The sequence below is a fragment of the Chrysemys picta genome, chromosome 2, assembly GCF_011386835.1.
Source record: "Chrysemys picta bellii isolate R12L10 chromosome 2, ASM1138683v2, whole genome shotgun sequence".
Lineage (NCBI taxonomy): Eukaryota > Metazoa > Chordata > Testudines > Emydidae > Chrysemys > Chrysemys picta.
In genome coordinates, this window is record NC_088792.1 from 49232632 (window position 1) to 49293579 (window position 60948).

General features: G+C 40.4%; 1 protein-coding gene across 3 annotated transcripts; it reads left to right on the forward strand.

Moving 5' to 3' along the window:
• The first annotated feature begins 10687 nt into the window (after window positions 1-10687).
• COL1A2 (collagen type I alpha 2 chain) lies at window positions 10688-60459 on the forward strand. Of its 3 annotated transcripts, XM_042857108.1 has the most exons (51): window positions 14092-14107; window positions 14395-14412; window positions 15120-15155; window positions 17000-17083; window positions 18730-18786; window positions 22331-22375; window positions 22485-22538; window positions 22852-22905; window positions 23288-23341; window positions 23956-24009; window positions 24310-24363; window positions 26251-26295; window positions 26592-26645; window positions 26762-26806; window positions 29012-29065; window positions 31244-31342; window positions 31445-31489; window positions 31595-31693; window positions 32288-32341; window positions 32440-32547; window positions 33468-33521; window positions 33652-33750; window positions 35157-35210; window positions 35972-36070; window positions 36904-36957; window positions 37668-37721; window positions 37862-37915; window positions 38416-38469; window positions 39162-39206; window positions 40567-40665; window positions 41714-41821; window positions 43599-43652; window positions 45536-45589; window positions 46274-46327; window positions 46438-46491; window positions 46597-46704; window positions 47131-47184; window positions 47296-47349; window positions 48472-48633; window positions 50258-50365; window positions 51515-51622; window positions 53631-53684; window positions 53791-53898; window positions 54069-54122; window positions 54481-54588; window positions 55287-55340; window positions 55487-55594; window positions 56539-56791; window positions 57416-57606; window positions 58485-58727; window positions 59515-60459. In XM_042857108.1, exons 6-51 carry the CDS (start codon window positions 22337-22339, stop codon window positions 59659-59661), a joined length of 3816 nt encoding a protein of 1271 aa, XP_042713042.1. In that variant the 5' UTR covers window positions 14092-14107; window positions 14395-14412; window positions 15120-15155; window positions 17000-17083; window positions 18730-18786; window positions 22331-22336; the 3' UTR covers window positions 59662-60459. The 3 variants fall into 3 exon arrangements, with proteins under 3 accessions (XP_065443061.1, XP_042713042.1, XP_065443062.1); XM_065586989.1 differs by lacking the exons at window positions 14092-14107; window positions 14395-14412 and adding an exon at window positions 10688-11036 and having other exon boundaries at window positions 15088-15155; XM_065586990.1 differs by lacking the exon at window positions 14092-14107 and having other exon boundaries at window positions 14388-14412.
• The last annotated feature ends 489 nt before the right edge of the window (window positions 60460-60948 follow it).

Sequence of the window (60948 nt, forward strand, 5' to 3'; positions counted from 1 at the left end):
CTTATGCTCTAATAAATTTGTTAGTCTCTAAGGTGCCACAAGTACTCCTGTTCTTCTTTTTGCGGATATAGACTAACACGGCTGCTACTCTGAAAGCTACCAACAGTGGGCCAGATCCTGGTCCAGTCTAGTCCCCGTTATGCCATCATAGCAATACAAATAAGACCTAAATGTGCCCTACATAAGAACCCTAAGATTCCCTTGGCTTGGGAGGGTGGGTGACCAGCAATTCTTACTTGTATATTGGCCCCTAGGAGGCCGTAACAAGTTAGCACAATTTAGAACAGGCCACTAGTTATGGCCCCAGGATCTGGGTGTGGAAAGCTGTCTTTGATGCCTTGGTCCCGCTTAGATGTTCCAAGCACCGGCTTGGGACACATGCATAGAGCTGACTGAAATGTTTTGAATTCTGAAAATTCAAATTAAAAAAACAGGCAAAATATGAATAATTTCCCCTTTTCTGCTAGCTTGACTAATGAGGATTCAGCCCATGGTTGTTAGTTACACCTTAGGGAGTGGGATAAGCTTCACTTCTTGTTAGAGATGTTCTAAAACAAGAATCTTATCCTAAACTACCTCTGTCCCCTTCCAAAAATGGATAGTTTAGATAAAATGGAACCTGGGCTGAATCACCCTTGATTTTGAGTTTGCTTTTGGAAAACTAAAACCTAATCAATTAGATCAGTGGTGGGCAACCTGTGGCCCACTTCCCGCAGCTCCCCTTGGCCAGGAACAGTGAACCGCGGCCACTGGGAGCTGCAGGCGGCCATGCAAATGTAAACAAACGGTCTGATGGCCTGCCAGTGGATTACCCTGACAGGCCGCTTGCAGCCCATGGGCCACAGGTTGCCCACCACTGAATTAGATGTTGCAAAGCAACAATTCGGCCTCCTCAGCACATCTTTACTAATGACGTGTATTTTACTTTTTCTCAGAAAACTTAATTTTAGCTTTTATGGCTGGCACACTAGGACACTACTAAAAAGTAGTTTAGACCTAATCGTATATATTTTGTAAATAAACAAGATTCTGTTCAAAACCTAATATGATTAGAAATATTTTCATGAAATTCTTTGGTGTTTCAATATTCCCCAGAAGTGTTGGGAACCCAAACCCAAATATTATAATAATATATGAGAACCAGAAAGTGAAACAGATCATTATATGATGTGCAGATAGACACAATTAGAGTAAACATTGCAATACATTTGCATTTGTATCCTGAATGTTCAGATGTTCATAACCTCTTGGAAAAAATATTGCCTGTTCAGCTGGAATTTTCTATTCTTAGCCTCAGGTCATTGGTGGATTTTTCTGACAACATCAACTACATTTAAGTTAGGGAACTGAAGAAAAAAACTGTACTTTTCTCACTGAACTAACATAAAGATGGACAAGGTATATATATTCTGTGTGCAACTCATGCATTCTATCACATACAATTTAAAATGTTACAGAAAACAAATAAATAGTGGATGTTAGTAGCCAGGTATACTTCCCACTTAACTGTCAAATTCTTTGGATGGGGAGTGTGATCTTTTTTACGAGATTCTATCTAATACATGTACCTAATAATCAACTGCTCAGCCACTTTAGTGTGCTATTCAAGATCACTCTTATGCTAGTCACTCATTTTTAAATGTTTATTTTTCATAGCCTTTAGGCAGAGAGGGTCAGCTACTTAAATATCTCTAAACCTGTTATTGAAAAAACATCTCAGCACTAGCACAGCGCATCAATGGCCACAACGTTTCTTGGCATAGAATAGCCAGTAGTTTGCCCTGCACAAAACTTGAATAATTACATTGCTAATGAAAAACCCATGAGAACACTAAGGTCTAATACCGGGGTGCACAAACTGGGGGGGTACAAGAGATTCTCTGAGGTGGAGGGGCTAAGAAACTCCAGCCTTTCACCCTTTTAAAAAACAAACATACAAAGAAAAGCACAAGCTGGCTTATTTTCAACAATTTGATAAGTTTCATCATTACAGAAGGCTTACTTAGTTTTGATTCTCATTAATTTTAAAACTCATTTAATGATTAATAAGTGATATTAAGACGTAAACTGGCAACATATATCATAATAGGTGAGAGCCTGGGACCTCTTGAGTGAGTCAGATGCTCTAACACTAAACCGAATGAATGAATAGTCTCATCTCAGTGTTTCCCCTCCACCTTCCAGCCTGAAAAACAGTTTCAGATTACAAGTAATGCACAAAACCCCAGTTTCACATTACAAGTAAGGGAGGGAGGGGCACAACAAATCCTGTGAATGGTAAGGGGGAGCACAATTGGAAAAGTTCTAATAGAAACTGCTTATTATTTCACACACTTGCCTGCCTTCTAAAGGACAGTTTGGGCCAGAATCTTATATGGATATTCAGTGCAGGGGAGAGTGGAAAGAGCCTTCACTTTGTGAGTGAAAGGGCCAGGCTAGCAGGAACAATTACAGTTCCTGTGTGCAAGGGCACAGAAGCACTAGTCTTACGGTACTCCTACAGACCCCCAGGGGCCCAAAGGGGTGGAGAAGAGATGTGTTCATGGCCCACACCAGTGCTTAGAGCAGAATCAGTGCATAGGGAGAGTCTGCTGTATGCTGCAAAGGGATTGTCCCAGTGAATGCTGGAGTCTACATCCTGCTGTTGAGCTGGATTAATTCCTGGTGCTCCTCTGTGGGTAGGGTAGCTCTGCACCAACCACATCACAAAAGGCACATCTGCACCTTAAATGGGAGTGATCTCCATTTCAGTAATCTGCTTATTGAAAGTGTTCACCAAGCAGACTGCACCAAAACAGACTGTAATATTAGAGACTTGTCAGTGCGTTTAGCATTCAGCACTCATCATTACTGTGCGTCTTCTCACTATCTTCATAAGTATAAAAGCGAGTACGCTCATCAGGATTGTTTGTGAGATGCAGTACACTACCTTCTTTCCTTCATAAACGCACCTACATAAAACTTCAGTAGTAAAGGTGTAAAGCATTTTAAAAGAGCCATTGCCAACCTACTAAATGAAATCTGAAGAAGCATATTCTTCCCTGGTGTAACTCTATTGGCATCTGACTTGCTATCATTTAACCTGGTTTTTCGACCAGTTGTTTTTATTGTGGTTGTTTTGTTTTGTTTTTTGAAGTTGAAGATCCTTTTAAAAGTACTTTTTTAGTTTTTATGTCCTTTTTGCTTCTACTATAGATCATAATCCTGTCAATACTAAATTTGTCAGCCTGGTAAATAGAAAGGGCGAACAAAACTAACTTTATGTGGTGCTTAAAGTAGACAGAGAAGTAACTCTAAAATTCTGTCATGTGGCTTTTTCAAAAGAACTCTACATCAGCTTGTCTCCACTACTATTGAAGTCAATGGGATTTCCCATTCAATTACTTCATTGGGAACAGAGTCAGACCAATCGTGAGAGCTCTTTTTAAATTCCAGTTGATGGTTTACAGCTAGAAAATGGTCTAGAGGTGAGGTGCATAGGGTTCCAAAAAACAGCTTGCTTCCTAATTTGCTGTTAGAAAAGTGAATCTTCAAAAATTGCCACATAAAAATTACCTGTCTCTGTATTAAAGTATGACCGTTGACCTAAACTAGAAACATTGGTTGATAGGGATCTTAAAAGTAGACAGCGGATGCTAGGACTGATGCATCTAGCAAAGGAATGACAAAAAGGTTTAGTTAAAATAAGAACCAATCAGAGCCTTCAGTCAGGATTTGAACCAAACCTTGATTTTATTGGCATTCCAGGAAGCCTCTTGGCCCCTACACAATGTATAGCATTTGAAGGATTAAGAGAAGATGGGAAATACTGTACATACATTAACTAACAGCTACTATCATCCAGAAACCTGTTGATTGACTGTCATTGCTAGAATTTGTGTCACATTTGAGTAGGATGGCCAGTTTTAGTGGGGCAGTCCTGAACTATTCCATTGAAACTAAGATTTTGTCCTCGCTTCAGTATAATAATGGGAAGTTTTCCTTTTCATCTGGTCCTCTTGTCCATACAATAGTCCTTTTCCCTGGGCTATCAGGTTGCAGCTGTCACCAACCTCCCCACTTTGTCATCTGTTCTCACTGGAACCAGCGGTGATACTTGCTCCTCCTGAGTACAAATGAATTCAGCACAATTATTATTTATTTATTTTTAAGTGCCAATAGCCCATGATATTGGAGGGATGGAAGCCTTAAGACAGCAGTGACTGTAGCCTGTTCTTTGTGCTAGTGGAGAACCTGTTAAGAAGGACCTCATTGGGCAACTTCTCCAAAGAAATTTGGGAGGAGAGAGACTAAGCTCAAAGCAACAACTTCCTAATAAAGGAACATATATATCCATTGTTGTTTCTTATCAAGAACATCAGACTGATTGGCCTTGTGTCCTCTTTTACCACTACCAGTTTTTTTACAGTTCTCCACAGATTATCTTCCAGGAAGTGAAGTAGGATCCAGCAATAAGAGGTGCAAGAAACAGTGCACACAGTTGAGGTGGGAAAAGGAAATAGAGAGCAGTGAATTCTTTCAATTAAAAAAAAATTCTCACCCTCCTGCATTGCACTTAGTTTTAGTAGCATATGTGCTTTAGTTGAGAAAGGCATAAAACATAGGATAATTTAGGCATTGCCATCCATATTGTGGCAGGATACAATAAATATAGCAATCCACATTTATATTGGCTAAATTCTGAGGGTTTACCAAACTGTACTTTGCCTTAAAATTAACTATTGAAAAATTTGGCTGCACAGTGAAAATAACTGCTGATTACTGATAAAGAGCCAACGAGTAATTTCTAAAGTAAAATGGATACTGCCATCTAAATCCTAAATTATTAAAAGAGTAACAATTGCAGTTTTCCATATCTCGGTACAAAATCCTCTTTGCAAACACAAAACAATTTCTAGTCATAATAAAGAGAAAATAACTGGCTATTTAGAAAAAAATCTGCCCTATGTCATCTAGTGAGCACCTGCCCTTGGATATGGATCCTTCATGTTTGGATCCTGTTTGGTATGCACATCTACAGTCTAACACAGCCATCTGTACAGGTAAAGACATGTTGCATACTGCACATGTCATCTAAAACAAGACAGAGGTTTTTTTTTATAGAAAGCAAATTAAAGTGAATTGAGCTTCTGAAGTGACTGAATTCCTGCAGGCAATGGGTAAAATTTTCAAAAGTGCTTAAGTCTCATGTTTAAAAGAGACATAGGCACTCAAATCTCACCAGTGAGAATTAAGCTCCTACATTACTTTGACACTTCTGAAAATTTTATCCAATGAGAAAGTTCTTTCCTTCTGGGGCTGCTTTAATAAAAATTCCATGGCTACTGAATGAATAAGGCCTTTTCTTGCTCCTCTCTTCACTGTGTAACTAATGGAAGGAGATGTCTCTGTTATTAATATCTTCACTGTTTCAAAGCAGGAGAAATAGAAAGACTTGAGGAAATTAAATTACAAAGTAAAATACATAAAATGATGTAGGGAAGCTGAAATATAGCACCTAGATGACTTGTCAGTGACAATCTCATCATGTAGTGGGCCACGTTGATCTCTGATGTAACTTCATTGAAGTTATACTAAGAATGAATTTGACCTGATCTCCCTTGAGAAATATGCAATGTTTATAAAGGATAAAGTTGTTCATGGATGCCCTTGCATGGATGCACAGTGAGGAGGAAAGGCCCTTCATTTTGCATGCCCCATAGAAGATCTAGGCAATTGCAGTCCTCACTACTCTCCCCGGGGCAGGGAGGGAGGGACCGGGAAAAGACCAGGCCTTGGCTCTTGCAGCACAATTATTTACTGAATGAGACAAGTGAAGCACAGGAAGTCAGTTGCACCCCACCAAAAGGCTGCAATAGTGGTCCTACCAACTGTTTCCTCTCCCCAACTCAAGTGCTGGAGATCACGTCCCTACTACTTCCCGACACTCTGATATTAAATCCACTGCTGATTAATTAAGCTAGCAACCACTAGCAATCAGTCCCCAGCTAGCTCAGGAAATAAATGTGTTTTTGTATTGATCCTAAAGGACCAATTTTGACTTTTCCATTGCGAATGAGTACTAGAAATGAATTGCCCTCCTCCAAGAAGGTCTTGTTGTCCCTAAATAGCTTAATCCTGGCGACAGACAGCAAGGACCTCCTATTGACTTCAGTGAGCATTCTCCAAGAGCATTCCAACCAGTCATAAAGTCCATCTCTGTATATAGGGGTTGTGGTTTCAGAGATGTAGACTCTTTCTTCTCAGTATACAATAGCTCTGGAATGGTATATTTTCTAGGAACAAAGGATTTGCCATTCTGGATTAAATTACTGGACTGGACAACTATTTCAGATTGAAGTAGAAATTCAGTAATGGCCTGAGGATTAGTTTATAGTTCTTTGAAGAAATAAGTAGGGAAAAATTACTCTTTCCATGAGTGAATCCTCCCACTGGAACTTACTGCAAAGAACTCTATCTTTCTGACCATTTACATGAGCTTTTTTAATAGATATGCTACAGGATAGAAAATTATAAGAAATAAATCTCATTTGGCTTCCTCTGGAAGCTCCTATCTTTCTAAGATTGCTTTTGTAGCAGAGTTGTCACAGGATATTTTGTATTATTAGCAATTTCAGTTTGAATTTTGCTGGCTACAGTATGTTCAGACAAGATAATTTCTTCAAATGCTGAATAAGATGTAATGCAAAAATGAATCCCAAGAGTGGAATGGCTGATACTATATTTTTCTCCGTTTTCTCTTTTTTTGGTTAGGGCTGGTTGGTCAAGACATTTCTGTTATACTAAAGGCTGCAAGGGATGTCATGTTACTCTTTCCAATGAATTTCAATGTGCCTGTGCTAGCAAAAGTGTTTACAAAATAAGAACTTTGCTATAGCCATTATTTTCTGCCAGAAATGCATATAATTTTCCACTTCACAGTGTGGTTCCAAAATGAGAGAGAATTCACTGAAGACCCAGTGTTCTTCAGAAACACTTTGATCTTTCCAAGCATCCGAGTTGGTCTTAGCATTCTTAAATAGATTTGCTAAGCAACATTGGCCATCTTCTCCTGAGCATACCCAACTGCTGTATGCCATGATCACACCACTATGAATGAGACCAGCCTGAAGATTTTGGGGGAGGAGGGTCAGATTCTCCTTTAAGGAGAATAAGAATGATGATTCTTTGGGGAACACCCCAAAATGAATGCATTTTGCTTAACTTAGAATGTGTGCGTGGTGGAAGAGAAGAAGAGATTTCTCTAACCCTTCTCCCTTTTCACCAGCCCAAGAAAGAAAAGAGCTGGAAATTCACTTTAGTAAAAAACAGAAAGCTGAGCTTCTCCCTTACATGTCTACCTCCCCCAAATCAGGATGGCCCAAGGCTTCAAAGGCCAGCTCTGAGTCGTGAAAAATCCCAAAGTCACCAAAGCAAGGGCAGGCTAGTGTAGATGTTTTTTGAATGGTGGTGGAAATGGACAGGCCAACCTTCTCCCACGGGAGCCCTACAAATCAGACAATAATTTATGTAAATATAGATTCTGCTTTTTTTTTTTTACCCTACAAGATGCTGGCTGATATGGAATTTCGCATTTTAATCCCAGTACTGCAAGCTGCTCCATGTGACTGGACTTCTGCACCAGCACAGTACCCCATGTTGGATGTGTTCTCCTAGCCCTTTAATACACTAAACTAGACAGGCCACCTTTATCTGAAATAATTCAGATGGATTAGAAATTACTTTATTTGAACAGATTCAGCCCACCTGTTCGGTGTATAGTGATTTATGCTCCCACTGAAGTCATTTAGAGTCAAAATTATATTTTTAATGCAGCAAAGAGACACTACCAGGGCACAGAGTCAGATGATTGATTTCAGTGGGACTATCCCAAGCATAAAGTACTATTTATTGTGAATAATAGTGTCAGGAATAGCCTTATTATTTTCTTTCTTGACATGAGCCTCACTGAATGAGTTTGATACAGCTTAAGAAATTTAAATATAATGGAATTAAATATGTTAGCTAGGTTCTCTTTTTTGTCATATTGTATTTCAGTCACTATCACACATGAAATACACAGACTGCAGATAGTATGTAAGGTTTTATGCTAAGTGTCATTGTTTTATTACTGTATTATATTCTGTTTGTCTGGTAAAGTGCTGGAACTAGGAGTGTTGGGGGCCTGAAGTCTATTCCATCATCTAGGGTTTACACTTAAGTTAAATAGCACTCAGTACCTCCGCTGGACTAATTGTTCCAGCACCCCTGCTGTTGTGTGGTAGGGTGTATTTTGTCAAATGAATACATGATTTAAAGCTATCCTTTAGCCAGAATAGGTATAATTAGGTGTTTTAGGTAAGAGTATGAAGGTTTGTTTGTGATGCATGTTTTTAGCGTCAGTGTTCTTGTTTGTTAGAGCAAGTCCCATGCCATGACTGAGTATTGGTCTGAATATAAACACACTTCCACGGCGATGAGCGAGGGGTCACCAATTTCTCCTTTGACCGGTTCTGGTAACGCTACTGGCATAGAGCACTTCAAATAAAACAACGTGGCATTAGCTGCTGAGTCAATGTGGCGTGCCGGTTAAACTTCCGATGCTGCTGTATCCAGTACAAAGTGAGGTGCTTTCTGCCCATGTCCAGTGGCTGCAGCAGCTCCCATTTTCCCACTACCCAGCAGCACCTGGCCGAACACAGTGGCGCTTCAGTATACACCTAAAATCTGACCGGAAACATTTCAGCAAGGGAAGGAAAGCAAGAGCTCAAAGAGCAGAGGTGCATCTCCAGTGCGCAGAGTTAGCATCTCCAACGAACAGCTGCTTTCCTCTGCCATGGGCTCCTCTGAGCCGCCCTACCCCATGTACACAGCAGCCTTTTGGAAAAGCGGGGACCTGTTGCTGCTAGTTCGTGTGTCTGAGCAGGAATGTCTCTGCCTTGGAACAACAACAACAACAAAAGGGGGGGGGGGGGAGTTATGAGCAACTGCAGCCCGCAGGCCCCTTTCTCGCCCCTTCCGCTGCTGAGAGCTGGGGCAGGCTTGGATCCCAGCCCCCCGAGGCTAGTTGCCTTTGCAATTAACCGCGTCTGTTCGGCTCTTGGCTCCTTTTAATGACGCTTCGGGTTTTGAGGAAGGGAAGCAATTTACTGGAGGGGGGTTGGGAACTGCTCCGCGGGAGGCAGATCGGGCTGCACCTGAGCTACCTACAGCTGTTTCGGGCCAGGGCAGAGGGGGCAGGCAGACCTGAGCTGTTGGAAACCCAATCTTGGCACTTGAGAATGACCACGTCAGCTTCCCTTTCAGCCACCGCAGATCACAGCGAGCGAGGCCGCCTGCTGCAGGGGAAGAGGCAAGCGAGCCGTGTGATGCTGATGCTGGAGACAGATTTAACCCCAAGTACCTCTGGCTGAGGCCAGGGCATAGAAAATCTGGCACTGTAAGAGACTGGGAAAAGCTCATCTCCTAGCGTCTCGCGCCCTGCTTGTGTTGCACTGGGAGCCAGCCAGATCCCGAAAGCTGGCAGAAGTGCAAAGGAACGGGGGGGGACTAGGAGGTGAGGGAGCAAGGATGTCCGGGACCCAGACTCAGGGCGCTTAATTGTAACGGGACGTAAATATGTGGCATCTTTGATCAGTTGGATTTCTGTTCCAGATGAAAGGGGGCACACGGGGGTGGGGAGGAAGGGCGAGACCAGGTAGCACAGACAGGGATGATGGAGCACCATATATATATATATATATAAAATCTGTTAATATCGTTAGCGTCTATATAGCTCACTGCAGAAGACGTTAAAAGAGCTGCATTTTGCAGGCTAGGCGCTGCAAACGAACAGCTGGGACCGTAGCTCAGAGTGTGTTTCTTCTTTGGTAGCCGCTCAGACTGTGCACCCACACAAACTCCCACTCCTCTCCGTGCTCTCCGTGGGGCTGAGGGTGGCACAGAGATTGTCAGTGGGGTGGGAATTTGGCAGGACCCGTTACTGAACCCCAGCGCCCCTGCCTGTCCCGCTGCAAAACCCACTGCAAAAACCGAGGGAGGAGAACACACTGGAAGCCCGAGTCCTGGCTGGCGTTACCGCCTGGGACAGAAGCAGGCTCATCTGGAAACGAATTCTGCTTTGAACAGATGCAGGCAAGGTGCTGCTGGGGCTGGTTGCCAGCCTGTGCCAGGCGGCGGGAAGCAGGGCACCTACCCCAGTGGTTTATTGGGGGGGGGGGGCTGGCTGCCGGTGGCGGATCAGGGGTCTGAGGTGCAGCAGTGCGGGCACGCATGGGGATCTGGATCTGATGGAGTCGGTAGGAGCGTCCGGCTTGTGCTGCTACAGTGTGGGATCCTGGGGAGCAAACCCACACCAGGCTCCAGGCCGCTCCAGCTCTTCCCTGTCGCACTCGCTGCTTCCCCCCTTCTCCACCCACCGTGAGCCGGGCAGGGCACGAGGTATCGCAGGACCTGGACAGCTCCTGCTTTGAAAGCAGCTTCCCGGCGGCTGCTCGAAAGCTCCCGAGCAGGTTGGCAGCTCCCAGCCCCCCCGCACCCCCACCCCAACGTGGAAGCCAAACCAGACAGCGAGTCAGATTTTCCTTTTTAAAGCCTCAACGTGGCCACGTCCTCACGAAGAATGGAACCAATTTGCCCCCCCCCCCCCGCCCTCTGCCCCGCCCTCGCTCCAGCCCCCCAGCTGCTGCCAAAGCTGCCGGGGCAGGTCGGAGATAAGGAGCACGTGACGGCCTGGGAGCCTCGCGGGGCCCCCAGGGCTGCTGCTCCGCCATTGGCTGCGAGGCGTTCGGGGACCCGCCAGCCCAGGGAACCTCCTGCCGTATAAATACGGCCGAGCGGGGCTTTATTATTTTAGCATCCCGGGCAGCAGGTTTCTGCTAAGTTTGGAGTTACTCGCCACGACTGTATGCCTGCGTCCCATAGGTAATATCTAACCACCGACCAGGGGCTCTGCAACACAAGGAGTCTGCATGTCTAGCAACTAGACATGCTCAGCTTTGTGGATACACGGATTTTGTTGCTGCTCGCAGTAACTTCATACCTAGCAACATGTCAATGTAAGTGCTTTCAGCTTGTTTGCGGTGTGGGGAGGTCTCTTTGGGGGGGGGGTGACCTAGACTCCCCACTCGCCCTAGACTTCTTGTCCTTTGAGGGTGAGGAGGGGATCGGGGGTCTGTCAGTGTGGAGCTATACAGCCAGCATCTAATGTCATTGCCACTGAGCCAGTTCGGATTTTCACTTTTTTTAAAAGCTCCCCCCGCCCAAAAAAACCCCGCTCTTTTTCTGTCTGAGGATGGCAGGAGGCCAAGGAGCTCCCCCTTTCTTCCTAAAGAAGATGGGTTGTTTTCTATGGAGAACTGAAAGTCTTCATTTGTGAGCAGATGCTTCAACTCCTAGCAGGGGGATATTTATAGGAGGCAGAGCTATCTTCCTAGCTGCACTATAATTATACTTGGGTAGCACTTCAGACTAACTTTTTAAAAGATCCATGAGGGGGAGGGATTGGAAAGCAACAGCTTACCCTCTCCTTGCAAGAACAGTAACGTTAGGGCGTTGTACATCTTTGTCTGGGCTGCTGATCCTGGCTTCTGTCCAAGTGGCGCCCTCTGGAGGGAGGAAACGAGTAGTGCAGGGCACCCCGTCTCAAAGTCTGTGGAGTGGGGATGGATTTACTCTGGAAAAGAATGGAGAATGTCTCGGTTGATTAGATACAGCCCCAAAAGGAGAAGTTATTAAAGTTCAGATCTCTCGGGGGTTGGCTGGTTGTTTTCTAGAAAAGTTAAAATCATACATTTGGAGAGAGAAAGAAAACACTTGTTTGGGAAAAAAAATCTGACAATGTGAAAAAATGTTTCTTGAGCTCTTGTGTAAAAAGTGAACTAATGTTCCTAGTATTGCCTTATGGAGACGCTGAGCTCTTCTCTTGCACACTCACTTAGCTCAGGAATAGTGACCCCTTCTGGTAAACTTTCAAACCAGACGTTAGAGGTCTTAACAAGTCTTGTCTCTTAACTGAATGAGAAATTCAAGAGTCCCTTTGCTTTAATGCAACATTTGAAATTCATTTGCACACCAAACACTTGTTTCTTTAAATGACTTTCTATAAAAATGAGCTGCGCATAGAGCCCATGTGGAAGCATCTCTAGACAAGTGATCTAACTGGCTAAATACATCTGTGCCAGCTGTATTCCTTCAAATGGCACATGGGTGCCATAAGTAAGCTTTTGAACACAATATTCCCATAAATTTCCCCTAAAATATCCAATATGTTACACACAAGCAAACTCTGTTTGTTCTACAGATGATGCTTTTACTCAATGACATCCTTTCTGACAGATGGTTGATCTGTCAAGATCATTAAGTCAGCAATGACTTTGCGATGATGACCAGTGTTGAATAACTGATTGTCCAGAGCACAGAAAGGGATCTAAAGATGTAAAAAGTTATCATTGTAGTATCTTTATGACCATACTGGCTTCCTCTCTTCCACTATCTATTTATTATCAATTTGACCCTCCCGGTTCCCTGGTTGAGGCTAAACATAGACATTTTTCTCCCTCTGGTGGTAAGAAGAAATAGTAACACATTTTGCAAATCCAGTAACATTTTAAGAGAGAACGAGACCTTCCAAAAACAAAGGGGATTCATGGGGGGATCCTGTTATGTCAGTCAACCCTAAACTTAAGAACATATGACCTTTTCCAAAAGGATAATAAGGAGAGAATTTATCTTGAAATAATTATCATTTAACACCCAAAATTTTACATTTTTAGAATTCAGTTTGGTATTTGGGAGCACACCAAACTGATGTTTTAGTAATATGTTTTACATATCAATATTCTGTATATTGGATTATACCAGTCATCGTTCTGTTAAACTATACCAACCACAGGCATTGGTCTTGATCCTAATAAATTGCCAAACTGAAAATTTAAGAGGTGCAAACCCAATTTTTAAACATATCAATTCAGTGCGGTCAAAATATAGTGTAAAGTACAGATTAACATGCTCAATTTTGAGCCAGAATAGACACTTTTTGACTGAATTGCTTGCAGATTGTAAAAATTAAATAAAATGAGAAAAACATAATTTTATAGATTTTTTTTATTTTGGGGATTTAAAGCACTAAAAAGCAGTGAGAACTCTTTGAACAATTTGTTATGTAGTACTAAATATCAAAAGTGTCCATAAAGAGAGTTATTTATCATTTAATGGCTAATCTAATTACTTTCCTATACAATGTATCTGTAGTCATTGTGCTTAGAATTCTCATATCAGAAATATTGGTGAGTTGAAGTAGCCCCCTCCCCCAGCTTCATAAAAATGAGCTTGGAGCCATTTACAAGAAAATGGAAAATTATTCCTTTCAATCAAGATCTTTTCATGCATCAGTGTTGCTGGATTTGTCCCTCTGTCTGTCTCTGTCTCTCTCACACACACAGAGACTTGCTCTCCTCTCCTTCTCCTCCTCTCCCCCTCACCGCCCTCCCCTAGGCCCAATCATTATTTTGATGGGAGATTTTCCTCAGAAAGTGCTGCAGGATCATGTCTACATAGTACATCCAAGTCTTACAATATAAAATATAGCTCTGTATTTAATTTCCTTAGTCAATCTGTTTCTCCACATAAAATCTCAATAATTACTACTGTAAATTAACATTTTAATAATATTAATTAAATGTTGGGGTATTTTACAAGCATTGAAATGTAAGCTTTTTAAAGTTATTGTAACCTACAATCTATTTTTTTCTTCTTTTTCCTTCTTTTTCCAGCAAATGAGGTCAGTATAATTTCATTCAATATACGATATTCACCCTTAACTAAATAGCTAGGCACCTCTTTTCTTCAGAATTGGCATTCACTTACCTTAATTCCCAAGATGATCATGGAAAAGCTAGCAATCATTAAGTGCTATAGGGACTGTCTAGAAATGTGCCCACCCCAATTTCCAAATGGGCAGGGCTTTTTTAAGAGACTGCCTTCGTAGGTGAAAATAATATAAAGAGGAAATAACATAGTGGTGACATTTGGATATTATACATGGCCCTTGGGTTGGAGATTATTGTACTTTAAAGCTTAAGTATCTCTATAAACGTCATTTCATCAAAAGGATTATGAATGAATTCAGGTGTGCTTTTATTTATACCTTGTTTGCATGCTGTGGTAAATATAAACTAGCCAATTTTATACCTAAGTTTTTAACAGATAGCTGTATGCATTAATAATCTAACATAATGTGTACTATATACATAATTCCTCCTAGACTTTAGAGCAATTTCACAAATATAGTCATTATATATATACATAACTTGATTTAAGAGGCTGAATCTCTGTTTTTGTACATGATAGTAATTTAATAGGATTTGGGATGGAACTGTTATTAATTTCAGTTTTGTTATAATTCATTCCTTTTAGGCAACTGCACGGCGGAGGGTAAGCATTGTTATTATTATTTATTAATGTTTGTTTAAGTATTTTGATAACATAACATTTTCACAGGCAAACTAGCATTTTGTTGGAAATAGGTTGAAAGGAAACATATTTAAGCTGTTTTTCAGACACTTGACCAATTTAGCACTTAAATTATTAGACAGTAAAAAGAAGAAAACAGCTGTTGGGCTATATTTACACCAATGTAAATGTGGATTCTGGATTTACACTGGTTTACCTGAGAGCAGAATTGTGCACACAGAGAACTAAGTTATATTTAGGAAAGCATTCTTGAGAACATTTCAAAAAGCAATTGATGACAAATACTCATTTTACACAACAGTGATGCCTATTCAGGTCTATAATGACAGAGAAAATACATGTTGTTTTTAGAAATAAATAACATATTAGTGTTAATTATTCAGTGTGGAGTAAAACAAAAATCAACTTTACATGGATGTGTTTCCACAGACTAGTCTGTGCTTATCTAACTAAAATATTGTTGTAGTCTACTCCTCCTTCTCAATAAGTTATAGTTACTTTGATAGATATAACTGATCTTTTCCCTACAAGTGACATATATAATATAGTAGTTTTGTCACACTTTCACAAATTGATTATTCTAAGCAATACAATTTGTTTATATGTGTTCATATATTTTGCTGGAGGACTGCACAGCAAATTACATTGTTTTCTTTTTCTTCCTGCAGGGTCCCAGAGGAGACAAAGGGCCACCAGGAGAAAGGGTAAGGAACCACAATTGTTGTTCAACTATTTTTGTTATAACAATTGTCTTTGGAGGAACAATAGGAAAAAAACAACCACATTAAAGCACAAGTAATGAAATAAATTCACTTCTGAGAGTTTTGTGTACACACTTTTATAAAAAGATATACTACATGGCAGACCAAATTCTGCCCTGGGTGACACTTGTGCAGCCTGGTTAAGGTGCCTTGGGCTGCCCAGGTGTGATTTCAGAACTTGGCTTAGTACCTTTAGTCAATAGTCTGAAGAATAATTTCCAACTGTACACAGTGGAGGCAGGTGACATGAAAATGGAGAAGAAAAGCTGACATGGAAAGGTGCAGACTCAGAGCTGGTTCAAAGCATTGGGTAAAGATAAAACTATGTAAAACACTAAGCAGAATAGACAAAGCCTGCCCTGAGAAGCTTTCACTTATTGTAAATCAAATATATATGGCTTGAAAAAACTTTTGTAGGCAAATGTATGCTGTGTATATTCTACTGAGAAGGAGGTGTTCATTAGTGGATTTTGTTTATGTAACTGTAAATGAAGATAGTTACATATCTAATTACAACTTTCACATACTCATATTATTTACATTCATTTTCTTTTTCTGGTTTGCTTTGGTGTCACACAGCAGTTTTTTTGGGAGGCATATTTTTTATCTTCACAAGGTGCAGTAGTGATGGCTGTGATTTTGCATCATTTTATATCATGGAAATGCCATGATATGGTGCATATTTTGTGTAACGATCACTTACAAGCTTTAAAGCCTACACTGTAAACCATCAAGAAGGATACATATACTTGAGGCTGTATATTTGCTTTTCACTACTTATTTCTACCTAAATCCATTTAAGAATTATTTTCCCTATTGTAACAATATATAGATTGTGTGTGTACGGTGGTCCCAGTCTTGCTCCAGCTGAAGTCAATGGGAGTTTTACCGCTGATTTCATTTGGAGAACGGTTTGGGCCCAAAATACAGAGTAAGCTAAATGCTGTCCTCAATCACACCTGTGACTGAAGGCACAGTGTAGCGAGGTTGCATGGGTGTAACTGAGGACAGATTTGGCTCACAGTTTGGTTGTGTATATGCAGTTTCAAGCAATTATAGCAAATGAAGAGTATCATCAATCGCGGTAGAGGGACAGAACAGAAAATCTTCATAGCACTCTGTTTTGCTTCTGTTATCAGATTTGTAACTATATTGGGCCAGATCCACAGCTCATGTAAATTGGCCTCATTGCGTTGAGTTTAATGAAGCTATGCTGATTTACACCAGTGGAGGGTTCTGCCCAGCGAGCATCTGCTGACTTCCCCCCAGTTTTCAGGGGCAATTTTGTACACCGTCATTTGTGTCCACAGTTGTTGCATTCCCAGTTATTTGTACCTGCAGAAGACTTAATTTGTGACATTTGGGCACAAATGATTATGCCAGTATCTGCTGCCCATACTCACTTTGAATATCCCCTTAGTGCTACTTAGTATGAATAAGGATGGCAGAATCTGGCCTCGTGTGTGCAAATTGTGGGTACAAGATTTGACAGTACTTCAAAATTGAACACCCCAATTTAGCAGCCACTTTTGAGAGCATGGATCTAATAAAATCTCCAAAGAGCCTCAGTGCTCTAAAACATAGTAAATGTACTGTTAGGGTGAAATAACATGGCAATGGAAGTTCAGACGGTGCTAACTTTTTAGAAGTTAACGGTCAGCTGAAGTTGCATATATGGGAATGTTGGAGCGTATGTCCTAGCTTCTTTCTTACTTATGATTTCACAAGTTCAGAGTCTTCTTCAACTACTCCTAACATTCACTTCATTTTCATCTTTTTGACTCTAGGGTCTACCAGGTGTACCCGGCATAGATGGTGAAGATGGTCCACCAGGGCCACCAGGCCTCCCTGGTCCTCCAGGTCTTGGCGGAGTAAGACATCCAAATTTTCATTACTGAAACTGATCATCCATGCATTGTAGCATCTGATGATTAAATATACATATATCAGAAAATAAAGGCGTTTCACTTTAGAATAGGATAAAACGTTCTGTTGGGCTTAGAATGGGATGGGATTCTTCATTCCATTTCACTGAAATGTTCTTCAAGGGGTATATTTCCCATGATGAATTTGGGACCCATATAAATGTGAGTTGGGTGCTTAGCACATGCAGGAAGGGGAGAATTAACTCCTTGATTCCCTAATGCTATTTTTTTTCTTGTCTGAACATCTCAGATCTGTGCACCCATAACATATTTTTGTTATTCAGGAATTAACTAAATGAAATCCATACTGATTAAGCTCATGGGCAAACAAGACAGCACTTTTTGCTGTTGGCGTCAGGTGAGGGGAAGTTAGTATTGAAACCAAGTGTAGAAATAATATAAAATATATAAAATATAAATAAAATAAAAATGTAGTAAATATACTGTTATGGTGAAACAACATGGCAATGGAAGATCAGACTGTGCTAACTTTTTATACGTTAACAGTCAGTGTTGAAGTTGCGTATATGGGAATGTTGGAGAGTATGTCCTAGCTTCTTTCTTACTTACTAGCAAATAAACTACATCTTTCTTCCCTCTGAATTTTTCAGTATGAACAATATTATGTCTCAGAGCTTAAATGGATCGTGTCTCCTCTAGCCTTCTTGCAGAAACAATGTGTGCTTTGCTTGTTCTCAGAAGGCCTTGATATGCCTGTTTAACCCTTTGAGTACCCTACATTAACGTCATGAGAGGCATAAGGTCTTAGAGATGACGTGTTAATGGGGAGGCACTGTAAATCCCTGGGGCACCAGGGAGATTAACCCACTTTCATCTTCACTGGGAAAAGAAATGGGTTTTTTTGTTTGTTGTTTTTTGTTTTTTCCCTTTTAGCAGACATAAAACTGAAATAAAAAGATTAAGTTAAAATAATAGGAATTTAAAAGGAATCCAAAGCATGAAAGGAATATTTTCTATTTTGTCTTGGTTTAAGAGTTGGACAGAGCATTTTCTCTCTAAAGATTTCAGTAAGGAAAACCTCTCCATCTATAAAAATCTGCAAGGCTTATGTTGATGGAAATGCATAAAGTTCACTAGAGTTTTCTTGAGAATGTAGGCACTTCAGATATTCTGAAAAGCTGCAGAGCCCTAGCTCACTTGCAGGCTTAAAGGGGTGGAACATTAAGTCCAGCTGGTTGGTGCAAGGATAAATGTACATAGCGTCTGAAATTGAGACTTGTCCAAAATGATTTAGGTGATTTAAGAATATTTACCTCTTCTAAATGGGCGTAAGTTTTATGTTCTGAATTTTCAACTCACATTATCAGTCTCTCTCACCTACTGTTGAATAAATGTTGCTGAGAGAGTTGTGTGAAATGACATAATTATTACTAAGGGAAATTTATTTTTTTGAATAAACACAAATGCACTCAATAAATGTTGCCATTATTATAGATTTTAAGGACATTAAAATAAACCATTATCCAGAAAATAGAACAAAAATCTGAGCATATAAAATAAATCTAAAAGCCTGATTGTATTAATGAAGTTCTTATGTGTCATATGAATTTCAAACATTTTCTCTCCTACAGAACTTTGCTGCTCAGTATGATCCATCTAAAGCAGCTGATTTCGGCTATGGACCCACGGTAGGCAAACCTTCTCCTTCATTCAACAACTTACTTAGATATGTTCATTAAATGTTTCATTTGGATCCTTACTACATATCTTACATGTATCATCACTGACAACATAGTTTAAAATGTATGTGATGATCATATCAGAGTCTGAGTCAATATAAAGATTTTGCTGCCCTTTTGATGTAGGGCAATTGAAAATGTTTGCAGTACATTCTTAGATCTAGACCCTCTGCTGGTGTATCTCAGTGTAGTTCCTTTGACATCAGTGGAGCTATGCCGATATAGACCAGCTGAGGATCCAACCCTTATTTTGTCAGGGAAGCTCATGTTCTGATCTTAGGTAATAATTTCGTTTTATTCACTATCCCTTTCCCCATAATGAGACATAAGAAAATTGTGTTTTGGGAATGAAGAAAGTGGACAATGAAATTAATCTCAGTCATACCAAGATGGACCTGGTAAGAGCTACCTCAGCTAATTCATCTCAGCACCATTGATATGATGAACTTGTGGAAGCAAGTTCTGCCCCCATGACTGTACAACTCTGTTGACTTCATTGGGGTTGCATGGGTTTAATAAGGGCATAATTTGGTCCCTGGATTCCGTGTTGAGTCATTTACTCCCAATGCTTATCACATCTAAGAGTAATTAGGCAAAACAGACATATAAAATACGTCTCCCAATACAGAGTGAGCTGAGTAAAGAACAAATTGTATTTGATAAAAAACATATAGGCAAAGCCCATTCTGAGGGAGAGCCTTTTTTACCTACTGCTGCTTTCTGTAGAAAGGGACGTTTTAGAAGTATATTTGCTTCTCCATTTGGATCATGTTGCCTGTGTATGTGGATAGCTGAATATGGGCTAAATTCTGCCTTCAGTTACATCTGTGTAACCCTATTGTAGTCAGAGGTGTAAATTAAGGTAGAATTTGTCACTTGTCTCCAGGAACAGTGACTACACACAATATCTGTGTTGCCAATGTACCTAAAATGTAATCAGTGAGTTAAATTCTGCCCTATTTTACAGCTGTGCAACCCCCTATTCAAGTTACTAGTGGATGTATGGTTGTAATTCAGTGTAGAATTTGTCCCCAAAATGTTCAGCTAAACTGTTCAGCATTGGGACTGATCAATTAGTGTTTCCATTCCTGAAAACAGCTTAGATATGAAACTTTCATAAAAAGATGTTGGCACACCTGTGTGTCATAGCATTAGTCACACTCATTCCCTCCATAACCAATATGTATAATTTGTTCATATATATATGAACTCTGTTAATAGATCATAAAATTGTATTTGTACTTTGGCAATGTATAGAGAAACAAATGGCAGGGTGTCTCATAGTGCTTCAGTGACAACTCTGGGGAGGGATAAAACAATTTACAACTGAGCATCTAGATGGAGGCTGTCTCTGTCCCTGGGAGGAAGTGAGAAAATGTAGATGAGGATTCATTCACCTGTGACTGTCACTGTAGCAAAGTGCTAATTAAAGAATTTTCCACCACGAGTGAACAAATAGAGTATATCATCCCCCTACCAGCAACACCAATGGTGCTACATGCAGAAAGGTGAGCCTACGGCTCCTTGTTATTTAATACTTTTTTCTCCTGTGACAGCCCTAAATAAAAACGTAGTGCAGTGAAAATCAGTCTGCATTCAAAGCTTTCCTTGTCTTCAATGGGAGTTTTGAGCTCAGAAGCACTGAAAGATTGGACAGAATGGAATTTATACATATTCAAAATGAATCTGAGCTATGCCCATGTTTACTGTACTCCTACCTCCCCCACATACCAATAATGTATATAACCAATCATGTGAGAGTAAATAACTATGGTCGCCATGAAAAAGTTAAGATTAGGATATTATTATGAGGTAACTATGGGTAAATGATTCATTTTTAATGGAAACTACTATATCTACAGGTACTGTATGAGTAAATTCTGTTAGCATGAATGCGAATAATGCACCCATATGGCAAGAAGAATGGACTCCTTAATCATATCCAAAACTTGTGTGATTTCATAGTGAGAAATCTTAGATCTTGAATTTTAGCAAAATCTGCTTGTAGGAAATATTTTATTCTTTATTTCTAAATGCCACAGAAAAAAAAACGTAGGGAAAAATATGGGTGTGGAATTCACCTTCATGCAGAGAGCCAGTGCAAGGCCTATGTATCACTCCAGTCCTACTTAGACCCTATTTGAGGGTTTAAGTGAGACAAGTAGTCCACAGGCCTTGTGCAGGGAGTCCACATAGAGGGAATTTTACTCCAAATCATTACATATTTTGGTAACCATATCATGTACTGTAAAATACAGTTTGCGCAGTCTCACCACCTACTAAGATTTCTCTTGATCCCATAGGGAAATGTCCTTCTTTCAATAGGCATATGTTGCTTTCATTAGTTTTAATGAGGACTGTTCACATTTTTAAGAGACCCTAATGTTACATAATCTAATGTATGTATTTTAGATTATTATAATCTGTTAATACTTAATTATTTCAGTTATGACATAAAGCACTCTAGATCCCATAAAATATGAATTTGTATGATGGAAGTTTAGATAGATGAGTTTGGGGTGGCTTATTTGTTTGTTTCTGTGTTTGCTCTGTAATATATAAAACAATTGTTAACAGATTGTGTGCTAGTCTATTAACAATCCTCTTTAAGGACATAATTTGGGTTCATAATATCCATTTAGCAAAATAAACTTGTAACACTTTATGGAGTGCCATGTGAAGTTCAAAAAAATGCAAATGGAGAATTTAAAGGAAAATAATTTCTCTAGATCTGGCAAAGTACTACATATGCAATATATACACAGAGTCACTTTCCAAAGTAGTACACTGACAGGGATTTTGCAGCATATAGTAATAGTAGCATATATAATCATTCATTATCTAGATTTTTTTTTTCTCTTATTACCCTGCCATGATATCAGTTTTCATTTTTCAATATCTCTTCCTTTCCTTTGAAGAGCCACTGACACGGTCGAGAGACCCTAAAATGTAACATTCTTTAACAATGGCTTTTTTGTTGTTTGTTTATGACTGTGGGGATGTGCATAGTTGTGACATCATCCTTTCACACTGCCTGTTTGCTCACAAGAATAGTGCAGGCAAGCCAAGAGGAGGAATGACCGTGTGCAAGGGCACTTGTATCATATCCTCACCTACAAGCCAAAAAGAAAGTAGGAAGTCTAATGACTTGTCAGCATTGGCAGTGTGCCTTTAATAGTTTCATTATATCCCATATATACTGGGGTGAGTTGGTGGTAAGCTAGTAGGTGAAGCAGAGTCAGGGAACTCCTAGGTTCTAGTTCCAGCTCTGCCTTTGACTAGCTGTATACTTGAGACAGATCACTTCAAGCTCCTGTGCTTCAACTATTACACAATGGCAGTTATAATCCCTTCCTACCCCTCGGGAATGTTGTCAGACTTAATGAATTAATGTTTGTAACATATTTTGTGCTCCTCAAATGAAAGGTGCTAGATAATGGCCAAGTATTATTATTATTCTTATGCTAACAGGTTTTTTATATATTTTTTCTAGGGTATAATGGGACCCAGAGGCCCACCTGGAACAAGTGGACCCCCTGTAAGTGTATTCATATTGCAGTCATTGGGGTGGGGAGAAGGAGTATATGCATATAGAATATGAATAGTTTATTCTATAAAATGATATTAAGAAAACTTATTTCTTCTAGGGTGCTCAAGGTTTCCAAGGACTTGCTGGTGAGCCTGGTGAACCTGGTCAAACAGTAAGTAGATTTTTTTCCCCCCTTACTGTTAAATTGAAGTGGATCTGAACTCCGAATGTTTTATTTATGTGCATGTCCAGGGATATTTGAATTTGTTGTTTCTGTTTGCTCCTGTCACAGAGATAGGCCTGAGCAGTGAGGCTCAGACTTCCACAAATCTAAAGTCAACTGGCTTCCACAAAACTTGGGATGGAAGGACTCAGAACCAGGGTCCCATGTCAGGCCCATCTCTAATTCAAATTGAACATCAAAGCAACTGAGCAGTCTCACTTCAATTGTCCAACTTCACATAATCCTTGTGCTTTTTTTATAGGGTCCCGTTGGTTCCCGTGGTCCAGCTGGTCCTCCTGGAAAGGCTGGTGAAGATGTAAGTAGTTATTAAACACCATTCATCTTCATTAGAGTCAGATGTTCTTGATTAAAATCTCTAAATTAAACTAATCTTATTTAAATGGCACCCCTAGGTGCTCTGGTGACAATTACTCAAAAGTGTAAAACACACACCAAAAAATAAACCATAACTCCCCAAACCATTGATTTTATAGAAATCATGTTGCATTTTGCAAACATAATGTAAAACAGACAAATTTTAAATCTTTCCATATGTGACTTCAAGCCTCAAAAATACAGGAAAAGTGAAATTAAAGCAAATGTAGCATCCATGTACTTAAGATAACTTCCATCAATTTTTAAAAAGTGGTTCCATTTCCTTAGTTACACAACTAGTTTTCTTTTCTGTCACTTTTTAGGGTCACTCTGGAAAACCTGGAAGATCTGGTGAGAGGGGCGTTTCTGGTCCTCAGGTGAGAAATCACCTATCATATTTTAAACAGAATAATTGTCCTGTAGTTGATAAAACCTGGGGACATTTAGGAAAAGGAACATATTAGCAGACTAGTAATACTGGCATGAATGGGCTACTCTGCTATTCTGCTGCCATTCCATACCCTAAGGGATTCTTCTGTATGTATATTCTTATGTATGGAGCTAGAGATTCTGTGTATCAGAAACGTTTAGGGGTGCATATTAATTTTTTTTTTTGGTGGGGGGAGGATATTGCACAGGAAGAGGAGAGTAGATCCTTTAGTGGAGAAGACTACACTAGTATAGAACATATTTGATATCCTAACAACAGCTATGATCTACACCCTATGCATCCCATACAAGAACTTGGCAATTGGCTGCTTATTGTTAATAATTTTGCTTAGTAGTTAAGGGCCTGACCCTGTGAAGGATGGAAATTGACAATGCTGAGTATTTCACAGGTTCAGGCTCCCAGCCTATAGCTAAAAGCTTTTTCCTAATTTATTAATCTGGTCAATACATGAGTATATTTTGTGAAAGTTATCGTTTTTCCCTTTAGCTATAATTGCTAATGTGAGAGACAGTCCTTCACTCTCTCTCTGTTTCCTTTAAGGGTGCTCGTGGTTTCCCTGGAACTCCTGGTCTGCCCGGCTTTAAAGGAATTAGGGTGAGCATATTTCTTACCTATGTGGTCAAGTCTGAAAATATCTCAGGATATTGAAGTCCCCATAAATCTTTCACAGATTAATGTATGTGAGAGACATTGTAAATATATGGACTAGCAAAATGAGTCTTATTAAACCCTTGAGTGTGTCCGTGATATAACAAAATGGAAGAAAAAACAACCATATGATTAGCATTGAGGGATAGTGAAAAGATGGACCTTCCACATGTGAATGACAGTTTGTAGGCATGAATAAAGATTTGCAACAAGATACATTTTAACAATTATTTTTATCCAATATAGGGACACAATGGTCTGGATGGTCAAAGGGGACAAGCCGGTGCTCCAGGTGTCAAGGTAAAAACTAAATCAGAATAATGGCTTTTAAAACATAGGGCACTTACAACTTCTTCCAGCAACATACACATGCTATTATCTCCAATTCCTCTCCTACATTGTCACCTAAACATTTCTCAGGATGAAATAATTCCAACATCAGTTGACCCATGTAACAGAAACACATGTCATTTCTTAACAAGAGAGATCATGCCTGGGGCCTTGAGCTGTTACTCATGAGAGTAGTTCTACTGAGTAAGAGCTGCAGGATTGGACCCCTAATGATTAGCTTTCCAGCAGTATTAAAACAATCATGATTCTCCTGCCCCTACATCCTAAGTCCCACACAAGAACTTGGCAATTGACTGCTGTAAGTCCATTACAATGAAAATCTCTCCCCTTCCTGAAAAATTTTGTTGCTTAGCCAGGTATTGTGGTGCTGCCTTCTGTTAGAACATTGACGGTTAGTGAAGTTGCTTTAATTTAGATTGAGTTGGCCTTTCTGAGCTTTTTTCTTCACAGTGCCACACTTTAGCAACAGATTTAAAGAGCAGCCTTGCAAAACTGAATTTAAACATGGCAGAGAAATGCAGAATCACATAAACATAGACATTTTTAACAACTTATTAGGTTCCCCATCTAGTCATTCTTTCTTTCCTTCATACTTTTCCTTCCTTTTCATTTCAGTCCTTCATAGCAATGTTGATAGAAACAACCAATTGGGAGCTGGGATGCTTCTGCTTATTTCATACTAGAGGTTGGATTTTGACAGTTATTAAATCAGCAAACCAAAAATTTCACACAAAATTCCTTTCTTCACTTTTTTTCTAGGGGCCTGGTAATAAATGCTGTTGATTATAGTACAGAATTCTCATATCTCTATGCAGCATGCTATCTGATTGCTGACTTCTTTAATGGCAAGCTATTAGGCTATCAACATTTCTGTTAAATACTTGTAGGTGAAAATCAGACAAAAATAGTGAAATGAATGAGAGAACAATTATTAACACATAATGACTGGAAACAGATTAAGCCAAATTCACTAATGGTGTATCTGTGCTGATTACAGGGAAGTTACACCAGGGTTAAATCTGGCCTTTTCACTTCTTTGCAGGACCCATGATTTGGGGAGAACAGATATATTCACAGGGACTAATTTACATGAATCCATGACATATAGAGTGCAAATTATAACACTGATTCATAAGGCTAAATGAGCCGCTATTTAGGGAATTTTAGCTCTGCTACACATTATACCTATTTATACCTTTTTATTGTCACAAACCAAATACATCATATGGTATCACTGCATACAAATATATGTTACACTGTCAACCAGCAAAATTTATTTGTTCTCAAATTAGATTGCAACAGTTCTTGCAAAACCATATTGTAGCTTCATAATACTTCTACAGAACAAAATATTAGTGCTCTAGCACAGTGATTTATTCACCTATGGGACAGCATCCAGGGCAACATCTAGTGGTCAAAGGACAGAAAAAGGTGTGTTTAGTTGGATGACTCCCATACATATCTCTGATCACTTGCCTCAAGATACAAGGCACTCGGGGAATGACTTACTTCTGGCCATTAGATGGAGTGGGCTGACCCAACATTTGTAATCTTGACCTAAGGCAAAAATAATGGGGGAGGGGACAAAAAAAACCCTACTGAAAAATACTGATCAAATCTGGTCTTTTACTCACTGTATGAGTATGTTCTACAAGTTAGATATGTAAAGTTAGGGACTTTAGGGGCAGATATACTCTTACTGAGGACAGTGGTATGGTTCCCATTGAGATCAGTAAGAGTAAGATCAGGCCCTTAAAATCTCTGTAGGGCCATTGAGCAGTCCATTAGAAATGTAATGTAGGCCTAACTGATGAAGAATTTGTTTATTGTTAACAGGGTGAACCTGGTGCCCATGGTGAAAATGGTAGCCCAGGACAAGCTGTGAGTATTTGTTATTGTTCATAATGTAGAAAATGACTAAATCTGTAAGCTCTTTCTCAGCTAACTCTTCTAATGCTTGCCAATCACTGTGATCAATTTTGTTAAAGTCAGTCATCCTAATATAACAGTGCACGTTTAACTGGAATGACATTCTTTGCCTGATCAGAATTAAAATCTGAAACCTATTCCTCTGAAGGATGTTAATACAGTGATGGAGGCAAAACTGAAGTCATGTCTTGCTCAGTGAATGTTTTGCCACACAGGTACAAAATAACTAATTAAATGTTTTCTTCCAGGGTGCTCGTGGCCTCCCCGGTGAAAGAGGAAGAGTAGGTTCTCCTGGACCCAGTGTAAGTGACTTCATATCTGTATATTTTACTTGCTATAAGTCATATTTACTGTGCCTTTTCAGTAGATATTCTTTAATCCTGTGTCAGAAGTTAATTCTCATATTTTTCTCCCGTAGGGTGCTCGTGGAAGTGATGGCAGCGCTGGCCCCACCGGTCCTGCTGTAAGTTACAACTTTGGTCATTTGGGGCAGAGGGGTGGTGGTGTTTTAGGTCTTGTAGCCATCTCCTGAATTATGCAGAATTTTCCATTGTTCAATGAGATTATCTGTGTGGCCTTTTCTGTTTATGATTGTCTGTGAACCAGCAGGGAGTCAGTAAAATATGAAGTATAATGTCGTTTTCAGTCACCACTTGCTGAGTTTCTCAGACATTAACATTGGTAGAACATACCTGACATCTGAAAGGATCAAATTGTACTCTCATTTACTCATTTATATACCAAATGGACCAGGCAGCTGAGATTTTATTTTACTTTTCAAGGGCAAAACCAGACCATTTTAATTGTTTCAAAGGCAATTTTCTCACACTGAAACAAATTCAGACGAGTTACTAGTGATGTAAAATCCTAATTGGTGGCTGACTTAAGTGAAATCACTCTGGATTTACACTGTTGTACAATCCAAATCAGACCTCTGTGTGTGCAGAATTCCTAACTTTGGCATACCAAATTTCAACGTGTAGGTGATTTAATGTCTGATCCTCCTCGAGACTTACTTTAAAAAAAACCCAAGTGCTTTTCCGCTTCCATTCTCCATGCCTCTCAGAATTAAAAACATTCCAAACATCAAGATGATGGAAGTTCAGCAAATGGCTACTTTCATGCATATTACTTCTGATATGGATTTTTAGCATACATTTATTGCATATGTATCATAAGGTTTTTTTTAATGTTAGCAGATACAACCATTGTGGTTATTACCTCTGGGTTAAAAATCATAGAAAAGCAGGATCACAGTGGTTCCTTTAGTTATATAGTACATTGGATAGAAATAATCTACCAAATTCTCCTCTCAGTTACACTGGGAAACCCCATTGACTTCATTTGGATCAATGGGGGTAGTTGCTGTTGATGAATTACCCCAGTGTAATTGAGAGAAGGTCTTAGCCCAATAGAAACAGAATGAGATGATGACAGTACCAATAATCAGTGAATCATAGTTATGCTTTCCCTTAATAATTTAAGAAAAAATAACACTTTTTTGTGTCGTTAAGAGGAGCAAAATAAATGAAGGCTATAAATCCACTAAAACAAAGAGATTTAGTGCTATCCCTAACTCATCCTGTTGTGTCTAGGTTCTGTCTGCCAGAATATTTGTCCCATAATAATTCCAAGCATTGAGTCTCACAGCAGCATCTAGATATGACAGGGCCAGTGGAACGGCAGGTTAATGCTGAAATATCTTTGCTTTTTCCATTTTTAAAAACAGAGCCACTTTAGTTGAATAAAGATGTTTATGTTAATATCATGCTGAGAGTCTATGTCACAAATATAATACAATTTGCCACCCGTAGGCCATACCCCAGTTCTGTATTGTACTTAGTGAAGTAGAGATTGAAACAGTTGAATGGCTAAGGTGCTGCATAACTGTTTAAGTAAGGCAACCCCCAGTGACTAGTGCTTACTGTGGATTGCCACAGTTACAGAGCATAAGTTGTCTCCTATTCATCACAATGGAAGTGAAGTCGCCTTTTGTCTCATCCACCCACAAATCCTGGTTTCCTTTTGGAGGTAATCATGCTAACTATTGTACAATCCATTCACATCTCAGGGTCAAATCCTGCCCTTTGCTGCCCTATGGCCAGATCCATCACCTATTGAAGTCAATGGAAGGACTCACATTGACTTCAGTGGGAGTTGCTTCAGGCACTAGAGTGCAAGGTAATGCAAAGAGTTGAGGGAACCTTTCCCTCTCCCATGCAAGCAGCTGGCCAGTTGCCCTATGCAACACACATGCCTAGTGCAGTGGGTTGTACAGTTGATAAGCATCAGCAGCAAGGAGTAGCTGGTGCACTGCTCCTGGCCAGAATAACATGCTCCCCCTTTGTTTGTTGTGGTAGTTTGCTGTGAGTCATCCTGCCTGGCACTAGCAGATGGCTGCCTCTGCCCATCCTGTACTTTCCTGCCCTGGTCATGTGTTTTGGTTCTTAGACAGGAGTCTTCCCTCATTTATAAAGTCTTAACCCACAATGCAAATATTATTCAGCATCAAACCTATTTCTAATTGTTTATAGAAAGCTGATCTTGTCACTTCTGAGATTCAGATACAATTGATCAGATTTGTATTTTGCCATATATTTATTTCAGCAACTAAGGTGCCTGTGTTTTCAGTAATCTCTCTAAACACTTTGTCTCTTTCATTTTGTAGGGCCCCATTGGTGCTGCTGGTCCTCCAGGTTTCCCAGGTGCTCCTGGTGCCAAGGTATGAATATCTTCTTTTAGAGGAAGGTGAAATGTACCATCTAATTCTTATGCACAGCAAAATGTGCACTCACATCTGACACTGCAGTGCTTTCAAACCAAACATTATTGTTACAGATCAGAATGAGGAAAAACCCTTACAGTCTTTTGGAAATATTATTACATATATACATAAGTAACAATATTTTGAAATATGGCAGCTTTTCCGCACAGCTAGACTATTTTAATTTCTTTTTTCCTAAATAATCACAGGGAATGTTTGCCCCAAATGATCATAGGGAGCATGTGCCCAAAAGGATTACATAAAACATGTTGGTTGCATACAGGATTGTAAAGTCCAGCTGAGGGCTCTTTGGTACAAATCTGTTCCATATTCAGCACTCAAACTGATTGCCGCATTGGCATTGATGTAAACTGAACTTCTCGGAGCAGAATGAATGCAGAATAATCTATAGAAGAAATGCCAGTAAGAGCCTCATACTTTGGACCTGAGAGCAGGATTTCCTCTATAGTTAATAATAGATTAGATTAAATCTGAAACTAAGAAATGAACAGATAAAGACACTTATGGCGATATAGAGCCTGGTTCATCACTACTTCACACCTTGTGCAGTTATGTATACCTGTGACAAGTGGAGGTGAAACATGCCAAATCAGCGTGGTAGCATTTTACACCCACTTGTCACAGGTATCAGAAACTACACAAGGTGCAGGTTGGTGGAGAATCAGGCTCCTTATTTCCTGAGTTCCAAAAATTACTATGAAGAATCTACAATTAAAAATAATTATAGCTTCACTTTAACCCTCAAGTAAATAACTTGTCCCCATTGCAGATTATAGGTTAGATAATCCATTTCCTGTATGTCAGATCTTGGAGTTCTTATTGAGTTAAAACTCCCATTAAATAAAATGGGATTTTTTGATGGAGAAAGAATGGCAGGATTTAGGCCAGCGAGTCAAGTTATGCCCCATTTGGGAGCTGTATTGACAACTTGCCAAGAGGCCAAGGGCTACACTGATTTTGAATAAGCTAGAATAGTTTGCTGGTGCTACCCTCCTCCTTAATACAGATGTGCTTCCCACAAAGATTACATGTGCCAGCAGACAAATCTATCTTGATTCATATTTAGATCAGAATGATGGAGAATTGTTTGCTGGGATCCTTAGTCTTTACAAACTGAAACTCTGTATTGAAGATGAGAACGCATGCAGGCAATAGCTTTAGAAACCAAAGAAAACCTTACCCAGAGTGTATCCAGTAACAGCAGAGAGTTTGTGCAGTCAGTTTATGAATACATAAATAATCAGAACAATTATGGGTCCAAGGGCTGAGTTTTAAAGATTCTGTCTCAGCTAAGATAGCCTCTAACTCTGATGTACCATTGAAAAAAAAAGGGTAAGATCCCATAAAAAGGTGTAATTGATACCCTGCCAGTAGCTTATTATAAGTTCAGATGCAAAAAAATTAAATTGGACATCCCTTGCCTGGAGGCACTTTGAGACCAATTCACGGTTGCCCTGCACCTTGTGTCATTATTTGCAGAACAGTTCCATAATTGACTTGCTGTGTGATCTTGGATAATAATATATGGTCTGATTTTTCAGGGGTGCTGGGGACCCACAGCTCCCATGAAAGCCACTGACTTCCATGGGAGCTACATAGGCTTCCAAGGCTCAGTGCCTCTGAAAACAGGTAAAAAGGCTATGTCTACACCGTGACCTAGGAGTGTGATTCCCCAGATCGTGTACGTACACTCATGTTGAGCTAGCACAAGTATAAATAGCAGTGTAGCTGCGGTAGCATGGGTAGAGGCAATGGAGGCACAGCTGAGCAGTGCTGAGTGCACACCCACCCACCTAACATCAGTGGGTATGTATTTTGCACGGCTCAGCCATGCCTTTGCTGCCACTACTCGTGCTACCATGGCTACAGTGCTAGTTATACTGACGCTAGCTTTCATCGAGTACATGTACACGACTTGGGGAATCACACCGCAGCTCATAGTGTAGACATAGCCTCAGTTTCTTCATATCTCACACAGCAATAACAAATGCTGACATTTATTATTAATCTCAGGTTGCAGTGGTATTAATAGTGTATACTGAAAGGTACCATGCTGTGGCATATCTACTGCACTGTTCTTGTAAATGAAAGGTCTGATACCATTTTCTCAAATAGGGGGATATTGGAGCTGCTGGTGCTGTCGGTCCCAGTGGTCCTGCTGGTCCAAGAGGTGAGCCTGGACTTCCTGGTGCTTCTGGCCCCGTTGGCCCTCCAGTAAGTTAGCTTCAATCTTGCTATCAGCAAATGTGAATTCTTGGAGCTCGGGGGAGTAAGCAGAAGATTATATTAACCAATACCTTTTGTCTTTTTTATTAGGGCAACCCTGGTGCTAATGGCATTGCTGGTGCTAAAGGCGCAGCTGTAAGTATCTCTAAATTCAAGCTGAGTTGCTTCAGAAAGCATGTTTCAATTAAAGTGACAAAGAAGATAATGAGATTGTTACGTTCTTTCTTTTTTGCTTAACAGGGTCTTCCTGGTGTTGCTGGTGCTCCTGGTTTGCCTGGTCCTCGTGGTATTCCTGGACCTGCTGGCCCAGCTGGTGCAGCTGGTGCTAGAGGACTTGCTGTAAGTGGCATAGTCTATAGTATATCTCTATTTTATAATGGCCAAAGTATCCACACTTGTAAAACCTGCTGGATATATTTTATCTTTAGTGACAAACATTTTAGTTTTTCTTTCCAAGGCATTTCAAGTTACACATAGCAGCTCACTTCCATGTTTTGCCACCTCTTGGCTTGTTGTGACTTAAGAATTCATGTGTTGCACATCCTTACAGTGTGATGACCATAAAGCTCAGTAGTTCTTGCACACTAATGCTATCCAAACTTGTGTAAGGCAGAAAGATCCAACAACAGTCTTAGTGCCAGGCCCTCGGCTGGTATAACTGAGCAGCAGGCCCTGAATGCTTTAGGTCAATTGAGGTTATTTTAAATGATCTTTTAACATATTGTTTTCTATGAATTGTTCCATGTGTGTTAAACCAAAAACATCCATCAGACACATACCAGGAATGGCCCCTGATTGTCTATCAAAATAGAACGATGCAGGAAACCCCCATTACATTATTGAATAGTTCTTTGCTGCATAGAAAGCTTGCACAGGTGGAAGGAAGTATTTTTTTAAGGTGTTTAATTCTGTGACCTCTTTGCTTGACTCTAGGGTGAGCCTGGCCCTGCTGGATCCAAGGGAGAAACTGGTAACAAGGGTGAACCTGTGAGTATGGTAGCACATGAAACGTGTTTCAGTGAATGGATTTTACTGTAGCTTGTTGCATAAGATTCTGATCTTTTTCTCTATTCACATTAAAACAGGGTGCTGCTGGTGCACCGGGTCCCGCTGGTCCAAATGGTGAGGAAGGCAAGAGAGGCTCTACTGGTGAAGCTGGTGCTACCGGCCCTCCTGGTCCAGCAGGTCTAAGAGTAGGTTCTCCTTGCACATTTCAGCCATAAGCAAAAAAGAAAGGAAATGACACAGCAAAGCTAGAACGACAAATACAAATAAAGAAATGAAGAGTCATTAATGCTGCTATCCGTACTATTCCGGCTAAGTCTAGCCCCCTTGGAATGTGCCCATTGAACAGATATTGTATCCAGTGATCTGAGCCATTTTCGCATAGTACATATTAATGCTGCAAATTATGCTTGTCCTCAAAGTATATGTTTATAGTTGGTTTCAATTATTGTTGTTTGTTAAATATTTATTGTTTTTAGAGCCCCATAAATGCACTTAGCCCTTTAAAAACACATTGATACACATAAATGTAATCGAAAGCAAGGGACTCGATCCTGCCAGGCTGGGAGTATCTCTGACAAGGTGCTGATAGCACCTCCAGCTGGAGGGGAGCGAGGCCAGGAGGCACTCAGCCCCTCATAGGATCTGATGCTCACCCGGAGAGGAAAGAAAAGGGAATGCTAATCCCACAAGTGTTTCAGATTGGCTATAGACAGAAAGGCCCCGATATTGCAATCTGAGCTGCATGGGCAGTTCCTTGTACTCATGTGGAACATGCCAGGAGTCAGTAAGGCTCTGCACGGGTGCAAGGGCCCACCTGCATGAATCAGATTAGAGGATCATCCCCAAAATCTGGCCCCAGATCCAGAGTTGAATTTTACCAAACACTGAGAGTGCTCAGACCAAAAGTCCTGGTTCAACCCATTAGAGCTCTGGGAAAACACAAAGTTTGGAATCCAGATTTCCCCACAATTGAGGGTGCTCAGATTCAGACTCATCTGAGATACCAGCAGTTCTGGTTTGTATTCTGAGCTTTAGCAAACTCTGCCTTAGCAAGTGACTTAATCTCTTTTCCATTCTTAATCTGTTTTGTGTTTGTTATTCGTAGGGCGTTCCTGGGTCTCGTGGTCTCCCTGGATCTGATGGCAGAGCTGGTGGTATGGTGAGTTTTTATACAATTTACTTCTAGTCAAGCAGTGTAATGCAGGATTTCTTTAGTTATATACATGAATGATACTTATGGCTAATTATCTCTGCCTCGGTTTTAATTATTTTTTTTTTTCTTTTGGTAGGGACCTGCTGGAAGCCGCGGTGCTCCTGGTCCCGCTGGTGCTAGGGGTCCTAGCGGTGATTCTGGTCGCCCTGGTGAGCCTGGCCTCCTTGGTCCAAGAGTAAGTCTGAACTCAGTAGCTTTGCTGGAGAATTGCAAAAAGGGAAATGACTTACATTTTGTGGGAGAAAACTATTCAAAAATGAGAGGATATTTTTGTCCATTATCACAGAGGATAACTGGCAAATTTCCATCAGCCTGTCATTATACAGATCTCTTGGTATTATGAGTGCTTTCTTCAACAAAATGATTAAACAGCATCAAAACATTTAATGAAATTAATTATTATTATTATATAGTGCTATCTTGGTAGCAACTAAGGGCCCCAATCATGGACCAGGACCCCATTGTGCTAGGCACTGTACAAACACAAAGAGATGGTCCCTGTCCCAAAGGTGATTCCACTGATTATTACTAAGGCTACGTTTATGTCACGGAATACGGAATCCGTGACTTCCAGAGACCTCAGGGACATTTTCTGCTTCAGCCCCTGGGGCCATGGGACTGGAGCTGGCAGCCAGAGTGGCCCCAGCAGGGTTCCAGCGATGGGTGACAGCCTCCTCAGGTCCCCGACAACCTCTTCAGGGGGCCTTCCTCAGGGTTCCAGTGACAGACGACAGCCTCATACGCATGGGAGGGAGGGAAGAGAGGGAACCCAGTTCTCAGCCACCATAGTGGCAGGAGACACTATGGAGCTCCAGCAGCAAAAGTCACAGACAGGTCACGGCTTCCGTGAATTTTTGTTTATTGCCCATGACTTATACTGTACATAATTTATACTAAAAATAACCATGACAAAATCTTAGCCTTAATTATTACTTATACAATGTGGTAATTATGATCATAGTTCAAATTTGTGTGTCTGTTACAGTTTTCTCTAAGCCACATTGGCCCATGTTGTTAGTCATGTTAACTGAAAGAACAATAAATCTTGTCCATAAATTCACGAGTTGATAGGTTATCTAGAACTCTATACTGCTCCCATTAAAGTCAGTAGCAAAACTCCCATTAAGTTCAGTGGTGCAGGATCTGGCCCTAGTCTGTCACTGCCTTCATGGCATTGGTTTTATTCTCTCCAATTCACCCTCTGTAAAATTTGTCTCCGTCAGCTTTCTAATGAATGTATAAACCATTAGCCCCCAATTCTTCAAACACTTATGCACATACTTACCTTTAAATTTGTAAATGTTTGCAGGATTAGGGCCTAAATGAGTTTAACCAAGTGGCACACATATTATAAAATACAGTATATGGAATTAAAATGACTGTTTTCAATCTGTGTGGGAATATATTATTGAATTCTGGTTTAATGTGTTTTTGGTGCAAACAATAGAATATAAAGACTTATTTACTGCAACTTATTTAGATAGTATATAGAAAAAGCTGGGAGGGGGTTGTTGTTTTTTTGTTTGTTTGTTTTTTTATGATCTGAATGAATTTCATGACAATAAAACCTTTCTGTTTTAGGGTCTTCCAGGTCAACCTGGTAACCCAGGCCCTGCTGGCAAGGAAGGTCCCGTTGTAAGTATTCTTTTCTTTTCATTATATTTTCCAAATATATATTAAAACACCACTAATAGCTATATTTAGGAAGCTGAAATCACATTGCTCAGCTTTAGCACAACTATGTTTAAAGTCAGTGAGATCTATTTTAAAGTATCCATTACAGTTATTTATTTTATTGCTCAAGAGACTGATCCAAAATCCAGGGAGGTCAATGGGAGTCTTTCCATGGCTTTTGGATCAGGCCCATAATCCTGAAAAGTGAAGTAACAATAAAAATATGATTACCATTGTCGCAGAAAGGAGAAAACATGTACTGAAAGTGACTGTATATTCAGATATGCTCTCCAATTTTTAAAAGTAAACCATATACACTAGGGCTAGGTCTACACTGGGGAGGGGTCGATTTAAGATATGCAGATTCAGCTACGCGAATAGCATAGCTGAATTTGGCGTATCCTATTCGACTTACCCCGCTGTGAGGACGGTGGCAAATTGACCGCCGCAGCTCCCCCGTCGACGGCGCTTACTCCTCCTGATGAGGTGGGAGTAAGCGCATCGATTCGGGGATCGATTTATCCGTCTAGATGAGACGCGATAAATCGATCCCCGAGAGATCGATTTCTACCCGCCAATCCGGGCAGGTAGTGTAGACTAGCCCTGGGTGTTTGCTGTTTCCCCATACAAGTAACTCTCTTTTCTTTACATCACAGAAAGAAACTGAACCATGGGCCAGCGATTAAAAAATAGGCATTCAAAAGTCTGATTGATTTTTCTAGGGTTTCCCTGGTGCCGATGGTAGAGTTGGCCCAACTGGTCCAGCTGGTGCAAGAGGCGAGCCTGGCAACATTGGATTCCCTGGACCAAAAGGTCCCAATGTAAGTACAATAGAGCAGAGCTTTATATCACTGTGAGCCTACTTCTTGGTAGAGAGTTATCTTCATAATAATTATAGTTAAGCACTTGAATCTGCTTGCATGCCATTTACATTGTTATTTATTGAGCATATTTATTGAATATAGTATACTTAATGCTATCAGGACATTTTTGTCTCTCTACTAATTTGTGCAGTAACCCAAAATAGAAACAATATTTTTTCAACAAACCAGTAGAAAATGTTTAAGGCTGTTATCAGATTAAGTGCATATTACAATATATGTTCATTTTAGTGCTGATCTCTATATTTAATTGTTCTACAAACTTTGGTCCTCCGTATGCATTTCAACTATAGAGGAACTGCAGGGTCTGGCCCTTCAAAAGCTTTCTGAATATGCCTGAATATATACAGTCTGATCTAAAGCCCATTGAAGCCAGCAGAAATACTCCCGTTGACTTTAGTGAGTTTTGGATCAATCCCGTAGGTGTGATAGGTAATTTTTGCACTCAAACCCCCGGATTTATGGTGTTGTCTAGTGAAAGCCACCATGTACAGCATCTCAGAGAGCAGAACTGAGCCCTGCCAATATAGATGGATGGGGATTTGAAAAAAAGGACGAGGTAATTATTTCTATTATATAGATGTTTTCTCCTACCTCTTCAACTATCCAGTGAAAAGGTTTGAAAATATAGGGATAAAGGAACATGATAATAGATTTTGTGGCATGGAAAATAACAATCTTTGATTGGCATTTTAACTGTTTCCAAAATGCTGACTTGTTTAATTTGTTTGTGTTTCTCCCTCCCTTCCCCTTCCCCCCCGCATTTACTATAGGGTGAACCTGGCAAACCTGGTGACAGAGGCAATGTTGGTGTTGCTGGCTCACGGGTATGTGTATATTTTATCTAGTAACATATAGATAGGAGGTAGGAGAGCAATAACATATATTCAAGGCCCCCGCAAAGAGAAGATAGCATTAGTTTGTGCAAGTGAACCAAAGAATAACTGATGAAATAGGAGAACACTCTGTAAACATGTGTCTAACCTTCTATCAGTACACATTGGACTAATGTTAAATGTGAATTACTCTGCTTGGTTTGCCCCATACATCAGATCCCTTCCTATATAAATCAGTTCTGAAAAGGAAAGCTTATTCATTTCCAATTTATCCCTCAAATCCTGTTTTCTTCATATTATTTATGAGATTTACTAAATCTCCAGTGGAAGGTATTGCTTATCATCCACATCCTGCCATCAAGAACTCTTTTCTTTTTCTAAGGCTGATGGATCAAATTCATTCATATAACTTCACTGAAGGAAGTTTCACCAGGGATGAATTTGACCCCATGATTTCGTTAGTTCTAGAACCATAGCCATCCCACAATGCAATTGTGAGCACTTTTGCTATCTGCTTACAATGCAGCTATTAAACACAAATGGATAGAAATCTGAGCAGGATAAAGACTCTTATTAACTAGACCAGTTGCAGGTACAAAATAAGGTGTTATGGCCCTATACTTTCAGAACAGAATTCAGAAAGACAGGAAAGCTGGGATTTATAAATGAGTCATCAAATCTTTCTCCAATACTGTGTTTAGGGTGCTCCTGGTCCTGATGGCAACAATGGTGCTCAAGGTCCCCCTGGTATTGCGGTAAGTAACAGCTTCTACATCATAAATCTAGTTGCAGAACGTTCTTGGTTTAATGTTAAATTACAGGGCTTCCAATATGAAAAACCTTCTCTTGTATTTCCAGATCCTAGTTAAGCATTTTTCTTTCTAATTCCTTCTAGGGAAATCCTGGTGCAAAAGGTGAACAAGGTCCAGCTGGCCCCCCTGGCTTCCAAGTAAGTAAATATTCATTTGCCAAATATCTTTATCCCATATATTTTATCATTCGTAGTAGCAAACACTATAGTTAATATTTAACTCTCCCGTTCTTTGTAAGCTCACCTTCGCCCATTCAGAACTTTCTTAGTAGATCTCTATATAGCCAGCTGAAATCTCAAATATTTAGACTTCTTCAGTGTAACTGAGCAAAACACTCAATGTATGAATAAATGTCAAAAATATTTGGGCCCAGATATTTACTCCCATGCAGTAGGACTACATAATTGTTCTTATAGCTTAGGACCTGATCAAAAGCCCACTGAAATCATCTGAAGTCTTTCAGTGGGCTTTAAGTCAGGCCCTGAAAGCAAAACATGTCCCTTGTTCTTTCACGTTCTAAACTTGGCCTCTTACTGCTGCTTTACTGTAAGATGTGTAGGCTCTTCCGTAACAGTCTGAAATGCATTCAGTATTTCAGGTAATAACTTTATTCATATGTGTATTTCTTTTCATTTAGGGTCTCCCAGGCCCCTCAGGCCCTGCTGGTGAAGCTGGTAAACCAGGCGACAGAGTGAGTAACACAAGCAGTAGTTTGCAAGTAGTGGCGGTTGATGTGCTGTGATTAAACTCATACATAAGGTGAAGAAAAACTAAGTCTAGTTTAGATCCTCCATTTACCAAAATGAAAAGTGTTCCATATTGTATGCAAAGTTTCTATCTAATTCATTATTAAATGCAGCAACAAATCAAGAGGCTCACTTAGCAATTGAGGAGTATTTCTTATTTCAGAGTTCTAGTATGAACAAAGCCAAACCCTGCTATGACATTTCAAGCCTGATCTGATTTACACTATGTATTCCAGGTTGAATATCTTTAAAAATAGACAATAAATGGAAATTATTTGACAGAAAATTTCCATTCCAAAACTTCAGTGTCTGCTGTTCCTCTGGCATTATTCTAGTTTTATGCCAGTGTAATTCCATTAAAATCTACTGAATTACATGGACATAAAATTGGGGTAACTCAATGGTGAAGCAGGCCTCCAGGGTCTGCATAAGTTTGAAAGCTAGACCTGCCAGTGCCATGGGATACTGTTTGGCTGCATGTTTGGGGAGGAAAGGGTATCTGCGCCCTTTCATCCTCACCCACCTTTGCACTGAAAAGTATTTCTAACTAGTATTTAAAAAAACAAATGTAAGACCACAGCAATCGTGACAAGCCTGCTTTAGAAATCAGCTTAACCCATGTTTCTCTTTTGTCTAGGGTATTCCAGGTGAATTTGGCCTCCCCGGTCCTGCTGGCCTAAGAGTAAGTTACTCTTCATAGTACATTTTCAAACTCTGTCTTGATAAAGTTTTCTTTATTTATGTACATTTCTAATAAGACTTGATAAACTCAGGAGGAATGAGAATTCTCAGCCCCAGTGCATGCATCAGGGCCTGCTAATCCTCCTATGTAGTGGGAAAATAATGGGGATGGCCTGCTGCTCCCTCCCATGTCATGTTTGATCTCTGCATATGCATAGAAGGTCTGGTCCAAAGCACAGTGAAAACAATAGATTTCTTTGTGCTATGGATTAGGTATGTTGTGCACTAAACTACTAGCCATGACCCCCGCCCCGCCCAACACACCTAGTCACTTCCAAACCTACCTTACCTCCAACCCCAGCATGATAGTGTAAAGAGATGCTGCAGAGGCTTCTCTGCATTGCATAAAGTAATGCAGAATCCCGCTGCTCATGCTCCGAAGTAGACAAAACACTATACTTCTGTGGTGGGCATAGACGGCTGCTCTGGCTTTGGACATTGGTTCTTTAAAACACCTGTTTAACTAGTTGCTTTTCAAAATTTGACCATATGGCTACTAGCAGAAGCAAAGAGTTCATGGCAGTTATGTTCTCCTGCCATGAAGGAAAAGCTCTGATTGGGAGACATAATTTACATTTTATTTATGTTGTCCCTAAACTGCTTATCAGAAAACTATCTGGTTGGCTTCAAAACACTTAGAAACGGGGAGATGCCTTTTTTCCTTTTAAAAACTGTATATATAAACACTTAATGTTCTTAGGGCTGATAATGAGCATTACTGAATTAAAACAGACAATAAAGATGCTTGTTGATAATTGCGATGGCCCTAATCCTGAGAGCTGCTCCATATGGGTGGACCCCCATTAGAATCCTAATCCTACCCCAAATTGCCTGTGGGGCATCAGTTCACAATTGTGCACATGGATATTGTTAAGAGAAGTTGTGTGCACCCTGTCCAAAGGCAGAATTTGGTGCTTAGAAAATATTTGTATTTTAACTGGCAATCTCTCTCAATTAAAAGCTTTTGGGGTTTTATATTGGTAGGTATGTGTCAAAAACTATGGACCAGATTCTCTAGTGCCTAGTGAAGTCTTTTATACCACTTTATACAAAGTGGGTGTAAAACTGCCATTCTGGTGTGTTTGCATTTTGCACCCAGTTTGCACAGGTATAAGTGACTGCACAAGGTGCAAGGTCTTGGAAAACCAGGCCCTTTAGAAAGGCTACATGGAATATATTTTACACGATGTGAATGCCAATGTAATTTTTTTTCACATCAAATAAAGAGTTTGGTGCAATCAACCAACCCTTTAATGGCTCTGGTTTATAAAGGACAACTCAAACCAACCTGTTTCTTTCAGGGTGAACGTGGCGCTCCAGGTGAAAGCGGCGCTGCTGGTCCTGTAGGTTCCATGGGAAGCCGTGGTGCAACTGGCCCACCAGGCCCTGATGGTAACAAGGTAAGCCTTTGCAAACTGCTACTGCTATGACTACTGAAACCTTGATGATCAAGTGCATAACTCCACTTGATGCTGATGACAATTGCCTACATATATCCCTGAGACAATGGGCCAGATCCTCAGGTGGTGTCAAATGGCAAAGCTCCATTGAGGCCTAGTATGTACTAGTTTGTTATGCACTGAACATTTTCCCTTCACATTGGATGGGAGTGGGATTCCAGCTAGGAATCACTGATACAATTTATGTTAGCTAAGTGTTCCATTCGCCTCTTTTGAACTGGATTTATACTGTGCCTGACTCTTTGTGCCAAACTTTCATCAATGCAAACATTAGCACCTACATTTCTATATCTTAATTACTGATATCTGTGGCAACGTGTGAGCCCAATTATGAGCTGACACAAAACTGCCCCCACAAAAACAAAAGCCTGGTTGAAGCCCGGGTGAATGTGGTGCTTAAGTTTCACTTGACCCACTGATCAAGTTGCAAAAACTGGAAGCAAGAGCATCATTTAGTGACTGGGGATCACGGCTAAAGTCACAGAGAAACAAGGAAAGCCAGGCATTGTCTTATCTTTGCAAAATCTCATCAGTAGTGTTGAGTTTGGAATCCAACCTCCATTCTGTCAAGACCTCCAGATTCTAAAGAGTCAGGGAAATGGTTCTGATTTGGGCCTTTCCTCTAGTAGAAAATTGGGGTGACGCAGGAAAGGGGGGCAGGTTCCTGGACAAAATGGAAGATTACTGTTGTTTTGGAAGATCAGGCTGTTCACCTGAAGCAAAATTCAGCCGTGGAGTGAACAAGCACTACTCCACTGCCTTCAGGGAACTCTATTGAAAGCAATGAAGTTGCACCCATTTACCACAGGGATAAATTTAAAAAAATCTTCTAAAATTTGAGGTGGACTATTTGAAGATAAGAATGATTTATTGAGTCAGACCTTTCAAAAATTAGAAGAAAGATGGGGAATTCAATGCTAAGATAATTTTGCTGAGACCCTTACAGAACAAATCATTCCTTTCTTACATGTTCCCTTGTTACTGCTAGGGTGAACCTGGCAATGCTGGTGCCCCTGGTGGTCCAGGCCCAGCCGGCTCTGGTGGAATCCCAGGCGAGAGAGGTATTGTTGGTGTCCCAGGAGGCAAAGGTGAAAAGGTAAGTCACCAGTTTCATTGCAACTGAAACACATGTGCACAGGTTGCAGGGGAGAAGGGGGGACTGTTTTAAAACAATTGAACATAGAGGTCACCTGAATATAACTTTCACCAAAGCTGAAAAGTTATGTGAAACTGTATTTCAGAGAAACCCACCACTAGCACATGAGTAAATGGGCTATTTTCTCAACAAAGTCATGATCTTGTGAGGTTCTGAAAGCCTCCTCTCTGATGCCGGCACCCTTGACTACCCTTGGTAATCAGTAGGAGTAGTGGTCACTTATCACTTTTCAGGACTGGGCCCCATGAGTTTACTGCGAGATATATTAAACTTGTCTTCAGTGAGTACTAATTACAGTCAGAATGGAGCTATGTAAAAAGGGCTCCGCCTACTTTGTTACAATTCGTTGAGGGCTGAGCATTAGTTACAGGACCTGTAATATTTATAACATATAGTTAGCAAATGTAGAACGAATACACGTTGGCAGTTTCATACTTACGGCACGGTATTTTCCTTCATCTGGCTGATCCATTCACAATTTTATTCTTGGGAAATGGATTAAGAAACTCTGATTTTAATTTTGGAATTAGGAATGCCCTTCAGTCTGCCTGAGCAACTCACCCCATTCATATTCCTACTGTGTATAAAACTCAATGATGAATTGCAAAATCTAGTATCATTTTGTCAGATACTTTCAATGTGAAGTGCCTAAGTGTTTGAGTAATCTAGGTATCCAAGGAGAATCAGAGAAATATCTCAGCAACCAAAGCCTTTCTCGGGGTGTGAGAGTATGAAATCTAGTGAATGACCTCTAAGCCTGAGGTTGGCAGTATTGCTTCATTTGTTTTGACTAAAGGAATCAAAAGGCATTCAGCTAAAGATGCAGTCAAAAAGGGATGAGGCCTGGAATTGCCTGACACTCTTTATAAGATACAGTATCTAGGTAGCTGCCATGTGGATCAATGCAAAGCAATAGTACATATTTGAGAAGAACAATTAGGGCTGAATCGTATTCTGATTCCTTGAGGCTACAGAGATGGCCAATGACTATCCTTCTTGTGACCCTCGTTCACTATGTAACCATCTATATGCTCCCATTGTGTTCAACAATTATTTTTCCTGCTCTAAGCATAAAGTATAATGCGGATTCCCAGGAGAATTTGTACATACTGTTTTTATGGTCCAAAGGAAAAGGGGGAGGGAGCAGCCTGATTCATATCTCACATTGGTGCAAGCCAGATTGAGATCAGTAGCAAGCCCCTCAACTTTTTCACAGATTGTAATTTGTAACTGAATCCTTAATCCCATTCAAACACGCTGTGGCCTGGGAGGAAGGTCTATGGCTATGGAGCAGGATTTCCATGTTGGGAGAAGGGGAACTGAGCTTGCAACTCTTTTAACCTTTCTTTTGTGCTTTTTGGGGTGGCCCTATGTCATTCCTCTTCCTCTGCAACGTCACTCCACAACTCACTGCTTAGCACAAGCAATGGCACACTGAGCAATGCATTTGCTATTAAACTCTCATTCAGGAGAGTCAGATTTCAGTCTGCATGTTAAAAAGAGAATGTGCCCCAAAATGAAGATTTCCTTCTGCACTCAAGATACACATACAATAACTGCACCTAAAGAAGGAAGGAATTATGTCTCCATGTATGAATAAGAATTGAATGGGCACCATGATGATGCAGTTAGAATAGAGAGTTTAGATCTCTTTTTGTCTCTGGCCTTCATTAACAATATAACGTGGTGGGGTTTGTTTGTTTTTTCCTGTTTCCAGGGTTTACCAGGCTCCAGAGGCGAAGCTGGGGCAACAGGAAGAGATGGCTCTCGGGTGAGTATATCAAGTCATTCTATTATCACTGAATTTAGCTCCGGACACTTCAGAAATGCTTCTGTTGAAGGGGAATGAACAAGATTTACAGGAGCATGTTCAAGCCTTTCCTGGAGTCTAAGATCTGTTCAGGTCTTTTGCACAGTCAACAACAGGGCCGGCTCCAGGCACCAGCTAAGGAAGCAGGTGCTTGGGGCAGCCAATACAAAGGGGCGGCACTCCGTCCGCTGTTGGGGCAGCCCGTCTGGGTCATCGGCAGGAATTCGGCGACGGGTCCCTCAGTCCCTCTCTTTCTGATTGAGCTGCCGCCGAAGTGCCGCCAAAGAGGAAGAGAGGGAGTGAAGGATCCACCACCGAGCTGCCACTGAAGAATGGAGCGGCGTGATTGAGCTGCCGCCGAAGTGCCGCCGATCGGCTTTTTTTTTTTTTCCGCCGCTTGGGGCGGCAGAAAACCTGGAGCCGGCCCTAGTCAACTACAAAATGGTGTTTAGACTTCATCTCTCCATATTTTAAAGAAAAGCTTTAAAATACACCAGCAAAGCAAAATAATAACTTTATTGAGTAATACTAAGAAGGATTAATCCGGAGTCCCAGCTTTCTCTAGTGGAAGGGAACCAGAGATGTCTCAAGACACTAAATGTTTTGCATTAATGAACTCGAGGATCTCACACTTCATTGTTTCCATTGGCTGAGCTCCTTGAACACCCCAGGGACTCCTTGCATCCCTCCATTCCAACCTCCCACAAGCTCCCTGTGTGCCAGCCTCCTATCCCCCTCTATTTCAAGACTCCCTGCAATTCTACCACTCCTTTCCCCCATGCCTGGGCTCTGTGTGCCCCCCATTCCTCCCTTCCCCCGTCACCAGCACCATTAGTATTTCTGTTCTTTCTGCCTGGTGATAAGTCATTCAGGGTGTTTAAACTGCATTGGGAAGATGGACAGGGCTGAGACGGTGTTGGAAAGTGTTGATGGCTGCCAACAACTGATTTTTTGTTGTTGTTGTTGGTGGTGGTTTTTTTTGATCTATAGACAATTACAGACCTGACTGAAGCGGATGGTTCTGTTAACCAGATACCATCCGCTTTTCTGATTTTCACAAAAATCAATAGCGTTCTGCCCACTGATGTCTAGAATACCCCCTAAACTTTCAAAATTGGTTGGATGCTGTGTTTTTGAGTTATCTCGTTGCATACAGACAAATGCCGTCGAGCTGAGTATAGGGCCTTGCTTTACTCAGACAGTTATGCAATGTGATATTACCCTTTAGTTACAAATATTCACACTATATGGGCCCGAAACTGCAAACCCATGAATCACAGGAGTAAAACTCATGTGAGCCAAGTAAGTCTTTCATTGAAGTCAATGGGTCTAATCAAGTAAGGTTCCAGGATCAGACCCTATATATCCTTTATACATTAGATGAAGTGGAAAAGGGGTATACAAATTAAGGGGCCAGCCCTGCAATTGTTCAGTGTGTGGACTCCAACAAAAGTCAGTGAGAGTTATGAGTGTAGATCAATGGCAGAAACAGTGAGGTAACAGTGAGCTCGTTTTTCATTTGTTCTAATTGAAGATCTCTTGTACCGCAAAGGCACATTAGTTTTTTAAAGAAGGCGCTCATTTTAATGCGAATGCTCAAAGAGGCTTTGGGATGCTCACAGTCCACCTGGGAACTTGTACTCTGGGAGGAAGGGAGTAATGAAACATTTTTTCCTCCCAATTTTGCATCATATAAATTCAAGCTAATAAAATAACATTGTCACACTGCTGTCTCCAGAAGGAAGAACAGAAAGGAAAGGCAGTGGAGCAGAGAGAATGGCCACTCTTGCTTGAGGGAATGTATGTAACCAGAAATCATGCCATGTTTCTGTCTTGCTCTTTAGGGTATTCCTGGTGCTGTTGGATCCCCTGGCCCTGCTGGTGGCCCTGGTGATCGGGTATGTCTCCGTTTGCTTTTTTGTTACCAATGTAACTTTTGCATGAACATTTAAAGGCTGCAGGGGAAAACATAACCAGTCTCTGTTTAGAATAAAAAGAAATTCCATTCTAGCTAGCGTTGTAAATAGACGTTCTAAATCTTTCATATACTGCCCATATTGGGAGGGCTACCAGAGGCTATAAAACCTTCTTGGCAAGTGAAGAAGGATTGCCACAGCACTGCTCTGCCCTAGGCAAACGGGTCAGGGTAGGAAGAGTTGTAGGAGTATAGTGGGCCCAAACATAAAGAAGGTTCTGGATTGGGCCCTGCCTTTCTGATTGCACACTTAGCATTCTGGTGGGGTGGGGCGGGGAGAAGGCAGGGGTGATAGAGGAACACGTATCAGCTCATCATTGTTTTGAAATACACCGGCATTTAATCCTGGGTGATAATTTCAGGAAATGTCCAAAAAACATGCGAAAAATGCAACTCAGTAGCATTAAATAGGTGAAAACTGGAGTATTTCTGATGAAGAGTAATATGGTGATCTCTTCTCACCTGCAGGCATAGGGGAGATGAGTACATAATTCCCCCATTAATCAAAGAGAAGGCCATATTATCTAGAGTACATCCCCATTCAGATTGTAGGCAGTGTGATTGCCAATGGCACATCATAGTGAAAATGTTCTTTGGTATATTTTAGGGTGAATCTGGTCCTGCTGGCTCTGCTGGCCCTGCTGGTGCTCGTGGTGCTCCTGTAAGTAGCAACTTAGAGAACATTTCCAGATGCAAAAATGATACATTCAGAAAACAACTACTCTTGAGTGCTGACAGCTTTATTCCTGGGTATTTCTTATCTCACTCTAGGGTGAACGTGGTGAGAGTGGTCCTGCTGGCCCTAACGGATTTGCTGGACCTCCGGTAAGTACCAAGTGTATGATTCACTGTCAAACGCTGCAACATTCTGTTGTTGTGTTCCTTTAAAATATATTTTAAACATTTTTTTATTCCTCTCTGTGTTTTTAGGGCGCCGCTGGCCAAACTGGTGCTAAAGGCGAGCGGGGTCAGAAAGGACCTAAGGGTGAACTTGGTCCACAGGGTGCTATTGGCCCAGCTGGCAATAGTGGACCAGCAGTAAGTAAACTAAATTTACTATTAAAATACACTGACCCTTGATTAAACTATGCAGCCAGTACAGCTGGCAAGTAGGCTTTGAACTTTAAACAGTTTTGTTTTGTTTGTTTCTCTCCAAGTTTCACAGTTTCAAAACTAAAGTTTTAAGCTGTGAGAAAGGTGGTGATTTTGGTTTGCAAGAGTTTGTGAGAACTTTGTCATCAGTTTATTTGGGAAACTCAAATGAATTCCCTTGCCTCCAATGACTCTGATCTTGATTCAAAACACTGAAACTTCGAGTTAAAAGCAAAATCATAAATGTGTCCAGGTTACTAAGAAGACCTGAGATCATCAATACACCTTCAGTCAAGTTTCTTGTTAACAAATTTTAATAGTTGTGATAAAGGTTTTTATTCATCGTTTTCCCTTTCTCCTCCTCGCATGTAGGGTCCCATTGGTGCTGCAGGTCCCGCTGGTGGTCGCGGTGACGCTGGTCCTCCTGTAAGTCTTTAAGCTTCTTACACATCCATTTTCTCTTGACTTTGAATCATCGTTCAATGATTCACCTTCCAATGATTCAGCCCTCACCTTCCCCTTGATTTTTATTTGTAGGGCATGACTGGTTTCCCTGGAGCAGCTGGCAGAACTGGTCCTCCCGGCCCTGCGGTAAGTAATTGGTGAAAGTAGTTTGTCAGATGACAGACAGGCTGAACCACATTATGGACAAATCCCAATCTCAGTTCCATCTATATAAATCATTGACGTGAGAGGAGTTAATCCTGAATTACACAGGTGTAACTAAGATCAGAGACAGGCCCTTAATTACTTAGCACCAGGTGTTTAAACGTGCTCAGGTTCATACAGTTGCAGATGGGTGCCTAGTGGGAATTTCAAAACCTCCGCCATTGGGAGTTAGGTGCCTAGGCACTTTTGAAAATCCCACTAGGCATCTGTCTGCATTTCTAGGTGCCTAAATACCTTTGTAAATTGTGTCTTTTGTGCTAGTTTCTGCCACCTGTCTTCACACTGAGTAGTAACTTACTCTGGGAGCAGTTCCATTAACTTCAGTGAGAATGTTCCTAGGGTAAGGCAGTCCTCAGCTTGGGAAAGAGTGGCAGAAAGTCACTTTTTACCCACATTTTCAAAACTGAAATTCTGCCCTCTTTAAAGTGCCCTAAATTGAGCACCCAAAATGAAGGGACCCAAAATCACTAGTTCCTTTTGAAAATGTGGACCCTTAAGCTTTGGGTGGAAAAAAAATTTCTTTAAAATCCAGTATGTAATCTAATGACACATGCAAAGGCTGGCACATTCATCATGAAGGTGCTTCTATTCATTTGAAAAAGACCTTTTTTTTCCTTGTCTGACATTCCTGTATTTAATTATGTTGGATATCACCGCATGTCTGACAGAGCTAAAAGCTGCTATAAAGAGTCCAGCCAGACTGGAAGAAGAAAATACCCTATTATAAAATTGATTACAATAATGTTAATAATTACAGCCAGTAGGCACAGAACCAAAACTATAGTTTATTCTGAGCCAAATTGTACCACTCTTATTCACACTGCTCCTTGGGTAGTTCCATTGATTTCAGATATACATGGTAAGTAAGGGAGGGAGAAGTTGGAACTTCTAACTTTCTAATGGAAGTTAGATCCCACTAAATACCTTTGAGGATCTGGCCCTAAATCTCTAAACTGTTGCTGAGTGCCTTTTTTTTTCATTAAGAAATGATAAATAATCTCTGTCTCTGCAGGATAGTGAACTAATGCTTATATCTAATCCTAGGGTATCACTGGTCCCCCTGGTCCTCCTGGCCAATCTGGCAAAGACGGTCCTAGAGGCCCACGTGGTGATACTGGTCCAGTTGGTCGTCCTGGTGAACAAGGTACCGTTGGCCCAGCTGGTTTCGCTGGAGAGAAAGGTCCATCTGGAGAGCCTGGTGCAGTTGTAAGTCATACAACATCTCTTCTCATTCCTAAATGTTGCTTTTAATGTAAATATTACAAATTCCAGTACAGGTCTTGTGCTTCGGCAGTTTTCTCTTTTAGCCCCATCTGGCAAAGTATGTAAACTCATGCTTCCCTCTGAGTATGTCCCTAAATCCCACTGAAGTCAATGAGACTTAATCACATGCTTGAAGTGAAGTATATGCTTAAGTGCTTAGTTGAATTGGGGCTGTGAAGGGCAAAGTGTGTTGTAAGCTCTCTGAGTCAGTTTCTGCTGCCTTTACTCCTGCTGAGTCGCATATTAGTCTGAGAACACCCTTCTGAGAGCAGTGGGGCTATTTGCAGGGAACATACTATTCGGTCTGAGTAAGGGTGGCAGAATTTGGCTTTCTGCTATTAAACTGTGGGGCAAGCATGCTGCTTTTCCACACAATAAAAGACCAAATATGATGCTAAGGAAGGAATTTGTAATTGTATGTTTTAGACAATTTCAGGTCACTTATGCATCAGAATCCCTAATAAGTGGATGGAGGTCTAAGTGATCTAAACTGTAGGTTTAAAATTGTACAACAACAACAAAATTGATCAGCGCTCTTCAATTTGCACTCTCAGAATTACTAGCCCTGCTAAGGCCAAAATGATATTTTGAGGTCCTAAAGTATAGGCTACCTTGGGTTATCACTGTCTACTTCTCTAATCAGTTATTCTTTCCATGATTTATTTTATTTACAGCAAACAGTTAATTCTGTTGTGCCACACATATGATTTGTGCATGCAACTGACAATAATGCTAATGAAAGCTGTGTAGTTAAATCTTTATGCATCACACTTAAAATTTTCCCCCTAATATCCAGTGTAAATCTTTGTAGAACATTTCTGAACAAGAAAATCTAATTCTGTATTGGAAATATTGGATAATGGAGTTAATAGGCCTGATTCCCCACTACTTTACACCCAGCATAGTCATTTGCACCTGACTTAATAACATTTTACACTCACATTGCATAGGCATAAATGAATATGGACCCTAGCTGGCTATTCTTGGACCAAACTAGCTCACCCCTTCACAATTTCAGCAAAATAGAAGAGTACAGCAAAGGACCCTCAACAGCAGAGTGTATGTTCACATTGGTATCTTTAAATCCTTCCAAAGATTAGAGGATCAGTTTTTGTACTATAGCATCTCATTAAATAGTTTTATCCTATCACTGTACTGAAAAATATCACATTCTTTATGCACAGCCCTCCCTCTGTGGCATGCCAAAGGCATGGGATATTACAAGGGCTCAGCAGAACATGGAGAAAAACAAATTTTTCACCAACAAAACTTTTCATTGGAAAATATTTTTGTTGGAAGAATTTTGAGCAACTATATTTATTAGAGACTTTAACTTTGAAATGTAATGCAAAATACAGAATGTCTAACATCTCTTGTATGGGAATTATTGCTGAAAACTATGTAGTGAGATTCCTCTGAAAGCACTTGGTGCAATTATGGGATCAAATCAAATTGCAAAAATTTAGTGTTGGTAAAAAAATCCATTCAGATTTGCAATGCCACTGCAAAGCTCCTTTTTCTATTCACGAGGACCATAACATTCAATGTTCTCTTCCTCCTTCCTCAGGGTCCTCCTGGTACCTCAGGACCTCAGGGTTTTCTTGGTGCTCCTGGTATCCTTGGTCTGCCTGGCTCTCGGGGAGAACGTGGTCTTCCTGGCATTTCTGGAGGAAATGTGAGTCCATGACATCCGTTATATTACTTTTATCAGCCAACTTCAGAGATAAAATTGACATTTTCTTTAACATTTAGTCTAGGATATATAGAACCAGATTCTGATCAGTGGAGTCAGAACAATTTAAAATTGGTGTGAGATCAAAGAGTGGCTCACTATATTTAATGCTTGCTTCAAAGACACAGTAAGACTTCTTCTGAGATTTGGGATTTAAAGTATAGTAGAACCTCACTAATTCTGACTAATATGCTAATCTGTACATCCCATCCCTTACTTTGCACCCCCCAAAAAATCCCTTCTTACATTTTGGTATGCCTTATCCCCTGTTCTTTTTAATTTTGTGTGTTTACTTTCCCATTAATTGCAATGCACAGTAATTGGTAATGGATCTCTCTGTCATTAATGTCCATTAATGAGGTTCTCTTTTACTTTGTATCCCATGGGCTAAATCAAGTCAGTTATACACTTATGAATTAAAATGTTCTTTAGATGACACACAGATGCTCATGTCAAAAATTTGCCTTCATCAAGATCTTAGAGAGACAAGGTGGGTGAGGTAATATCTTTTATTGGACCAGCTTCTGTTTGGGGGAGAGACAGGTTTTCAAGCATATGCCAAGATTTTCCAAATGGCAGCAGTCTAGGACCGCATGCAAAAATCCAGTTGCAACTTTGTGTCTAACTCGCATGTCAAATTACCACAATCACACACACACTCACACACACACACACGGATATTGTGCGTGTCCTGTTGGGCATTTCAACAGCCATTTTCAACTGTAACCACCTTATTTGTGTCTGGAAATGAGGACATCGATTAGGCATGCATTTATAGCTAACCCTCAACACTTCCCCTTTTGAAAACCTGTTCCAGGATGTGTAATATTAATCTTTCACTATAAAGCTTTTGTTTCCCACATTGGCTGGGGAAGGGAGAAGGCACAAAGCACGAAGTAAAGAAGATGGCTTTTTTGTAATCAGATGCATATGTTAGTTTCTCCAAATTCTGTTTTACTTCTGGAATTCCTTAAAGAGATATTTCTTCTATGGGTGCAGTTCATGGGCAGAAATAAATATTCAGAAAAGTGTTACTCGATAAAGCCAGTATGTGAAATGCAATAAGATGTCCTACTCTTTTTCCCTTGCTAGGGTGAGACAGGACCTGCTGGTATTGCCGGTCCTCCCGGTTCACGTGGTCCCTCTGGACCCTCGGGTGCTCCTGGTATAAACGGTTCCCCTGGTGAAGCTGGCCGTGATGTAAGCTACATTTTATATCGTTTTGGGGAAGGGAGGTAGTTGAGAATAATGGGAAACATATGTGAAAAAACAGGACATTGCTGGAGAAAGTTCTGCTAGCAAAATTACATCCTACAGAGTTTTAGGGGAATATTAAAGCAGGATCCTTGGGAATCCAGGCCCCACATCAGTGGGGTCCTAGATGGAGCAGTGCGTCCAAGTCACAGTGGGAAGGCAGTCAGCTTCCCTCACTTCCTATGCTGCAAGCTCTTCCGGGCAGGAATGGTGTCAGAATAGGGCCTCGAACGTGATTGGGGCTTCTGGGCACTATGGCAATATAAGTCAAATCAAGGACTCAGGAGTGGGAGGAAGATAAGAGTCCATTAGAGAAGCTGAGAAAGATAATCTATCCTGGGGGTAGAGGACTGCCCTAGCAGGAAGAATTTATCTGGGAGGCTGGTTATCCCATAATTTTTAAAGTACTCAAAGCCAAACATCATTTAGACATAATTCACCTCTGCAGGTTTGTATCTCTTGTAGTGAGTTAGTGAAATGTAAAAATAACATTGAATGAGGAATGCAATACACATAATCCTAAAAACAAAGTCTTACCTTTGAATTCAAAGCCAATGTTAAGGGACAGAAATTAAGCACATACCTCGAGCCTTCAGAATGTAAGCTGTTAATGATCGCACAACACCTAGCATATTTTAAGCACTACCAGAGAAACAATGGGAGTTAACTGCATAATATCTCCCTGTGTGCTTGAATTGACAGGAAAGAGCCCAGAAAAGGTAAGGGTTTCAAAATCTGAAAAGATATATGCAGTCTAAAAACATTAAGGAGCAGATTATGGCTTTTAAGCCACACTTCTATGCAGTGGATAACATGAAGCCATCTGTCCAGGAGGAGCACAAGAGAGGCACAATCAGTGCTGAAGCTGCTTCTTGTGCACTAGAGAGAGTGCGGGGGGAGCCATCTGCTCCCCCTGATGTACTGGCCTTGCTCTGCAAGCTGGAAGGGAGGGCTATTGTTCTACCTCCTCTCTGCCCTCTTCCCCTTCCCTGGGGGGGAAATGAATACTTGAGAGAGGAAACCCTTTGCCCAACCATGCTGTGAGGAAGGCATCTTGCCCAGCCATACAGCAGCCATGCATAATCTAATCCTCTGGGGAGTAAAAATAAAGTATAAATAAGTTATTCTTCCCCCTATAACTGTAGAATAATCCCCTCGATTGGTACACATTGGTTAAACTTAATTGATAAGTTTAAGCGATGCCTCAGATTATTACATGCTCACAGGATCACAGTATGATCAGAGAACATTCACTTTATTTCATGAATTTCTTAAAACAATTCCATGCTCTGTGATGTTCACATCAAGAGAACACTAGTTAAACGTCCATAACATCAGGGAAGCAGCTGAAGTCAACCAAATGGTCACAGAGGAAGAAATGTATGCTTTCTAACATGAGTTGGCACTAATGAAGTACCACAAATAGAGTAATTGGGCCATGAATCTACTGTTTGAAGTCTGTGTAATGCATTACATTGATTTCACCACTCCCTTGCCAGCCCCACCACTGGCACTTTTTTCAAGTAAGCAGAGTGCCCTTTGCTAGGATGCCTGTTAAGTGAAGGCTACTGCTGTATTGATATAAAGATCATTTTAAAGGATGGAGGTCAAAAACAATTTTCTTCTTCTACTGAATCTGGCCCCTGCCTTCTAAAATATTTGAATTCCATCCTGTCTTTTATACGACTTGAACAGATTTGAAATGTTTGAGGATGGCCTTTATACAGCACATAAAATTGTACAACCTGTCAGTATCCATCCAGAAAGTAGGTAGCAAATATAATATGTGAAGTTTGGCTTTGGTTGGTTGATTGGTTGTTTTTGTTTGTCAAGATTTGTACTGTCTTTTTTTTTTTTTAATGTCTGATAAGTTTCATATTCACAAGGAACTGCAATGGGATGCACAGCTCTCTGTTGATATTAGGGTGACTGGTTTCTTATGCTGTTTTAACAGGGCAATCCCGGTAATGATGGTCCTCCAGGCCGTGATGGCGCTCCTGGTTTCAAGGTAAGCTTTCTCCTTTTTTTCATACTTGTGAAAGATATGTGTCGATCCTTATAAGAAGCCAGTATTGATACACTGTCTGCTTCCTCTCACCTTCCCTTGTCTTTAGGGTGAGCGTGGTTATCCTGGCGGCAATGGTCCTGCTGGTGCTGCTGGTGCTCCTGGTCCTCATGGTTCAGTTGGTCCTTCTGGAAAGCCTGGAAATCGTGGTGAACCTGTAAGATAAGACTTTAATTTCTCATATTACTTAAAACACTTGCTAGTCCATAAAACAGATCTTAACCATGGAACACTTACTGCTCACATGTCCTTGTAGATACACAGGGCACTGAGCTTTTCCATTAATATGATGTTATAGCTTACATGTATTTTATGTGCGTGTTTCAGGGTCCCGTTGGTGTTACTGGTCCTGTTGGTCCTGCTGGTGCAAGAGGTCTTGCTGTATGTAATTTCTTTTTAATCTCTCAGCAAAAATGTTTAAGTAAGAAATGAAAATGTATGTTTCATTAAGGACCAATCTTTGGCGATAGAGTCCTGAGAGGAGTATTAGGATTTGAAAATATTTATATACCTAGAATTGTTCAAAGCTAGATCTGTATCTCCCTCCCCTGGGACTGATCCACACTCCCTTGAGCAGATGCCATGTGTTAACAGAATCTGTGTGCAAGTTTCACGAGAATATGACATACTGTAGACTACTCATGATTCATTTTCATGTTGGCTAACTATGTCTAGAAAAGCTTTCAAAACATTTCATTTTATGTTTCTTTTTTTCTTTTGATGTGTTTTTCTTCTCCAGGGCCCACAAGGCCCACGTGGTGAGAAAGGTGTACCAGGTGATAAAGGACCTAGAGGCATGCCTGGTTTTAAGGGACACAATGGATTGCAGGGTCTGCCCGGTCTTGCTGTGAGTAAACATTTGTAATAATTTAGAATGGGGAGCACAACGGAAATAAATAAAATTACCACAATGTATAAAGATTCATATGTGCAACTCTGTAGGCTGACACCACCCCGCAAATCTTTCAAAGGCTGTGAAATATGCCTAGATAGTTTAGTGTTTGTTGCCATCCACATAAAATATCAATTTTTTAAAAGGCTTCTAAAACTATTCGTATGAATGTCATACGGCCCACTTGAAACATCGAGACACAATTTTAGAGATTGGTTTTGAAATGTGGCCATGATATTTAAAACCATATTCATTTATTATAATACAATATTTTCCCATTTCTGTTATAATGTTGTAATACCTTATCACAGAAAAATGCAAGATCCTCGTATAGATTGTATTCTCTTTAAAAATGTGACATTCTTTTTAAAAATTTTGACCTTTAAATAAAAACCTCTTTTATTTATATAGAGGAATGTTATTGTCTTAAAACATCTTCCTTAGGTTCCAGTTGATTGTATGGTGCCTTTCCCTCCCCATGCCCCCAAGAACAGCTACTTTAACTCTGACTGTACTTCACCAAGGAGGCAGGGTCAACACCAGCTTCCCATTCTCAGAGCTCCAAGCCTTGGGGCATGGCTGACCAGTATCATATTAATATAACTGTGTATCAATGTTTTTAATTCTGGTGTGATTTTTCTTTTTTCCAATAGGGCCACCACGGAGATCAAGGTGCTCCTGGTTCCACTGGCCCTGCTGGTCCAAGGGTATGGGAATTTAAGTGAATACTCTCTATTCATTTGGAATATGGAAAGGGCAAGTAACCCTTTCCAATGCCTCTGACTTTTGAAAAATATATTCCTATTTCTCTTGTATTGTTTACGTTCATTAAGAAGTTGTTGTTCTGTTGTAGGGTCCTGCTGGTCCTACTGGTCCTCATGGTAAAGATGGTCGCAATGGACATCCTGGTCCTATTGGACCTGCTGGTGTGCGTGGTTCTCAGGGTAGCCAAGGTCCTAGTGTAAGTTTGATTTTTTTTTTTTTGGTGATACATTAAGGGCACAAGCTGAAACCATCACTTAATAGCCCCAGTGGTTTGGGTGGGGGGGGGGGCAGTGGGAGTTAAGAAGAGGAAATGGAAGCGATTTCTACGTTACTTTTTTCTCAAACAGGAGCAGACTTTTTATTTCACATTCTAACATGTTTCCCTACAAAATTAAGATTTGTTGCAGGATAGCATTAAAGACAGCTACAGTACAACTACTTATGGGGACCTACGGATGAAAGCACAGAACTAGGATTCCAGAGAGCTGAGTCCTAGTCTTGGTTCTGCCATTGACATGTTTTGTGACTTTGGGCAAGTCACTTAATCTTTTTGTGCCTCGGTTTCCCCAGCTGTAAAATAGGGATAACTATATTGGTCTTAATTTGGAAAGCACTTTGAAACCCTCAGATTAAGAGCACTGTATACATTAAAAGTGATATCACAATTATTATTATTATTCCTATTCCATAGTCTGACTATATGACTGATCCTGGCCCTAACATTTCTGGTGTGCCATTCAAACATTTAAAGTAAATACTCATGTAAATTAAATATGGGCCTAAGATGAGAAGACTGAACCAGCTGTTCATTTAAGTTCTCTCTCTTTATACAAGAATACCAACCTTAGACCTAATTGCAGAGTCCTTATTCAAGTTGATGAGTGCTTACTGCTTGTAGCCAGTGAGTACATACACAAAGAAGATGCAATGGCCCTAAATTTTGCATCTGTTACCCTTTTACCCAGCAATACCCATCACAAAGCAGCTCCCTACCAGCTATTTGAGACTAAAGCTGAGATCCTGTGCCTTAGAGTAGGGCTATTCATGCAAGTAAGTAATTGGGTGTAGTGTGCATATCAATGCAGTGCCCAGACTTATATAATGAGATAGTCTTTGTCTTCTGACATTGAACCTCTTTAGGGTCCACCCGGTCCACCTGGTCACCCTGGCCCACCTGGCCCCAATGGTGGTGGATATGGATATGAGATTGGCTATGACCCTGAATACTACCGAGCTGATCAGCCATCTCTCAGACCTAAGGACTATGAAGTTGATGCCACTCTGAAATCATTGAACAACCAAATTGAGACCCTCCTGACCCCAGAAGGCTCCAGGAAGAACCCAGCCCGCACCTGTCGTGACTTAAGACTCAGCCACCCAGAATGGACCAGTGGTAGGTTAATGCTAGATGGATGCCTCTTCCGGTTCGCTAGTTGTATTCAGCTTAGTAGCATTCTTTCAGTGTGGTTTCCTGATTGACTAAGGCCTGATGTCAGCAGTTTTATTCTTTAAGGGTGAAATTTACCCCTGTGCTGAGAGCCAGCACAAGGCATATACACTTTAAGTCTTCTTAAGCCCAATTAGTGGTATTGACGTGGTGTATAGTACTTGTGCTGGCCATTGGCCAGAGGGTAAATTTAACTCTTAACATTCTGGACAGGCAGTAGATATTATTAAACTAATAAATCACCAATGAAACAATAACTTCTACCTCTACTGACAGCACAATTACACAAGCTCACCCTGAAGAGTTTCCCTTCATTTTCACTGTGGTGTAATCCTCACCACAAAATCAATATGATAATGATGTATGCTCAACATTCAAAAGTAATGCAGTGGCACACATTAGCAATATTCAAATACAGATTTCTTGTGGTTTGCAGGTTGCCACTGTAGTATCTATGTTATCCCTTTGGGTATTTATGCCATGTCCATTACCATAATAGCTGAGTGCCTGCATGAGGCTGAATGCATTATTAGTGACCAGTTTTTTTTTTGTTTTTTTTTTTTATCACAGGTTTCTACTGGATTGATCCCAACCAGGGGTGCATCATGGATGCCATCAGAGTGTACTGTGACTTCTCCACTGGTGAGACTTGCATCAATGCTAATCCAGAAACCATCCCCACTAAGAACTGGTATGTCAACAAGAGCCCCAGGGACAAGAAGCATGTGTGGTTTGGCGAAACTATCAATGGTGGTACACAGGTGAGTGGCCAAACTGTGCAAACTTGAGTGAATTTGTTTCCTACAGAGCTGTCTAAAGAGTTGCCTGCACAGTAACCCTTTGCAAAAGCACAGACTAATGAAAACTCTCTCCTAGTGGAGGGACGGGAGGGAATACACTAGCCTTTCATCTTTGGAGAGCAGAATTCAAAGTTTGGTTTTGGTCGCAATTGCAAAATGGGTTTGTTGGAATCATCCTAGTTTCCCTTTGAGAACATTATAGAATCACAACACAGTTTATCACAACTTAACATGTTTACTAGTCACTGCTCAAAGGAAGCCTGGGATTGGTAAATCAGGCATGTTCCAAGTCAGTATGGGGATACAGGCGCTGAATAGGAATATGTATCAAAAATCCATGCAGGACTTTTCTTACATTTTTGCAAACTTTATAATTTGCAGTCAATTTATCTTTAACATGTTGCTCTGACTTATATTGGACATGCTTGGGAAGACCTTTACAATAGAAACACATCAGTGGATTCCTCCTAAAGTTATGCCATCATAACTCTTCGCACTGCCATAATTAAAAGAAGAGAGATGCCCACCAACGTGTGGATGTTTACATTTGTAATTTCCAGTAATATAATGGAAACAAACAGACATACAACCCCCAACTGTAAATAATTCCATTGTTCAGTTACATAGATCTAATTAGGTTATTTTTTTAACTGAGTAGTTTTGGTCTTGTGGTGAAATCACAAAGTGCTCAAGATCACAACCCCCTGAATTCCATGATTTTCACATTCCTGTAGCATCCCTGTTCACTTCAGACACACGCACACACATCCTGTGAGCATATTATATCCCATTACAGTTCAACAACTATTTGATTTAGAGTTCTTCCCTCCTGTTTTTAGTTTGAATACAACGAGGAAGGCGTGACCTCCAAGGACATGGCCACCCAACTTGCCTTCATGCGTCTGCTGGCCAACCATGCCTCCCAGAACATCACCTACCACTGCAAGAACAGCATTGCATACATGGATGAGGAAACTGGCAACCTTAAGAAGGCTGTTATACTTCAGGGATCCAATGATGTTGAACTACGAGCTGAAGGCAACAGCAGGTTCACTTTCAGTGTTCTTGAGGATGGCTGCTCTGTAAGTACTACTGGAAGCATGGTTTCCTGTTTACTGTAGTGGTAGAGTTGGATATTGATATAGAGCTAGATTACCAATCTCTTCTGCAGGACATTAGTCATTAAAGTTCATATTGTGTCAAAGATAGTTAGTCTCTAGTGTTGAATCCTATCGCCCTCTCAATAGGTGTGCACAGGCCAAAACACCAAAATATCCCACTTTCACCGTACAGGGGAGCCGGAAGGTGGAGAGCACATTATAGGCATTTCACTCCTCTACATACCAAAGAGAAAGCTGCATGCAGCTGTCTAACCCAGAGCACAGAGGGAATGATGTGCAAACGGGAGAAGTGGTAAAAGTCCACACATGCAGCATATCCAGTAGTCCAAAATCCTACACCTGCTACTCCTCCATTTACCACTGGAAAGCATCTCCATACTATCTGCTTCAGGCAGAAGCTGAGAATCCTGTTCTTCAGCCCTGCATTCAGTTCTTGGCGCTCAATGACCAATGACTGTGGCAGTGTCCTCTCTCTGAGGATTTGATCTCTAGTGCATATATTACTATATTAAAGACAGAACACAGAATCTGCTACTCTGGGTGATCAGATAGCTGATACATTAAGTTAAAAGATTAAAATAAATATGTTTCTTTATATGAAAGATCTGTAGTTCGGCATCTAACTGATGACCTGTGCTAGCAAAATTAGTTGTAACGGATTTCAGAAGAGATTAAATTCACTGGAAGAAATGTTGGTACCAGAAACAGCACAATAACTCTTCTAACTATCTCTATTATTATCTTACAGAGAAAGACCAATGAATGGGGCAAAACAATCATTGAATACAGAACGAATAAGCCATCTCGCTTGCCCATCCTTGACATTGCACCTTTGGACATTGGTGGCGCTGACCAAGAATTCGGTTTGGACATTGGCCCAGTCTGTTTCAAATGAATGAACTCAAACTAACTTAAAACCAAAAAAAAAAAATCTCTCTTTGCCATTTCTTTTTTTATACTGAAAGCTGATTCCTTCCATTTCTTCTGTTCATCTACTTGCTTAAACTCTGGGCAAAAGAGAAGGAGAAGGATTGATTGGAGCGTTGTGCAATGCAATTTAATACAGCCCCAAAAGGACTCAGAAGTCTTTCAAGATTTTAACACCTTGTTTTGGGAAATGTCAGCCTTTGTAAAAAAACAAAATAAAAAATCATGAAAGTTTGCACCACTTGTGGCCTTTGAATATCTTCCACAGAGGAAGTTTAAAACCACAACTTCCAAAGGTTTAAACTACCTCATACACTTCAAGCCAAGTGTGATCCACGTCCACAGTAGGTACTTCTCCATAGGATCTGAGGTGCTTTTAGTCCCATTCGTAATACAAAGGTGCTAATTTCAGTATGATAGAGGATCTTTCCAATACTTGAACTTTGATGGTGCTAGCAGCATTTGAAATACCACTTTTCTGTATTAAGTTGTATTGTTTCTTTGAAATCTGTCTCAAAATTTTAGTCAGAATGTCCCATCTCACCCCCAGATTAAGCATGTGGATCATTTCTCTCCCCCTGGCCCATCTTCATCCTCTCCTCCAAATTCAGGTGCTCATGCTTTTAAATCTCATATTCATCCTCTACGATGGGTAAAAAGAAAGCATCATTTCTCAAAAAAAATTGTACCTATTTTGTATATGTGAGATGTTTAAATAAGTTGTGAAAAAATTGAAATAAAGCATGTCCAGTGTTCCAAAAGAAAACATTGAATGAGTAAAGTTCCTTGCTTAAGTGCATCAGTAGATATTTGTACCCAGTATATGCATTGTTAATTACCTGGCTTCTTAAAGCAAAAAAATAAAAATTAAAAAAAAAAAATAGCAAGATACAGCACTTCTGCTAAAATATCTGGCTACATCAAGGCCCATATTTGGTTGTTCTGAATTATCTGTTTGCTAAATACACTAAAACATTCCTTGAAAGCCTGCTTGAATACAGTTAATAGTGTAGCAATAACACAATGTAATGCATTAAGCGTCAATTAATGCTCACCTTTTTCTATAAACTATAAATGTGATATAACCCAGGGTCTGTCCTTCTTTGCTAATTCTTGGATTAAATTAGTTATACAAGAATGGGAACATGCAATCGGATCCAACGTTAGATCTAGAAAAAAATCATATTTTCTTTACTCCAGATAGCAAAATACGTAATTGTTTGATCATGCACACCCCACTCAACTGTGAAATGAA

What these genes read in the sequence shown, in the direction of transcription:
- COL1A2 (XM_065586989.1), top strand. Translation starts at nt 10,967, where the DNA reads ATGCTCAGCTTTGTGGATACACGGATTTTGTTGCTGCTCGCAGTAACT. An exon ending in CTGGAAAGGCTGGTGAAGAT is followed by an intron (nt 22,906 to 23,287) that starts GTAAGTAGTTAT and finishes GTCACTTTTTAG; the next exon opens with GGTCACTCTGGAAAACCTGG. An exon ending in CCACCCAGAATGGACCAGTG is followed by an intron (nt 56,792 to 57,415) that starts GTAGGTTAATGC and finishes TTTTTATCACAG; the next exon opens with GTTTCTACTGGATTGATCCC.